Source organism: Triticum aestivum, chromosome 5A (genome assembly GCF_018294505.1).
Source record: "Triticum aestivum cultivar Chinese Spring chromosome 5A, IWGSC CS RefSeq v2.1, whole genome shotgun sequence".
Taxonomy (NCBI): domain Eukaryota; kingdom Viridiplantae; phylum Streptophyta; class Magnoliopsida; order Poales; family Poaceae; genus Triticum; species Triticum aestivum.
The window spans coordinates 561,304,194-561,375,990 of record NC_057806.1 but is presented as its reverse complement, the minus strand read 5'-3'; the positions used below and the strand labels follow the sequence as shown (position 1 = coordinate 561,375,990).

The window sequence follows — 71,797 nt, the reverse complement described above, 5'->3', positions numbered from 1 at the left end:
AACAGCTGGGTCGACTTCACTGATGCATTCGTCCGCAACTTCACAAGCACGTACAAGCGTCCTCCCAAACCTCGCCAGCTTTCCTTGTGCGTGCAAGGCCCCAACGAGTTGACTCACGACTACCTCACGCGTTGGGCCGAGCTCCGGAACTCTTGTGAGGGCATGCACGAGGTGCAGGCTATCGATTACTTCACCACCGGGTGCAGAGAAGGCACCCTCCTCAAGCACAAGCTCCTTTGCGACGAGCCAGAAACCCTCGACGAGCTGCTGATCATAGCAGACAAGTATGCCACAGCCGACTCCTCCATGAAGGCAGAGATTCAAGTTAGTGCGACTGGCAAAGTGGCCCCTCAGGCTCCTAGAACTCCGGCTGGAGACGCCAGTCGGCGACAACAGCAGAGCGACCACAAGAGCAAGGCCCCACAGTCGGCTTCCAGCAATCGGCAGGTGGCGACAGTCGAAGACCAGCAGCCGGAAGGGCAGCCTCCACTCAAGCGACAAAAAGGCGGCAAGCCCAACTGGTTGCCGGCTTTCTCATACGAGCAGACTCTGGATGGTCCTTGGAAGTTCCACAGCGGTGCAAAGCCGTCGAACCACATCATCCGGAAGTGCCACTGGCTCACCAGGATCGCCAAAGGAGACGGCCTCCTGCCTCCCCCGCCTGCTGGGCAGCAGCCTCCGCCTCCGCCCCAGCAGCCAGCTGTCAGGCCAGTCGGCGCAGTACAAGACGAGTACCCCGAAGAGCATGGAGCCTACGTGGTATTTACCAGCGTGGCTGATGATCGATGCAGCAGGCGGCTGCAACAGCAAGAGGTGAATGCAGTAGCATCAGAGACACTAGAATTCATGCACTGGTCTGAGAAGCCTATCAGTTGGAGCAGAGCTGATCACCCAGAGGTGATGCCAAGTCCGGGCTCCTATGCCTTGGTCTTGGATGCCACCTTTTCCACAGATAGACGAGCTGCTCGTTTCTCGCGAGTTCTGATAGACAGAGGTAGCAGCATCAACATCCTGTACAAGGACACCATGGAGAAGTTAGGAATCAAGCAAAGACAGCTTCAGAACAGCCAGACTGTATTCCATGGCATTGTTCCTGGCGTTTTCTGCTCACCAATCGGCAAGATCCTAATGGACGTCCTCTTTGGAGACAAAGATCACTTCCGCTGAGAGTCAGTTTGGTTTGAGGTGGTGGATCTCGAGAGCCCATACCATGCATTACTTGGCCGACCCACCCTGGCCAAGTTCATGGCGGTCCCCCACTACGCCTACCTCAAGACGAAGATGCCTAGTTCCAAGGGGATTCTGACCGTAGCCGGCGACTACCGGAAGTCGTCTGCCTATGCGGCTGAAAGTAGTCGGTTGGCCGAGTCCCTGGTGATCGCGGTCGAGAAGCGGCTCCTTGACCGGGTTGTGGCGATGGCCGGCAAGCAGCTAGAGGTGTCGCCTAACCCCAAGGAGTCGGAGGCTGAGGGTTCGTTCAAGCCGGCCAAAGAGACAAACAAGATACCCTTGGATCCAGAGCACCCAGAGAGGTACGCTGTCGTAGGCGCAAACCTCGACAGCAAATAGGAAGGCAAGCTCGTCGATTTCCTCCATGAGAATTGGGACATCTTTGAATGGTCCCCCAAAGGCATGCCAAGTGTACCGACGGAATTCGCCGAGCACAAGTTACATGTCCGATCTGATGCGAAGCCAGTCAGGCAGCCCTTGCGCCGCCTATCAGAAGAAAAGAGAAGAGTTGTCGGAGAAGAGATAGCCCGACTCCTAGCAGCCGGCTTCATTATGGAAGTATTCTTTCCAGAGTGGCTAGCCAACCTGGTCCTGGTACTGAAGAAGAACAAGCAGTGGCGAATGTGTATTGACTACACAAGCCTCAACAAGGCTTGCCCCAAGGACCCATTTGCTTTGCCAAGAATTGATCAGGTGATAGACTCCACAGCCAGATGCGAGCTGTTGAGGTTCTTGGATGCATATTCAGGATATCACCAGATTAAGCTGAACCCGGCTGACAGACTGAAGACCGCCTTCATCACACCGTTTGGAGCCTTCTGCTACCTAACCATGACGTTTGGCTTGAGGAATGCCGGCGCCACCTTTCAGCGTTGCATGCAGAAGTGCCTCCTCAAGAAACTCGGCAGAAACGCCCACGTCTACATGGACGATGTGGTGGTGAAGACGGAGAAGCATGGAACACTGCTGGAAGACCTCAAGGAGACCTTTGAGAACCTGCGCCGATTCCAGATCAAGCTCAACCCTGAGAAGTGCATCTTCGGAGTACCAGCCGGCCAACTCCTTGGCTTCCTGGTCTCTGAACGTGGCATAGAGTGCAACCCTGTAAAGATCAAGGCCATTGAGAGGATGGAGGTACCCAGCCGACTGCTGGACGTGCAAAAGTTCACTGGCTGCTTGGTGTCTATCAGCCGATTCATCAGTCAGCTGGGCGAGAAAGCTCTCCCCTTATACCAGCTCATGAAGAAGACCACTTTTTTCGAGTGGAACCACAAGGCGGACGAAGACTTTCTCCAGTTGAAGAAGATGTTGACTACTCCACCCGTTTTGGTGGCTCCGACTCCTAAGGAGCCCATGCTCCTGTACATCGTCGCCACCAGCCGGGTAGTCAGCACAGTCATTGTAGTGGAACGCAAGGAGGAAGGCAAGGCACTACCTGTCCAGAGACCGGTATATTACCTGAGTGAAGTGTTGTCGACCTCCAAGCAGAACTACCCCCACTACCAGAAGATGTGCTATGGCGTGCACTTTGCTGCCAAGAAGTTGAAGCCTTACTTTCAAGAGCATCCAATCACTGTGGTCTGCACGGCCCCACTTGCCGAGATCATCGAAAGCCGAGATGCTTCTGGTCGAGTGGCCAAATGGGCCATAGAGCTGGCTCCCTACACCATCTACTACCAGCCCCGCACCGCCATCAAGTCACAAGCACTGGCCGACTTCCTCGTCGACTGGGCCGAGACCCAGTACCTACCACCAGCGCCCGACTCCACCCATTGGCGGATGCATTTTGACGGCTCCAAGATGTGCAGCGGCCTGGGAGCCGGCGTTGTCCTCACTTCTCCTAAAGGCGACAAGCTCAAATACGCACTGCAAATCCACTTTGCCGCCTCCAACATCGTCGCCGAATACGAGGCGCTCATTCACGGGCTCCGGCTTGCCAAAGAACTTGGCATTCGCTGGATCCTGTGTTATGGCGACTCGGACTTAGTGGTCCAGCAGTCGTCTGGCGACTGGGACGCCAAAGATGCAAACATGGCGAGTTACTGTTTCCTCGTGCAGCAACTCAGTGGATATTTCGAGGGGTGCGAGTTCCTCCATGTGCCAAGAAACGACAACAACCAAGCAGACGCCCTGGCGCGAATCGGCTCTACCCGCCAAGCAATACCATCCGGCATCGCCCTTCAGCGCCTCCTCAAGCCGCCTGTCAAGCCTTCACAAGAATCAGACTCCATCTTTGTGCCGGCTCCCCCCAAAGAAGTTGGATCCGTCCAGAGCCCTAGCAGACGGTACGAGGATTTTGGCAGATGGCTCCAAAGCCACCACAGTCGAAGCCGGCCCAGGGACTGCAAAATCCGGCCTGGGGACTGTGGCGGCCAGCCCGAAGACTCCAGAACTCGGCCCGAGGGCTGCACCAGTCGGCCTGGGGACTTCATTAATCCAGCAAGCGGTTGCTGACTCCAGCCCGCCGCCTCCCAGCCCAGCCGCCCTCGTCCAAGTCGCAGTTCTAGCAGTCAAAGAAATAGCAGCACCCTCATGGGCCCGGCCCATCCTCAAATACCTGGTGAGCAAAGAGCTGTCGACTGATGAGATCTTAGCTCGGCAAGTACAACACCGAGCGGCAGCCTACACCATAGTCAATAGAGAGCTGGTCAGGCGCAGCGTCACTGGTGTCTACCAGCGCTGCGTAGAGCTAGAGCAAGGCCAAGCAATTCTCAAAGACATCCATCAAGGCGAGTGCGGCCACCATGCGGCTTCAAGAGCACTCGTCGCCAAAGCCTTCCGACACGGTTTCTTTTGGCCAACGGCCTTAGAAGAGGCCAAGGAATTGGTCCAAAAATGCAAAGGGTGCCAGAAGTTCCGCTCCAAGCCGCATCAGCCGACTTCTGCACTCAAGATCATCCCCATTGCCTGGCCCTTCGCAGTTTGGGGCCTAGACATGGTGGGACCATTCAAGACGGCACGAGGTGGCCTAACTCACTTGTCGCGATGGACAAGTTCACCAAGTGCATAGAAGCGAAGCCAATCAAGAAGCTAAATGGTCCGACTGCCATGACTTTCATCTCCGACATCACAATTCGATACGGCATACCACACAGCATCATCACCGACAACGACACGAATTTTGACAAAGGCACCTTGGCCCGTTTCTGCGCAACACAGGGCATCCGACTGGACCTAGCGTCTGTCGCCCATCCACAGTCAAACGCCCAGGTGGAGCAAGCAAACGGCCTCATCCTGTCCGGCATCAAGCCCCAACTGGTCGAGCCTCTGGAGTGCTCGGCTGGCTGCTGGCTCGATGAGTTGCCAGCCGTCCTCTGGAGTCTGCGCACGACTCCAAATAAGTCAACCAGCTTCACGCCTTTCTTCCTCGTCTACGGTGCTGAAGCCGTCATCCCAACGGACATAGAGTTCAATTCCCCGCGAGTCACCATGTACACCAAGGAAGAAGCAGAAGAAGCACGTCAAGACGGCGTCGATCTGCTGGAAGAGGGCCGGCTGTTGGCACTCAGTCGGTCCAGCATCTACCAGCAGAGCCTGCGCAGATACTACAACAGGAAGGTCAGGCTGAGATCTTTCCAAGAGGGCGACCTTGTGCTCCGACTGATCCAGCGAACAGCCGGCCAGCACAAGCTGTCGGCGCCTTGGGAAGGCCCCTTCATCATCAGCAAAGTGCTGGGCAACGACTCCTACTACCTGATCGATGCTCAGAAGCCCCGAGCACGCAAGAGGGACGACTCCGGCAAAGAGACAGAGCGTCCATGGAATGCAAATCTCCTTCAAAAATTTTACAGTTAAACGCAGTATGTACCACGCTACCTTTTGTATTAGAAGTACCAAGACTTCGGCCCCCCCCCCCCGAGAAGAGCTTGGGGACTGCCCTCTTTTATCTATATGATAAGAATTATGCCTTCGAGTATATTACTCTTTGTTATGCCTCTTGGCACCGGGTTCGACTAGTCGGCCCGGGGACTTGCCGCCCTGCACTATGAAATGCTTCATGCAGCCGGACAAGTAGTGTGTGGCGCCTAAGCCATCTCCTGTCAGAAGCCGCAGCTCGTAGAGCGACTGTCTGGTGGGCAGGAGTAAGGAAGAATGGGCGTCCACATGAAAAATGGCTAAGGACTCAAAGCATAAACATAGCTTAAAGCCGGCTTCCAGCCTTTTTTCGCAAACCGACTCTTGAACAGTCGGCTTGCTGCCTTCTATCCGACTTGCTAAACAACTCTAAAAACAGCTAAGTACTTGCCTTCCCAAAGTGACCAAGAATTTGATCCAGCAGCAGTCCGCAGAGCGGCTGTCCGACTGACAAAGACGGCAACCGAGGGAAGGCGGCAAAGGAAAAAAGCCAAAGAAGCAATGAGCAAGAAAAGATAGAAGTCGGATGAATATTTACATAACAAAGGCCCTTGGCCGAATCTTCGAGCAAAATTTCAAAATACACCCCGCGGGTGGAATTGTGCGAATTAACGAGTTCTTCAAAGATTATTAAAGCAGATAAAACAAAGATAAGGTGGCAGCCTATGAGGCAGCAGACGGGTTCGGAGGATCGGAGGTGACGGCGGTGTCGGATGTTGGGGTGGCCGGCTGGGCGGTCTCGGCTTGATCACCTCTGGCGGCAGTTGGCTCGGGCGGGCACGACTCGTTGCTGGAGGTGCGGTCGAGCTGAGGCTGGCCGTCCGCTCCGTCTTTCGGTGCCTCCGTCTCGCTTCCATCCTCCGCCTCGTCTTCCTCCTCGACGCTGGAGCCGATCACCTCCGCCGAGTCCTCGCCGTAGTCTGGGTTCATCCTAAACCACTCCGGCGGTACCTCCCCGCCGTCTTCAGCCCGCTCGGGGACAAAGATGCTGGTATCGATGTACTCGGCAATCGCTGCCGCGCGCTTGACAAGGGCGTCTTCCAAGGCTGCCAGCTCCGGCTGGGCCTCTGACCGGAGTGTGGCCAGCCGGTCTAGGTCCAGCCCCGGATACCACGCCCTGACAAATTCCAAGGCTCGGCGCGCTCCAGCCCGGGACGAGGAACCCTTCCAGGCCTCAAGACGGCCAGCCGCGACCTCCAGCTAGTCGGCCATCCGACTAGGGGTGCGCGGAGCCTGCACGTCTGGCCACAGGGCGGCGATCGCTTGGGCGCTGACACGTTGAAGCCGGCGCAGCATCCGGTGGGCCGGCCGCAGACGAGCCCCAATGCTCAGAATATGCTCGTCAAGGGTCCGAGGGGCGTCGGCGGCGATCTCCGCGCCATCTGCCCTCCGCTCCTCGCGGTCAGCCTCGATAGCTTGAATGGCGGCCTGCGAGTGGCCGGGGAAGAAGTCTGCCAAGACGGAAAGAATGAAGAACAAGTCAAAAAACCAGGAGTCGGCTCGACCTATAGTCGGCGGCTCGAAGAAGAAAAGCAAAGAAGCTCACCGTCGACGAGGTCCTCGATCTCGTGGAAGCCGGAGGCCAGCATTGCCTCCTTGTCAGTCTAGGAGGAGCGCTCGCTCGTGAACTCAGCCAGGAGGGCGGCCTCCTCTTCTTCCGCCTCCTTCTGCGTCTTCTTAAGCAGCTCCTTCTGCTCTGCCAATTGTGCGGCCAGCAGATCACGCTCTGCGGCGAGCTTGCTGCACTCCTCCCCCTTGGCGCGCAACATGGTGTTGGCTTCGCTCAGCTGCTATTGAAGAGTGGCGTTGGCCTCTGAAGAGAAAGAAGAAAGAAGGCGTTAAGTCATCAACAAAGAAGGTCGCCGGGGAGATCTGGTCCGACTGCTCAGCAGTCGGCCCGAATCTCGGGGACTACAGCCCGCGGGTGCGCCAGCGCGCCCCCACAAAGAAGAAAAAGGACTCACTCCAGCTCTCCGACAAGTTGGCGGTCCGCTTGCCCAGCTCTTCAATGTTGCAGTCGAAGGCGGTGACACGGAGGTTGTGATAGTCCTGCGACAAGTATTTCAGACAAAAGTTAGTACCCGGAACTCACCAATTGGAGTTCTGGGCCGCCTGCTCAGCAGCCGTCCCGAAACTCGGGGACTACACCCAGTGGGTGTGCTGGTGCGCCCCCACAGAGAGGAATAAGAAAACAAAGACAAAGGAGAAACCATACTCGGATGGCTGCCCGCGACGCCAGGTGCGCCTTGGTGCAGTTTTGGATAGCGTCGCTCTCAGCTCGCAGCTTTGTCTGGACATCCAGAAGCGCCTGGTTCAGCGGGCCCGTGCCGCCTCCTCGCACCCACCCAATGGGCGCGGTGCTCGTCGCTTCGGTGTCTGGGATCGTCGAGCTAGCGGTACCAGTCTCCAAGGGGCGTGGCGCCGAAGTCGCCTTCTCAAGACGGCGGCGCGTTGGCGAGCCGACTTGAAGGAGTAGCCTTGCCACGGCCTTGTCTTCAGTCGGCGGCAAGGGCGGGTCCGCCGACTGTTTGCCTTGAGCGCTCCTAGACGACTGCGGGGGCGGCGGTGGCGGCACAACCGCGTCCGGCATGAAGGCATCGCCGCCGCCCCTCTCCACGATCGAGAACTCGCCGCCGGCTTCCCCTGACTGCCCCGTGAGCTGCAGGGGCGGCGGCGCAGAGTTCAGAGGGGTGACGAACACCGCCGATCGCTGGTGCGCGACCTCCTTAGCCTGCCGCCTTGCCGCGACGGCGGCCTCGGCCTCCTCCAACTTTTTCAGGGCGGAGGTCTCCGCCTTCTCGGCCTCCGCTTTCTTCAGGCGGGCGGCCTCTTCCTCCTCGCGCTTCTCCCGCGTGTTCTGCTCCGTTGCCTCCCTGAGGTCAGCGGCGGGGTCAATCCGCCGAGTAGTGGCAGACGTCTCCGCCGACCCCATAACGGAGGCGGCGACAACCCTCTCAAGAGTGAGGGGAGGCCTAAAGCGAGGGAAGCATATGAAAGACTCATACAAGATCAACAAAAAGAAAATAAAGATAAGGGACGGAGGCGCTTACGCAGAGACCAGCGGCGGCTTCTTCACTTCCTTGCGGAAGCGGTTGGCTTTCGCGGCCGCCTCTTCCCGCTTGGTCGCGGCGGCCGCTCCCTTAAACTTCTTCGATCGGCCACCAAGTGTACTCGGACCGGCCCGGTGCTTCTTCACACCGCCTTGAGCGTCCAAGACGGTGGAGGAACTCGCGCTTGGCTGGCCAGCCTTTGGCTGGTGACGCGGGGCGACTTCCCCCTCAGCATCGTCATCAGGCCAGTCGGCAAAAGTGGTCGTTGGCCTGAAGCCGCCTGCTTCTCCTCCTCCTCCCTCGACGTCGGCCTCCATGGCCGCCGCCCCCAAGTCAGGATCGTCGATGTCGCTCTCCGCCCGATCGGGGACAAACTGATGAGCCGGCCCCGTGGTGCCGGTCGAAGGAGGGACGAGAGGGTTCTGATCCAAAACAAAAATGGTCAGACTGGACAAGTCGGACTCGGCAACAAAAGAAACAGAAGAAGAAGGAAGACCACTTACAATAGGCGGGGGGTTGGCGCATGAGTACGGCTCCTTGCCGAACTGCCAATCCACCGAGAGACCGCAGTTCGCGATGTAGTTCACCGTGTCCGCCACCTCCGCGTGAGGCATGTCCTTGGAGCACATCCGACTCGGGTCCCGATGACCGCTCATCTGGCAGATCAGGTGAGGTCGGCCTTGGAGTGGGAGGACTCGACACGCCACGAAGGCGGCCAGCAAGTCAGCCCCGGTCAAGCCCTCCGACTGCGTCAGCACTCGGAGTCGCGCGACGGCGGCGGCACCAGCAGGAGATAACGTCCTAGCTCGGTGTGACCAGCTAGGAAGCCTTCCAGCCGGCAGGTTAACCCAGTCGCCTTCTGGGGCGACGTTCTTCACATAAAAATAGGACCGCTGCCACATCTTCACCGACTTAATCAGTTCGACGATGGGAAACGGATTGTCGGCCACTGATCTCTGCATCGCGATAAATGCACCGCACTGGGCCGGCACGCCGGCGACGTGTGTGCCGAGCTTGGACTGGAAGAACTCACCCTAGAGCTCGATGGTGGGGAGAACGCCGAGGAAACCTTCGCACAAGGTGGCAAAGGCAGCCAACAACACCACCGTGTTCGGAGTAAGGTGGTGCGGCTGGAGCCCGTGGAACTCCAAGAAGGAGCGGAAGAAGCCGCTCGCCGGCAGCCCCAGGCCGCGCATAAGGTGCGAGCGAAATATGACCCGCTCGCCCTCCTCCGGCGCCGGCGATATTTCCCCCTCCAGCGCGAGGCGGACCCGCACTAAGCTCCTGCCGGGCAGCCACCGTGTCTTGCGGAGGATCTCGACGTCGTCGTCATCGACCTCGGAGCCATCCCACACTTCGGAGCGCATAGCAGGAGGCGCGGCGGTGGAGGAAGAGCTCATCGCTGCGGGCGCGGTGTGGTTCAGAGTAGCAGCGGCGAGAGGAAGAAGAAGCAAGAAGGAGCGAAAGGGAGTAGGGAAGATGGGCGCGCGTGCGTCGCCGCCCCCTCCCCCCGCCTACTTATAGGCTCGTAGGCTGAGAGGCCGATGGGGCAGTCGTGGGATTAACTATGCCCAGGAACCCACGACCCCCACGATTTACCACGCGAAGTTACTGCGTGCAGTAACTGTGCGGGAACCCCAACCGTCTGCACGGCCACAACGGATCCGTTCACACGCCGAGGCACGGTAGTGGCGGGCCCCACCTATAGGCCTATCCCGTCGCGCGCGTGGGTGGGCAGACTAGCTCAGCCACGTGGCGCCTCGCGACGGGTCCACAATAGGCGGCAACCCGGAGGCTTATCAGGCACGCCGCCTGGACTCCGCCGCGATGTTCCAACTGTTTTAGGGGCAAGTCGGCCTTAAGCAAGTCCGGCTCCAACTAGTCGGCTTGACAGAAGATGGCTAGCGAGGCCCAGATCCAACCGCCGAAAAGAAGAAACTGTTGAGGCTCCTCGACATATCGCACTTGGTGCCTCACCAGCTTCGGGGACTACTGTCGGAGTAATGAGCCACGGTAGGCTAACCCAGGCCCAGAACCTTTCAAGACATTGGGGAAGGCTGCACCCCTCAAGACCCCAGGACGAAGATCCGCCTTTTGAGAGTCGGCTGCGAGGCAGCCGACTACCCACTCGCGGCCGAGTCCCGAGGACGACTTTAGGATGAGCCGACTCCTGACTGGCGACTTCCAAAGAAGCCAGCCATGGGGAGTCGGCCCGCGACGCCAACAACCCCCATGCCCTCATAAAGAGGGACGGGATGGGGAGTGGCCACAGTAAGGTCCACTCCACCCTTTTCCAAGGGCAGGCGTGGCCACAGTACGCCGTACCCGTGGAGATCTCCGCCCGGCACGAAACTGTTGCCATGTCGGCCCTGACGACGGCCCCAGTGGGTGGAGTCCTGTGCCCACGACGGCCTACCGGTACGACCCAGGGACGACGGGTCCCACCAGTCGGCGGGCGTACGAAAGACAGCGAGAGCGCCACCAGTCGGCCCAGTTGGGAGTCGGCCCCCAGGAGTCGGCCGGCCCCTCCCACGGGCCACACGCTCCATTAACCAGACGCGACAGGGAGTGGCCACAGTGATCGCCCGCCAGACGACGGAGCTGTCGCCACGACCCCATGACCGAGCCCGCGTCATTAGAGGCACGACTACAGTAATCTACAACCGGCAAGACCCGCCCGCGGCGGACGCAGCCTGTCGGCTCCGTACCGAGCCAGTTGGCGGGCCCCAGGAGTCGGCGGATAAGACGGCGGCCAGAGAGACTGACGATTGGGCCCGCGTCCAGCCAGATTACCATTGTACCCTTGGGGGGTAGGCCTATATAAACCCCCCAGGGCACCCATGCAAAGGGTTGGAATCCATTAGCACTAGACCAGATCATATAGGAAGGAGAGAGCTAGCCTTGCCTTCTCCTACCTCCAGGAAACAGCTCAAGGAACAACCGTGTGCACACTTTGCCATAGTGATCATGCGGAGACCCCGCAGAGCAGCAGTAGGGGTATTATCTCCACGGAGAGCCCCGAAGCTGGGTAAGATTCGCCGGCGTGCATGCCTTCTCCTTATCCTGTTTCCAGGCACCGGCGACGTTCTACTCGCTCCCACCATGATAAGCCATCCTTTGGCATATGTCGCACCCAACCCCGACACCTCCATAATCGAGAAACATATCCTTATTCCACTAAGGATAATTTTGACCGCTGTCTAGAGATCTACTCCTACATCACTATTGTACTCCCTTGCCAAAAAAACAGTGTAGGGTATACAATAGATCTGGTACACAGCATGGCATACTTTGTAGAACCTATGGCTGAGGCATAGGGAATGACTTTCATTCTCTTTCTATCTTCTGCCATGGTCGGGCTTTGAGTCTTACTCAATTTCACACCTTGTAACACAGGCAAGAACTCTTTCTTTGACTGTTCCATTTTGAACTACTTCAAAATCTTGTCAAGGTATGTACTCATTGAAAAAACTTATCAATCGTCTTGATCTATCTCTATAGATCTTGATGCTCAATATGTAAGCAGCTTCACGGAGGTCTTTCTTTGAAAAACTCCTTTCAAACACTCATTTATGATTTGCAGAATAATTCTACATTATCTCCGATCAACAATATGTCATTCACATATACTTATCAGAAATGTTGTAGTGTTCCCACTCACTTTCTTGTAAATACAGGCTTCACCGCAAGTCTGTATAAAACTATATGCTTTGATCAACTTATCAAAGCGTATATTCCAACTCCGAGATGCTTGCACCAGTCCATAGATGGATCGCTGGAGCTTGCATATTTTGTTAGCACCTTTCGGATTGACAAAACTTTCTTGTTGCATCATATACAACTCTTCTTTAATAAATCCATTAAGGAATGTAGTTTTGTTTATCCATTTGCCGGATTTCATAAAATGTGGCAATTGCTAACATGATTCGGACAGACTTAAGCATAGATACGAGTGAGAAACTCTCATCATAGTCAACACCTTGAACTTGTCGAAAACCTTTTGCGACAATTCTAGCTTTGTAGATAGTAACATTACTATCAGTGTCCGTCTTCCTCTTGAAGATCCATTTAATCTCAATTGCTTGCTGATCATCAGGCAAGTCAACCAAAGTCCACACTTTGTTCTCATACATGGATCCCATCTCAGATTTCATGGCCTCAAGCCATTTCACGGAATCAGGGCTCACCATCGCTTCTTCATAGTTCGTAGGTTCGTCATGGTCTAGTAACATAACTTCCAGAATAGGATTACTGTACCACTCTGGTGCGGATCTCACTCTGGTTTACCTATGAGGTTCGGTAGTAACTTGATCCGAAGTTACATGATCATCATCATTAGCTTCCTTAATTGGTGTAGTAGTCACAGGAACATATTTCTGTGATGAACTACTTTCCAATAAGGGAGCAGGTATAGTTACCTCATCAAGTTCTACTTTCCTCCCACTCACTTCTTTCGAGAGAAACTCCTTCTCTAGAAAGGATCCATTCTCAGCAATGAATATCTTGCATTCGGATCAGTGATAGAAGGTGTACCCAACATTTTCTTTTGGGTATCCTATGAAAACGCACTTCTCCGATTTGGGTTTGAGCTTATCAGGTTGAAACTTTTTCACATAAGCATTGCAACCTCAAACTTTAAGAAACGACAGCTTAGGTTTCTTGCCAAACCATAGTTCATACGGTGTCGTCTCAACGGATTTAGATGGTGCCCTTTTTAACGTGAATGTAGCTGTCTCTAATGCATAACCCCAAAATGATATTGGTAAATCGGTAAGAGACATCATAGATCGCACCATATCTAATAAAGTACGGTTACGACATTCGGACACACCATTACACTGTGGTGTTCCAGGTGGCGTGAGTAGTGAAACTATTTCACATTGTTTTAACTGAAGGCCAAACTCGTAACTCAAATATTTTACTTCTGCGATCATATCGTAGAAACTTTTATTTTTGTTATGATGATTCTCCACTTCACTCTGAAATTCTTTGAACTTTTCAAATGTTTCAGACTTGTGTTTCATCAAGTAGATATACTCATATATGCTCAAATCATCTGTGAAGATCAGAAAATAATGATACCTGCCGCGAGCCTCAATATTCATCGAACCACATACATCAGTATGTATGATTTCCAACAAATCTGTTGCTCGCTCCATTGTTCCGGAGAACGGAGTCTTAGTCATCTTGCCCATGAGGCATGGTTCGCAAGCATCAACTGATTCATAATCAAGTGATTCCAAAAACCCATCAGCATGGATTTTCTTCATGCGCTTTACACCAATATGACCTAAACGACAGTGCCACAAATAAGTTGCACTATCATTATTAACTTTGCATCTTTTGGCTTCAATATTATAAAAATGTGTATCACCACGATCGAGATCCAACAAACCATTTTCATTGGGTGTATGACCACAGAAGGTTTTATTCATGTAAACAGAACAACAATTATTCTCTAACTTACATGAATAACCATATTGCAATAAACATGATCCAATCATATTCATGCTCAACGCAAACACTAAATAACATTTATTTTAGGTTTAACACTAATCCCGAAAGTATAGGGAGTGTGCGATGATGATCATATCAATCTTGGAACCATTTCCAATACACATCGTCACTTCACTTTTAACTAGTCTCTGTTCATTCTGCAACTCCCGTTTCGAGTTACTATTCTTAGCAACTAAACTAGTATCAAATACTGAGGGGTTGCTATAAACACTAGTAAAGTACACATGAATAACATGTATATCAAATATACCTTTGTTCACTCTGCCATCCTTATTATCCGCCAATTACTTGGGGTAGTTCCGCTTCTAGTGACCAGTCCCTTTCCAACAGAAGCACTCAGTTTCAGGCTTAGGTCTAGACTTGGGTTTTTTCACTTGAGCAGCAACTTGCTTGCTATTCTTCTTGAAGTTCCCCTTTCTTCCCTTTGTCCCTTTACTTGAAACTAGTGGTTTTGTTTACCATCAACACTTGACGCTTTTCTTGATTTCTACCTTCATCAATTTTAGCATCACGAAGAGCTTGGGAATCGTTTCCGTTATCCCTTGCATATTATAGTTCATCACGAAGTTCTACTAAATTGGTGATGGTGACTAGAGAATTCTGTCAATCACTATTTTATCTAGAAGATTAACTCCCACTTGATTCAAGCGATTGTAGTACCCAGACAATCTGAGCACATGCTCACTGCTTGAGCTATTCTCCTCCATCTTTTAGCTATAGAACTTGTTGGAGACTTCATATCTCTCAACTCGGGTATTTGCTTGAAATATTAACTTCAACTGCTGGAACATCTCATATGGTCCATGATGTTCAAAATGTCTTTGAAGTCTCGATTCTAAGTCGTTTAAGCATGGTGCACTAAACTATCAAGTAGTCATCATATTGAGCTAGCCAAACATTCATAACATCTGCATATGCTCCTGCTACAGGTTTGTCACCTAGCAGTGCATCAAGGACATAATTCTTCTATGCAGCAATGAGGATAAACCTCAGATCACGGATCCAATCCGCATCATTGCTACTAACATCTTTCAACTTAGTTTTCTCTAGGAACATATCAAAAATAAAACAAGGGAGCTAAACGCGAGCTATTGATCTACAACATAGATATGCTAATACTACCAGGACTAAGTTCATGATAAATTTAAGTTCAATTAATCATATTACTTAAGAACTCCCACTTAGATAGACATCCATCTAATCCTCTAAGTGATCACGTGAACCATATCAACTAAACCATGTCCGATCATCACGTGAGATGGAGTAGTTTCAATAGTGAACATCACTATTTTGATCATATCTACTATATGATTCAAGCTCGACCTTTCGGTCTCAGTGTTCCGAGGCCATATCTGTTATATGCTAGGCTCATCAAGTTTAACCTGAGTATTCCGCGTGTGCAACTGTTTTGCACTCGTTGTATTTGAATGTAGAGCCTATCACACCCAATCATCACGTGGTGTCTCAGCACGAAGAACTTTCGCAACGGTGCATACTCAGGGAGAACACTTGTACCTTGATAATTAGTGAGAGATCATCTTATAAAGCTACCGTCAAACTAAGCAAAATAAGATGTATAAAAGATAAACATCACATGCAATCAAAATATGTGACATGATATCGCCATCATCATCTTGTGCCTTTGATCTCCATCTCCAAAGCATCGTCATGATTTCAATCGTCACCGGCATGACACCATGAACTCCATCATCTTGATCTATATCAATGTGTCGTCACATGGTCGTCTCGCCAACTATTGCTCTTGCAACTATTGCTATCGCATAGCGATAAAGTATAGCAATTATTTGGCGCTTGCATCTTATGCAATAAAGAGACAACCATAAGGCTTCTGCCAGTTGCTGATAACTCGGTTACAAAACATGATCATCTCATACAATAAAATTTAGCATCATGTCTTGACCATATCACATCACAACATGCCCTGCAAAAACAAGTTAGACGTCCTCTACTTTGTTGTTGCAAATTTTACGTGGCTGCTACGGGCTTAGCAAGAACCATTCTTACCTACGCATCAAAACCACAATGATAGTTTGTCAAGTTGGTGCTGTTTTAACCTTTGCAAGGACCGGGCGTAGCCACACTCGGTTCAACTAAAGTTGGAGAAACTGACACCCGCCAGCCACATGTGTGCAAAGCACGTCGGTAGAACCAGTCTCGCGTAAGCATATGCGTAATGTCGGTTCGGGCCGCTTCATCCAACAATACCGTCGAACCAAAGTATGACATGCTGGTAAGCAGTATGACTTATATCGCCCACAACTCAATTGTGTGTCTAGTCGTGCATATGACATCTACACATAAAACCTGGCTTGAATGCCACTGTTGGGGAACGTAGTAATTTCAAAAAAATTCCTACGCACACGCAAGATCATGGTGATGCATAGCAATGAGAGGGGAGAGTGTTGTCCACGTACCCTCGTAGACCGAAAGCGGAAGCGTTAGCACAACGCGGTTGATGTAGTCGTACGTATTCACGATCCGACCGATCAAGTACCGAACGGACGACACCTCCGAGTTCAGCACACATTCAGCCCGATGATGTCCCTCAAACTCCGATCCAGTCGAGTGTTGAGGGAGAGTTTCATCAGCACGACGGCGTGGTGATGATGATGATGTTCTACTGACGCAGGGCTTCGCCTAAGCACCGCTATAGTATTATCGAGGTGGACTATGGTGGAGGGGGGCACCGCACATGGCTAAAAGATCAACTGATCAATTGTTGTGTCTCTAGGGTGCCCCCTGCCCCCCGTATATAAAGGAGCAAGGGGGGTGCGGCCGGCTAGGAGAGGGGCGCGCCAGGAGGAGTCCTACTCCCACCGGGAGTAGGACTCCCTCCCTTTTTCCTAGTTGGATTAGGACTTGGGGGGAAAGTGGACGAGAACAAGGAAGGGGGGGCGCCCCCCTCTCCTTGTCCTATTCGGACTAGGGGGAGGGGCGCGCGGCCCTTGCCCTGGCCGCCTCTCCTCTCTTCCACTAAGGCCTACTATGGCCCATTAACTTCCCGGGGGGTTCCGGTAACCTCCCGGTACTCCGGTAAAATCCTGATTTCACCTGAAACACTTCCGATATCCAAAGATAGGCTTCCAATATATCAATCTTCATGTCTATACCATTTCGAGACTCCTCGTCGTGTCCGTGGTCACATCCGGGACTCCAAACAACCTTCGATACATCAAAAAATAAAAACTCATAATATAACTGTCATCGAAACGTTAAGCGTGCGGACCCTACGGGTTCGAGAACTATGTAGACATGACCGAGACACGTCTCTGGTCAATAACCAATAGCGGAACCTGGATGCTCATATTGGCTCCCACATATTCTACGAAGATCTTTATCGGTCAGACCGCATAACAACATACGTTGTTCCCTTTGTCATCGGTATGTTACTTGCCCGAGATTCGATCATCGGTATCTCAATACCTAGTTCAATCTCGTTACCGACAAGTCTCTTTACTCGTTCCGTAATACATCATCCCGCAACTAACTCATTAGTTGCAATGCTTGCAAGGCTTAAGTGATGTGCATTACCGAGAGGGCCCAGAGATACCTCTCCGACAATCGGAGTGACAAATCCTAATCTCGAAATACGCCAACCCAACAAGTACCTTCGGAGACACCTGTAAAGCACCTTTATAATCACCCAGTTACGTTGTGACGTTTGGTAGCACACAAAGTGTTCCTTCGGTAAACGGGAGTTGCATAATCTCATAGTCATAGGAACATGTATAAGTCATGAAGAAAGCAATAGCAACATACTAAACGATCGGGTGCTAAGCTAACGGAATGGGTCAAGTCAATCACATCATTCTCCTAATGTTGTAATCCCGTTAATCAAATGACAACTCATGTCTATGGTTAGGAAACATAACCATCTTTGATCAACGAGCTAGTCAAGTAGAGGCATACTAGTGACACTCTGTTTGTCTATGTATTCACACATGTATTATGTTTCTGGTTAATACAATTCTAGCATGAATAATAAACATTTATCATGATATAAGGAAATAAATAATAACTCCATTATTGCCTCTAGGGCATATTTCCTTCAGCTATGTTGTTTACTAGTCCTATTGTATACCTTAGCATTTTTCTGGCAAGGGAGTGCAATAGTGATCTAGGAGTAGATCACTGGACAGCAGTCAAAATCATCCTTAGAAGACTAAGGAAATATTTCTCGGTTATGGAGGTGATAAAAGAGTTCATCGTAAAGAGTTACATCGTTGCAAGCTTTTTACATCGATCTGGATGACTCTAAGTCTCGATCTAGATACATATTGAAAGTGTGAGCAATTAGCTAGAGTAGCTACGTGCAAAGCATTGTAGACATAGAAAATTTACAAAATACATATGGCTCTGAATGTGACAGACCCGTTGACTAAATTTCTCTCACAAGCAAAACATGATCACTCTTTGGGTGTTAATCACATAACGATGTGAACTAGATTATCGACTCTAGTAAACCCTTTTGGGTGTTAGTCACATGGAGATGTGAACTAATCACATAAAGATGTGAACTATTGATGTTAAATCACATGATGATGTGAACTAGATTATTAACTCTAGTGCAAGCGGGAGACTGAAGAAAATATGCCCTAGAGGCAATAATAAAGTTGTTATTTATATTTCCTTATATCATGATAAATGTTTATTATTCATGCTAGAATTGTATTAACCGGAAACTTAGTACATTTGTGAATACATAGACAAACAAAGTGTCGCTAGTATACCTCTACTTGACTAGCTCATTGAATCAAAGATTGTTAAGTTTCCTAGCCATAGACATGAGTTGTCATTTGATTAACGGGATCACATCATTAGGGAATGATGTGATTGACTTGACCCATCCGTTAGCTTAGCACAATGATCGTTTAGTTTGTTGCTATTGCTTTCTTCATGACTCATACATGTTCCTATGACTATGAGGTTATGCAACTCCCGATTACCAGAGGAACACTTTGTGTGCTACCAAACGTCACAACGTAACTGGGTGATTATAAAGGTTCTCTACAGGACAGGTGTCTCCGATGGTACTTGTTGAGTTGGCATAGATCAAGATTAGGATTTGTCACTCCGATTGTCGGAGAGGTATCTCTGGGCCCACTCGGTAAGGCACATCACTATAAGCCTTGCAAGCATTGTAACTAATGATTTAGTTGCGAGATGATGTATTACAGAACGAGTAAAGAGACTTGCTGGTAATGAGATTGAACTAGGTATTGAGATACCGACGATCGAATCTCGGGCAAGTAACATACCGATGACAAAGGGAACACCATATGTTGTTATGCGGTTTGACCGATAAAGATCTTCGTAGAATATGTGGGAGCCAATATGAGCATCCAGGTTCCGCTAGTGGTTATTGACCGGAGACGTGTCTCGGTCATGTCTACGTAGTTCTCGAACCCGTAGGGTCCGCACGCTGAAAGTTCGGTGACGATCGGTATTATGAGTTTTTGTGCTTTGATGTACCGAAGGTAGTTCGGAGTCCCGGATATGATCACGGACATGACAAGGAGTCTCAAAATGGTCGAGACGTAAAGATCGATATATTGGACGACTATATTCGGACACCAGAAGTGTTTCGGGTGGTTTTGTAGAAAACCGGAGTGCCGGAGGGTTACTGGTGTTGGAAATATGCCCTAGAGGCAATAATAAAATGGTTATTATTACATTTCCTTGTTCATGATAATTGTCTATTGTTCATGCTATAATTGTGTTATCCGAAAATCGTAATACATGTGTGAATACATAGACCACAACACGTCCCTAGTGAGCCTCTAGTTGACTAGCTCGTTGATCAAAAGATAGTCATGGTTTCCTGACTATGGACATTAGATGTCATTGATAACGGGATCACATCATTAGGAGAATGATGTGATGGACAAGACCCAATCCTAAGCATAGCTCAAAGATCGTGTAGTTCATTTGCTAGAGCTTTTCCGAATGTCAAGTATCATTTCCTTAGACCATGAGATTGTGCAACTCCCGGATACCGTAGGAGTGCTTTGGGTGTCGTAACTGGGTGACTATAAAGGTTCACTATGGGTATCTCCAAAAGTGTCTGTTGGGTTGGCACGAATCGAGACTGGGATTTGTCACTCCGTATGACGGAGAGGTATCTCTGGGCCCACTCAGTAATGCATCATCATAATGAGCTCAATGTGACCAAGTGGTTGGTCATGGGATCATGCATTACAGTACGAGTAAAGTGACCTGCCGGTAACGAGATTGAACGAGGTATTGGGATACCGACGATCGAGTCTCGGGCAAGTAACGTACCGATTGACAAAGGGAATTGTATACGGGATTGATTGAATCCTCAACATCGTGGTTCATCCGATGAGATCATCGAGGAGAATGTGGGAGCCAACATGGGTATCCAGATCCCGCTGTTGGTTATTGACCGGAGAGTCGTCTCGGTCATGTCTGCGTGTCTCCCGAACCCATAGGGTCTACACACTTAAGGTTCGGTGACGCTAGGGTTGTTGAGATATTAGTATACGGTAACCCGAATGTTCTTCGGAGTCCTGGATGAGATCCCGGACGTCACGAGGAGTTCCGGAATGGTCCGGAGGTGAAGATTTATATATAGGAAGTCAAGTTTCGGCCATTGGGAAAGTTTCGGGGGTAATCGGTATTGTATTGGGACCACCGGAAGGGTCCCAGGGGTCCACCGGATGGGGCCACCTATCTCGGAGGGCCCCATGGGCTGAAGTGGGAGGGGAACCAGCCCCTAGTGGGCTGGTGCGCCCCCCTTGGGCCTCCCCCTGCGCCTAGGGTTGGAAACCCTAGGGGTGGGGGGCGCCCCACTTGGCTTGGGGGGCAAGCCACCCCCTTAGCCGCCGCCCCCCCTTGGAGATTCCATCTCCTAGGGCCGGTGCCCCCCCTTAGGGGTCCTATATATAGTGGGGGGGGGGAGGGCAGCCGCACCCTAGCCCCTAGCGCCTCCCTCTCCCTCCCGTGACACCTCTCCCTCTCACTAAGCTTGGCAAAGGCCCGCCGAGATCGCCGTTGCTTCCACCACCACGCCGTCATGCTGCTGGATCTCCATCAACCTCTCCTTCCCCCTTGCTGGATCAAGTTGGAGGAGACGTCTTCCCAACCGTACGTGTGTTGAACGCGGAGGTGCCGTCCGTTCGGCGCTAGGTCATCGGTGATTTGGATCACGACGAGTACGACTCCATCAACCCCGTTCTCTTCAACACTTCCGCTCGCGATCTACAAGGGTATGTAAATGCACTCCCCTCTCCCTCGTTGCTAGATGACTCCATAGATTGATTTTGGTGATGCGTAGAAAATTTTAAAATTCTGCTACGTTCCCCAACAGTGGTATCAGAGCTAGGTCTATGCGTAGTTTCTATGCACGAGTAGAACACAAAGCAGTTGTGGGCGTTGATATTGTCAATTTACTTGCCGTTACTAGTCTTATCTTGATTCGGCGGCATCGTGGGATGAAGCGGCCCGGACCGACCTTACACGTACGCTTACGTGAGACTGGTTCCACCGACTGACATGCACTAGTTGCATAAGGTGGCTAGCGGGTGTCTGTCTCTCCCACTTTAGTCGGATCGGATTCGATGAAAAGGGTCCTTATGAAGGGTAAATAGAAATTGGCATATCATGTTGTGGTTTTGGCGTAGGTAAGAAACGTTCTTGCTAGAAACCTATAGCAGCCACATAAAAACTTGCAACAACAATTAGAGGACGTCTAACTTGTTTTTGCAGCATGTGTCGTGTGATGTGATATCGCCAAAAGGATGTGATGAATGATATATGTGATGTATGAGATTGATCATGTTCTTGTAATAGGAATCACGACTTGCATGTCGATGAGTATGACAACCGGCAGGAGCCATAGGAGTTGTCTTAATTTATTTATGACCTGCCTGTCAACATAAACGTCATGTAATTACTTTACTTTATTGCTAAAGCGTTAGCCATAGTAGTAGAAGTAATAGATGACGAGACAACTTCAAGAAGACACGATGATGGAGATCATGGTGTCATGCCGGTGACAATGATGATCATGGAGCCCCGAAGATGGAGATCAAAAGGAGCAAATGATATTGTCCATATCATGTCACTATTTGATTGCATGTGATGTTTATCATGTTTTACATCTTATTTGCTTAGAACGACGGTAGCTTAAATAAGATGATCCCTCGTAATAATTTCAAGAAAATGTTCCCCCTAACTGTGCACCGTTGCGAAGGTTCGTTGTTTTGAAGCACCACGTGATGATCGGGTGTGATAGATTCTAACGTTCGAATACAACGGGTGTAAGCCAGATTTACACACGCAATACACTTAGGTTGACTTGACGAGCCTAGCATGTACAGACATGGCCTCGGAACACGGAAGACCGAAAGGTCGAGCATGAGTCGTATAGAAGATACGATCAACATGAAGATGTTCACCGATATTGACTAGTCTGTCTCACGTGATGATCAGACACGACCTAGTTGACTCGGATCATGTTTCACTTAGATGACTAGAGGGATGTCTATCTGAGTGGGAGTTCATTGAATAATTTGATTAGATGAACTTAATTATCATGAACTTAGTCTAAAATCTTTACAATATGTCTTGTAGATCAAATGGCCCACGTTGTACTCAACTTCAACGCGTTCCTAGAGAAAACCAAGCTGAAAGATGATGGCAGCAACTATACGGACTGGGTCCGGAACCTAAGGATCATCCTCATAGCTGCCAAGAAAGATTATGTCCTAGAAGCACCGCTAGGTGACGCACCCATCCCAGAGAACCAAGACGTTATGAACGCTTGGCAGTCACGTGCTGATGATTACTCCCTCGTTCAGTGCGGCATGCTTTACAGCTTAGAACCGGGGATCCAAAAGCGTTTTGAGCAACACGGAGCATATGAGATGTTCGAAGAGCTGAAAATGGTTTTCCAAGCTCATGCCCGGGTCAAGAGATATGAAGTCTCCGACAAGTTCTTCAGTTGTAAGATGGAGGAAAATAGTTCTGTCAGTGAGCACATACTCAAAATTTCTGGGTTGCATAACCGCTTGACTCAGCTGGGAGTTAATCTCCCGGATGACGTGGTCATTGACATAATCCTTCAGTCGCTTCCACCAAGCTACAAGAGCTTTGTGATGAACTTCAATATGCGGGGGATGGAAAAGACCATCCCTGAGGTATATTCAATGCTGAAATCAGCGGAGGTGGAGATCAAAAAGGAACATCAAGTGTTGATGGTTAATAAAACCACTAAGTTTAAGAAAGGCAAGGGTAAGAAGAACTTCAAGAAGGACGGCAAGGGGGTTGCCGCGCCCGGTAAGCGAGCTGCCGGGAAGAAGCCAAAGAATGGACCCAAGCCCGAGACTGAGTGTTTTTGCAAGGGAAGTGGTCACTGGAAGCGGAACTGCCCCAAATACTTAGCGGACAAGAAGGCCGGCAACACTAAAGGTATATGTGAATATGTGATATACATGTAATTGATGTGTACCTTACCAGTACTCGTAGTAGCTCCTGGGTATTTGATACTGGTGCGGTTGCTCACATTTGTAACTCAAAGCAGGAGCTGCAGAATAAGCGGAGACTGGCGAAGGACGAGGTGACGATGCGCGTCAGGAATGGTTCCAAGGTCGATGTGATCGCCGTCGGCATGCTGCCTCTACATTTACCTACGGGGTTAGTTTTAAACCTCAATAATTGTTATTTAGTACCAGCTTTGAGCATGAACATTGTATCAGGATCTTGTTTAATTCAAGATGGCTACTCATTTAAATCCGAGAATAATGGTTGTTCTATTTATATGAGAGATATGTTCTACGGTCATGCCCCGCTGGTGAATGGTTTATTCTTAATGAATCTCGAGCGTAATGCTACACATATTCATAGTGTGAATACCAAAAGATGTAAGGTTGATAATGATAGTCCCACATACTTGTGGCACTGCCGCCTTGGTCACATAGGTGTTAAAGGCATGAAGAAGCTCCATGCGGATGGACTTTTGGAGTCTCTTGATTACGAATCATTTGACACGTGCGAACCATGCCTCATGGGTAAAATGACCAAGACTCCGTTCCCAGGAACAATGGAGCGAGCAACCAACTTATTGGAAATCATACATACTGATGTGTGCGGTCCAATGAGCATTGAGGCTCGCGATGGCTATCGTTATGTTCTCACCCTCACTGATGACTTGAGTAGATATGGGTATGTCTACTTAATGAAACACAAGTCTGAGACCTTTGAAAAGTTCAAGGAATTTCAGAGTGAGGTTGAGAATCAACGTGACAGAAAAATCAAGTTCTTGCGATCAGATCGTGGGGGAGAATACTTGAGTCACGAATTTGGCACAAACTTAAGGAAATGTGGAATAGTTTCACAACTAACGCCGCCTGGAACACCTCAGCGTAATGGTGTGTCCGAACATCGCAATCGCACTCTATTGGATATGGTGCGATCTATGATGTCTCTTACCGATCTACCGCTGTCATTTTGGGGCTATGCTTTAGAGACCGCTGCATTCACTTTAAATAGGGCTCCGTCGAAATCCGTTGAGACGACACCGTATGAATTATGGTTTGGGAAGAAACCTAAGCTGTCGTTTCTAAAAGTTTGGGGATGCGATGCTTATGTCAAGAAACTTCAACCTAAAAAGCTTGAACCCAAGTCGGAAAAATGCGTCTTCATAGGATACCCTAAAGAAACTATTGGGTATACCTTCTACCTCAGATCCGAAGGCAAGATCTTTGTTGCCAAGAATGGATCCTTTCTAGAGAAAGAGTTTCTCTTGAAAGAAGTAAGTGGGAGGAAAGTAGAACTTGATGAAGTATTACCTCTTGAACTGGAAAGTGGCGCAACTCAGGAAAATGTTCCTGAGGTGCCTGCACCGACTAGAGAGGAAGTTAATGATGATGATCATGAAACTTCAGATCAAGTTGCTACTGAACTTCGTAGGTACACAAGAACACGTTTCGCACCAGAGTGGTACGGCAACCCTGTCTTGGAAATCATGTTGTTAGACAACAGTGAACCTTTGAACTATGAAGAAGCGATGGCAGGCCCAGATTCCGACAAATGGCTGGAAGCCATGAAATCCGAGATAGGATCCATGTATGAAAATGAAGTATGGACTTTGACTGACTTGCCCGATGATCGGCGAGCCATAGAAAATAAATGGATTTTTAAGAAGAAGACGGACACGGATGGTAATGTAACCATCTATAAAGCTCGGCTTGTCGCTAAGGGTTACCGACAAGTTCAAGGGGTTGACTACAATGAGACTTTCTCCGTGGCAAAGCTGAAGTCCGTCCGAATCATGTTAGCAATCTCCGCATTCTATGATTATGAGATATGGCAAATGGACGTCAAAACGGCATTCCTTAATGGTTTCCTTAAGGAAGAATTGTATATGATGCAGCCAGAAGGTTTTGTCGATCCTAAGAATGCTGACAAGGTGTGCAAGCTCCAACGCTCGATCTATGGGCTGGTGCAAGCATCTCGGAGTTGGAACATTCGTTTTGATGAGATGATCAAAGCGTTTGGGTTTACGCAGACTTATGGAGAAGCCTGCATTTATAAGAAAGTGAGTGGGAGCTCTATAGCATTTCTCATATTGTATGTGGATGACATACTGTTGATGGGAAATGATATAGAATTCTTGGAAAGCATAAAGGCCTACTTGAACAAGTGTTTTTCAATGAAGGATCTTGGAGAAGCTGCTTACACATTAGGCATCAAGATCTATAGAGATAGATCAAGACGCCTCATTGGTCTTTCACAGAGTACGTACCTTGACAAGATATTGAAGAAGTTCAATATGGATCAGTCAAAGAAGGGGTTCTTGCCTGTATTGCAAGGTACGAGATTGAGCACGGCCCAATGCCCGACCACGGCAGAAGATAGAGAAAACATGAGTGTCGTCCCCTATGCCTCGGCCATAGGGTCTATCATGTATGCTATGTTGTGTACCAGACCTGATGTAAACCTTGCCGTAAGTTTGGTAGGAAGGTACCAAAGGAATCCCGGCATGGAACACTGGACAGCGGTCAAGAATATCCTGAAGTACCTGAAGAGGACTAAGGATATGTTTCTCGTTTATGGAGGTGATGAAGAGCTCGTCGTAAAGGGTTACGTCGATGCTAGCTTCGACACAGATCTGGATGACTCTAAGTCACAAACTGGATACGTGTATATTTTGAATGGTGGGGCAGTAAGCTGGTGCAGTTGCAAGCAACGCATTGTGGCGGGATCTACATGTGAAGCGGAGTACATGGCAGCCTCGGAGGCAGCACAAGAAGCAATCTGGGTGAAGGAGTTCATTACCGACCTAGGAGTCATTCCCAATGCATCGGGCCCGATGATTCTCTTCTGTGACAACACTGGAGCTATTGCCCTTGCCAAGGAGCCTAGGTTTCACAGGAAGACCAAGCATATCAAGCGTCGCTTCAACTCCATTCGTGAAAGTGTTCAAAATGGAGACATAGATATTTGTAAAGTACATACGGACCTGAATGTGGCAGATCCGTTGACTAAACCTCTCCCTAGAGCAACACATGATCAACACCAAAACTCTATGGGTGTTTGATTCATCACAATGTAACTAGATTATTGACTCTAGTGCAAGTGGGAGACTGTTGGAAATATGCCCTAGAGGCAATAATAAAATGGTTATTATTATATTTCCTTGTTCATGATAATTGTCTATTGTTCATGCTATAATTGTGTTATTCGGAAATCGTAATACATGTGTGAATACATAGACCAAAACACGTCCCTAGTGAGCCTCTAGTTGACTAGCTCGTTGATCAAAAGATAGTCATGGTTTCCTGACTATGGACATTAGATGTCATTGATAACGGGATCACATCATTAGGAGAATGATGTGATGGACAAGACCCAATCCTAAGCATAGCTCAAAGATCGTGTAGTTCATTTGCTAGAGCTTTTTCGAATGTCAAGTATCATTTCCTTAGACCATGAGATTGTGCAACTCCCGGATACCGTAGGAGTGCTTTGGGTGTCGTAACTGGGTGACTATAAAGGTTCACTACGGGTATCTCCAAAAGTGTCTGTTGGGTTGGCACGAATCGAGACTGGGATTTGTCACTCCGTATGACGGAGAGGTATCTCTGGGCCCACTCGGTAATGCATCATCATAATGAGCTCAATGTGACCAAGTGGTTGGTCACGGGATCATGCATTACGGTACGAGTAAAGTAACTTGCCGGTAATGAGATTGAACGAGGTATTGGGATACCGACGATCGAGTCTTGGGCAAGTAACGTACCGATTGACAAAGGGAATTGTATACGGGATTGATTGAATCCTCGACATCGTGGTTCATCCGATGAGATTATCGAGGAGCATATGGGAGCCAACATGGGTATCTAGATCCCGCTGTTGGTTATTGACCGGAGAGTCGTCTCGGTCATGTCTGCGTGTCTCCCGAACCCGTAGGGTCTACACACTTAAGGTTCAATGACGCTAGGGTTGTTGAGATATTAGTATACGGTAACCCGAAAGTTGTTCGGAGTCCCGGATGAGATCCCGGACGTCACGAGGAGTTCCGGAATGGTCCGTAGGTGAAGATTTATATATAGGAAGTCAAGTTTCGGCCATCGGGAAAGTTTCGGGGGTAATCGGTATTGTATTGGGACCACCGGAAGGGTCCCAGGGGTCCACCGGATGGGGCCACCTATCTCGGAGGGCCCCATGGGCTGAAGTGGGAGGGGAACCAGCCCCTAGTGGGCTGGTGCGCCCCCCTTGGGCCTCCCCCTGCGCCTAGGGTTGGAAACCCTAGGGGTGGGGGGCGCCCCACTTGGCTTGGGGGGCAAGCCACCCCCTTAGCCGCCGCCCCCCCTTGGAGATTCCATCTCCTAGGGCCGGCGCCCCCCCTTAGGGGTCCTATATATAGTGGGGGGGGGAGGGCAGCCGCACCCTAGCCCCTAGCGCCTCCCTCTCCCTCCCGTGACACCTCTCCCTCTCACTAAGCTTGGCAAAGGCCTGCCGAGATCGCCGTTGCTTCCACCACCACGCCGTCATGCTGCTGGATCTCCATCAACCTCTCCTTCCCCCTTGCTGGATCAAGTTGGAGGAGACGTCTTCCCAACCGTACTTGTGTTGAACGCGGAGGTGCCGTCCGTTCGGCGCTAGGTCATCGGTGATTTGGATCACGACGAGTACGACTCCATCAACCCCGTTCTCTTCAACACTTCCGCTCGCGATCTACAAGGGTATGTAAATGCACTCCCCTCTCCCTCGTTGCTAGATGACTCCATAGATTGATTTTGGTGATGCGTAGAAAATTTTAAAATTCTGCTACGTTCCCCAACAACCGGAACCCCCTCGAAAGAAATAGTGGGCCTTATGGGCCTTAGTGGAGAGATAGAGGGCTGGCCTAGGGCAGGCCGCGCGCCCCTCCCCTTTTGGTCCAAATTGTACTAGGAGAGGGGGGCGCCCCCCTTTCCTTCTCCCTCTCCCCCTTCCTTTCCCCCTCCTAGTAGGAGTAGGAAAGAGGGGAGTTCTACTCCTACTAGGAGGAGGACTCCTCTTGGCGCGCCTATAGGGGCCGGCCGGCCTCCCACTTGCTCCTTTATATACGGGGGCAGGGGGCACCTCTAGAGACACAAGTTGATCATTGATCCCTTAGCCGTGTGTGGTGCCTCCTCCACCATAATCCACCTCGATCATATCGTAGTTGTGCTTAGGCGAAGCCCTACGTCGGTAGCAATATCATCACCGTCATCACGCCGTCGTGCTGGCAGAACTCTCCCGTGAAGCTCTGCTGGATCGGAGTTCGTGGGACGTCATCGAGCTGAACGTGTGCTGAACTCGGAGGTACCGTACGTCGGTACTTGGGTCGGTCGGATCGTGAAGACGTACGACTACATCAACCGCGTTCTCATAACGCTTCCGCTTACGGTCTATGAGGGTACGTGGACGTTACTCTTCCCCTCTCGTTGTGCATCACCATGATCTTGTGTGTGCGTAGGATTTTTTTTGAAATTACTCGTTCCCCAACAATCCGGTCACTGACCGATCATGATTTTTCAACCCGGACGACCCCCCTCAAACGGGCCTCAAACGTCCGGACTGACCGGCACCCCTCATATCCAGTCAAATATGGGACAGATATGGGGCCCAAGCGCGTCTGCCACGTAGGATTGATGATGGGGTCCCACACGAACTTGTCCGGAAAACCGGCGGTCCGACGGACGCCTCCTCTGTCACTAGGGTGTAAACGTCGTGTGGCGCCGCTCCGACTCGCTGTCCAAGGCCAAATCCGGCTATTTAAGCCGGCCGGCGTCCTCCAACCCTAGCCCATCCACCTCCTCCCTCTATGTGCCGCCACCCAAGCCCATCCGTCTCCCCTCCCCCACTCTTCTATCGCCATAGTCCGGCGGCTGATCACCACGTAAGCTATGCTCACGCCCGAGCGCCGCAGGCAGATCACGGAGGAGATCCAGGCAAGGCGCGCCGCCCGCATCGCTGCTGGGTTGCTTCCGGATTCGCCGGAGCTAGAGGAGGACGAGGAGTAGTAGTTGGAGGAGGAGGAGGGAGAGCCTCTGCCGGAGCTGATGGAGGAGGCAGATCCGGAGGAGGACGAGGCGAAGCTGCCGGAGCATGGCTTCAATATGGCGGAGGTAGAGGCGGATTTCGCCGTCGCCCAAGCCGTGGAGATGGCGGAGCAGCAGGCCATCCTGGAGTCCATCCAGGATGAGGCCTTCGTGGAGTCCAACCGGCAATTCCTTTGGTAGGAGTAGGCGGTGTCCGACGGGCTCTTCGACGAACTCGGTACGAAGATAGAGGAGGAGAAGGCCGAAGCGGAGCAGCCGGAGGCTCTGCCGCCCATGCTTCCGGAGCTGGGCACGGAGATTGTCGGCATCTCCGACGAGGAGTAGCGGCCCGGTGGTGTGTTTCAGCCGGCGGATATAGTCGGAATCGAAGGCGGTGGGCGGGCGGCGACGGCGGCGGGTAGCTGCGGAATTGGAAGGGGGAGGCGCGCGGGCTGAAATGTCCCTCTCACCAACTGTTTTTCCACTATAAAGGGCACCGGCGCAGTGAGGGGAATCTGTGTTCTCGTGGGTGAAGGGAAGGCAATTAACCGCGCCTCTCAAAAGAATTTAAGGATCGGGGGCGTTTTAGATGTCTGTTCGAATCGCTTTTTCACGTAAAATTGTAAACTGACGGTTATTTGCAGTTTGGCGCGATACAAGGGGTCTGTTTTTACAGGGGGCAAAGCGAAAAATCCAGAAAAACGCTATCCTGCCCCTTGCGCGTGCGGCCTTCACGACCCACCCATGATGGCGGCGGCGGCGGCGTCGGCGGCGAGGCGCGCCGCCACCGGCCTCTTCCCGCTGCTCCTCTCCTCGCATTCCCGAGCCCTCCCGCGCCACGGAGATCTCCTAGCACTGCCCTCCCTCGTTCGCCCCCGCCGCCTCCCTTCTCACCCCGCCAAGCTCTTCTTCTGCTCCGCCGCCGCCTCCTCCAATGGTGCGGCCCCAGAGAAGGCCCGGGACATGCACCTGTACAACACGAGGTCGAGGAGAAGGGAGCCGTTCCGTCCCCGCGCGCCCGGCGGGGAGGTCGGCATGTACGTCTGCGGCGTCACGCCCTACGACGACAGTCACATCGGCCACGCCCGCGCCTACGTCGCCTTCGATGTCCTCTTCAGGTTCGTCCGTCCACTAGTCATTCAAGCTCGGGGCTGCTGATTCAGTGGCAGTTTTGGTCCACTTGGCCGTGTCCTGTGTTTGTACCAGTTGTTCGTGTGGGTCAAACGGTGGAAATCAGAAACGATTTTGCAACTGTAAACGCAATTCTAATACCTAATATTTGAATTTCATAGACCATTTTATCTCTGTGTATCTCTAGATGGAGAGGCCAGAAGCAATTCGTCCATTTGATAGTCAACACTTAATAGTACCCATTTTTGTGATATGCCCAGCTCAGTTTAGGAAGTTCTAACATTAACACCATAGTAAACTGTGCTATAATGATTCAGTTATTCGACTAAACTTGAATATGCATCTCATAGTAAATTTTGGCTATGGGCTTACGCACCCGCTGATAGTCTGGCATTCTAAAACACCATGCATGTAATGTCACCAGTGAACATTTGGTCCTCTCTTGTTTTCATAAGTACGTTTTTCCAGGTAGGCAATCGGAAGCACTGCATCTGATTATCTTTGGTCTCCTGACATGTGATTATGGCCATCTTAGGTACTTGCGTTATTTGGACTATGAAGTATGCTATGTTCGGAACTTTACTGACATCGATGACAAGGTGATTTTCAGGTTAAATTTGTTTGCATATACCTACAAGCGATGTTTGGTTCTTACTTCTTAGTTTTTAAACTAATTTAAACAAAAAATGCTACTATTGTATTTATAGCTTCTCTTGCATCATCTCCATTTGAAAGTTGTAAATTATACCTTTACTGTCCAGAAAAATGATTATGACCTGACCTGAAATAGAGAAGGCAGACTAATCCCTGAATTTAGTTTGCTCAGTAATATGAACTGTTCAGAAAAAAGTTGCATCATCTCCATCTTCTTTGGAATGCTCATGTCATATGAACTGTTCACTTCAGACTAATCCCTGAATTTAGTTTGCTCAGTTCATATCCACTGCATTCAGTTCGCTGCTAATTGTATTAAGCTAGTCTACCTGGAAAACTAGAAAGAAAGTTTAAACACCGATTGCATCTGCACAGGAAACCTGAGTTGCACTTCTGGAATTCTGTAGATAATTGCAAGAGCTAACCAATTGGGGGAAGATCCTTTTAGCTTAAGCAAAAGATACTCTGATGATTTCCTGTCGGACATGGCTCATCTTCAATGTCTACCACCATCTGTGGAGCCCCGTGTTTCAGATCACATTGATCAGATTGTAACCATGATAAAACAGGTAAGTTGTACTTGTAGCGTGACTCTTTGGTGTTTTACTGTCTTATGTGCAGTACTTTATTTATATATATGAAGTTGGTTGTGGTTATTTTCTTTTGTTTTTATACTGCTTTCTGCAATAGCCTTGTTAAGTGGATTTGCTCCCATATTTGGTTGAAATATCCTTGTGTTGACATACTCTTATCTATCCAGACCATTCGGTTGTTATCATTATAATGTGCTGCTTTCATGGGGTTGATCAATGCATTTAGGGTTCATTTTTAAGCAGGTTATCTTATAAAATAGAATTCTTGTATAAAGGACATCCATTTTCAAAGTAGGTTGTTACCATGGCAACCTAAGAATTTGCCATTACATTCAGTATACTCACATCCTCTTCATTTATGTAAAGAAACAACCTGAGATTGCACTAAGTTCTTTGCACATGTATAATGTATATGGCAATGTTGGATGTGATATAATTCTGTATATGCAGCTGTGGACATGAATAGCAATGTTTTGTATTATTGATGTTTAGTATCTCTTACTGTTGATCTGAGTTCTAGTACCTATATAATATGTTTACACAAATCCAAAATAAATTACAGACACTTACAATTCTCATATTTTCAGAGTATAAAAGTTGTCATAATAGAGTTCTTGTTTTTTGGTTTGACTTCCTTTCTTATGCTATTTTTCTTGGAACAGATTATCGATAACGGTTGTGCATATGTAGTAAGTGGGGATGTCTATTTCTCTGTTGACAATTTTCCTGAATATGGGAAGTTATCGGGTCGAAAACTAGATGATAATAGAGCTGGTGAAAGGGTTGCAGTTGACGAGAGAAAGAAAAACCCAGCTGATTTTGCTTTATGGAAGGTAATAGATGCCCCATTTTTCCATTTCTAATATGTAGATTGTTCTGTGTCTGCTCTGTGAAGAGATGATATAGATATTTAGTTCAGCACTAAGTTAGTTGATTCTGTGTGAACTGTAGGCTGCAAAAGATGGGGAACCATGGTGGGATAGCCCTTGGGGCCCGGGTAGGCCAGGATGGCACATCGAATGCAGTGCCATGAGTGCACAATACTTGGGCAATTCTTTTGACATTCATGGTGGCGGGGAGGACCTGATATTTCCACATCATGAGAATGAAATCGCTCAAAGCCGTGCCGCATGTTGTGACAGCAGCATAAATTATTGGGTGCACAATGGTTTTGTCAATGTAAATGGCCAGAAAATGTCTAAATCGCTTGGTAACTTTATCACTATACGCAAGGTAATTCATCACATGAATACTTTATTTTCTGAATAACTATACCCCTGCTTTCTCAAAGATTGCCAACCTTTCCAGGTCATAGAGCTTTACCACCCACTTGCGTTGAGGATGTTCTTACTTGGTACCCACTACAGGTCCCCAATCAACTACACAGTAGAGCAGCTTAATGTTGCATCGGATAGATTGTACTACACTTATCAGGTATATTATATCTTTATATGTTCATGGCTTCACGCCATTGCTATCTGTTACTACTATGTTCACATGAACTGCTTACACGCTTAATAACAGTTTGTATATGCTATTAGCCTATACTATGTCATATTGTTTTGAAATCGAAGTGGTGGGTCTCTGTGGCCGTTGGGGTAGTGGCTACAAGAATGTTCAAATAACAGCAACCAGTTTAAACAACATTGAGTCTATTTATATGAATTTGCTTGTAAATTGTAGGCGCCTGTTGGATATGAAGATCACTTCCTTGGATGCAGGAGCCGACAAATATGTCAGGCCTTCATAGTTTGGCTTTTCTTTTAACTGTGTTCATACTCCAAAAATGACCATCCTAGAAAAGTAAAGCCAGTGAAGCTTAAAATGGCGTGCGCAAAAAGGGCACTTTATTCCTATGCCAATGTACTTGTGTATCTACAAGTAAATTTAGTGATTTCACATATTATTTTGACTAGTAGAGGCGCACGTGCAACGCACGTTAATATTTAGGCAATATATTAATTACACATGAATATTAGGAATGCAATCATTCGTGTGTTAATCATGTGATTGGTGCAATATTTGGTATGATATTAATTGCACGTTAAACACGTTTAACGCTCACCATTGGAGCAGTCTAGGTCGTTGGATTGACTTAGTTCGATGGCCGAGATCAGTTGGATCTGCCCCTTTGGGTCTTTTTATATTGGTATAGATACACGATGCTTTTTGTCGCATCTTCTTGAAACGGACTTGTAGCATGGTTTCAGTGCTATTCTGCTGTACAACTTTCAGTAACTGAATAATCAATGCCCAACCTTGACTAGCTTATGAGATTGTCCCTGGATGTTGTTATCCCGGTCAGAAATTTTAATCTGAGCCTTTTGTGGCCTAGTCTGGCTTAATGTGAAGAACTGTTTTTTTTTTCCTAAACTGATTTTTTTAATATATTTTTTGAGCGCCCTGATTTTATCCTGCCTGTTTAGAAGTGCCGACAGATCAGCCCAAAATTTAGAGTTATTATTTCAGCCATGGTCTTGTTCTTCCACATGGTGTCACTCGACAGTGTTGTTTTAGAATCCATGGGAGTACGGTAGTAGTCGCTGTGTCTCTGGCTGAAGTCAGTTAGTTTACAGCCTGCAACGGCTATGAAATTGCTCCTCGTGCCTGACTAGTCGGAACTCTCAACTTGTGTTGGCACTGAAAGTTACATTTCAGCATTCTTGTTATTTCATCAGGTGACATTTTAAATGCCATTACTTCTACTTCATGGCCTTATGCTGAATCATTTCCTACATACAGACATTGCGCGATTGTGAAGAAAGCACCCAGCAGGACCAAAGCAGTAGTGGAGGTTCACTACCTTTTACTACCACGCATTGCGTCGAGAAGCTTCACGGGGATTTTGAGACGTCAATGTCTGACGATCTTCACACTTCGGTGGCGCTGGCTGCTATTTCCGAGCCGTTGAAAGTTATGAATGATTTGCTGCATACTCGTAAGGTAAAGCCAGTGATAATAAACTTGCGGAGGTACATTTCAGATTCACTACTCTACTCAGGTAGTGTCTGAGTTGCGCCGCTGTTAGACAAAGGTAGAAGTACTAGCCGCCTTGACTTTCTTTCCTCTGGCGTTGTGTTTGGTCAGGGAAAGAAGCAGGAGAAACGGCTGGAATCGCTTGCGGTCTTGGAAGAGAAAGTGAGAATGGTGCTTTCTGTCCTGGGGCTGATGCCCTCGAGCTACCATGAGGTGAGCGCCGTGTTGTGTAAACTGAAACCAGCAGATTGGCGGCCAGCCACTGTTGTGATGCTTGGTTCTTCGGGTGAAGAACACAAATGTTTTTCCATGCTGTGCATTCTAGTGTTGATGCTCTACCGACAATGACGACCTTGTGCTGTTGTGTCCCAGGCTCTGCAGCAGCTGCGGGAGAAGGCGCTGCGGAGGGCGTGCGTCACCGAGGAGCAGGTGCTGCAGAAGATCGAGGAGCGGACCGCTGCGAGGAAGGCGAAGCAGTTCGGTCGGTCGGACGAGATCCGGGATGAGCTGGCGGCCCTCGGCATCGCCCTCATGGACGGCCCCGACGGCACCGCCTGGAGGCCGTCCGTGCCGTCCTCCCAGCAAGCGGTGGTCACCAGCAGTACATGATCGGCACCACACACCACGGGCTCAGGGGTGTCTTGGACTGTTTTGAGGAGTTGCAGTGTTTTCCAGGGATCTATGATTGGAAGCCAGCAAATATTTAACGAATCAACTGGATTATACATACATGAAAAAAAAAAGAGCTGCGCACTCTCCTTGGAAGCTCCTGTAGATCGATGCAAGCTCATGAGTTTTTATTAAGTATAAATGAAATGAAATGTAGAGATTTTGATGATTTTTTTCTTTCACCCACATGTCTTGTTCTCGCCAGACATTCTTGACATATAGCTGAGCATTTTTTTTGGCTGGTAGCCTATTGTTTTTATATATACGTACTTGTTTTATTTAAACGAGCCAGAAATTATATGTTCCAGTCAGTTGCCATTGACGTGGTTAGCATCCGGCTGCCAGAAACAATGAGTGGCAACGATTCCCACGTGGCCTGGCCGACATGCGGGCCCCGTGGGTCAGTGGCTGAGGGCCGACCCCAGCCACACGCTCGTCGCCGTCCCCTCCCCGCCGCGGAGCAGTGGCATGCGACACGCTTGCTCCGCTGCCCATGGCCGCTCGTTCCGCACCTCGCCGCGTGTACTCCTCCCCTCCTCTCCAAAAACCCCACCGAGAAATTTCAAACTCCGCTGCAGCACCACGTCTAGCTCGCGAACCCCGAGCGAAGCGGCCATGGCGATGGCGGCCTCCTCCGCGCTGCAGCCCGAGCTCTGCCTCCTCCCCCACGCCGGGCCCCGCCGCCGCATGCTCCCGCCGCGCGCTCCGCATCTGCTTGTCCTCCCGCACCGGCGCCGCGGGGCCGTGAGGCGGTTCTCCTCCAGGGACGGCGGGGGCGGGGGCGGGGGAGGGCCCGCGGGCGCTGTGGAGAAGCGCTCCGTGGTCCCGGAGGTGGCGGCGGAGAGGAAGGGAGGAGGGGATGCGCACGCGGAGGAGTTTGAGGAGGAGGCGGTGGACGGGGCGCTGGAGCTGCGGTGGCCGCCCTGGGAGGGGCTGCCCGAGCGCTACAGGCTCATCGGCGCCACCTCCCTCGCCTTCGTCATCTGCAACATGGACAAGGTTTGCTCTCTCTCGTTGCATTTCTTACTGCCACTACTGCTTAATTAGCCTCTATCCAGTAGCACGGACGGTGCTAATGACACGCCGTGCGGTGGTCCGCGAGAGCAAATCGGAGAAACTCAACATGGGGGAAAAACAAAGCATGGCTTAAAACTGGGGCGCAGGTTGGCAATCTAGACTGAATCAAACACCATTGTTGCGTCAAAGCGTCGACAGAAATGCACGCGTCGCATTTGGGAGAATGCTAATACCGATTTGCTCATGATCAAAGCAAGTGGTTACCATTTACCACCACACATCTGCCACGCCGAACCAGTTTTGATGCTTGGGGTGGCGTCTTCTTTCGGTTTTCCTCTAGCCGCATGTACGACCCTGAGAGGGCGTAACTGTGAGAAACTTCAGCTCAAGCCTACCGGTTGGGATTTTCCTTTTATGACTTTGCTTAACGGTTAATTCCATACCAAACATGGAGTATCTGTCAAGTTGTGCGGTATCCGTTCTGGCATCCATACTCCACGTATTTTTTGTCGTTGTTGACGTCAACCAAAGTGTTTCTTCACTTAGCATCTAACTTGCTCGAGGTTGTTAATGTGGTCTTGATATGTGCTTCTTCACTTAGCGTAGCTAATTACTTCTATGTGTAGCTTATCTAGGCAGTTCAGTTTTTGCTTCCTCTGGAATTTCTGCTAAATGCAACTAGTCTACCTTTTCAGGTTAACTTGAGTGTTGCGATTATTCCAATGTCACATCAGTATGGTTGGAGCTCATCGACTGCTGGCCTAGTTCAATCATCATTCTTTTGGGGCTATGCTTTGAGTCAACTACCTGGGGGCTGGCTGGCAAAATTGATTGGTGGAAGGTTTGTTTGGGGTAACAAAAAGCCTCCTGTACATTTTATAAATACAAATACAATGTTATCTTTGATTTTGCATACACAATGATTTTTTGCATCATAGGTATAGTTATTGACTGCTGCTGACTCTAATATGGCATTGTCCCAAATAAAAGTTAAATGTCATGATGACAGTTGTTTCTTCTTCACCTATGCTATCTAACTAAAACCATCTGTCCGTACCATCGGAAGAATCTTTAGACTAAGTGTAGTAGGTAAGGAAAAATGCAAAAGAGAAGTATGATGTGCTAAATGCTACTCCCTCCAATCCAAAATAAGTGTCGCAGTTTTGAACTAAGGTTAGTTCAAACCTACGACACTTATTATGGATAGGAGGGAGTATAATATGGTTTGTGAGTTCTACCTGGCTTTATAATGTTATTTTTCCTCTTTTCCGGTTGCATATTTTTATGTTATCAGTCTAGCTTGACTCTGTTAAATTCTTAGCCACAAAAATTCATAGGCGTAAACCAACAATAGATGAATTAAGAAACAAGCATGTAACTTGTTTAGCAGGCGCTTCTTGCATAACTCAAAGGCCATCTCTTATAATTTGATTTCTTATAATTTGATCATATGCTTTTTCTCATCTTATATTTCTCATATAATGCATATTATTCATTTATTTATTTTCATATTGCAATAATTGTTTTTCTCATATGCTAATTGCAGGACAGTGCTTAAGGCCGGTGTTCTTGTGTGGTCTTTGGCCACAGCTGTTATTCCTGTTGTAGCAGGATTCATGCCAGGACTTGTGCTATCAAGGATTCTGGTATACCTCTACTCATTAGTTAGCCTCTAGAAACTTCTTGTTCACATATGATCCGGTACACTTAACTTCTTTTGTGCTTTTTTTACCATGTTTTGTACATTGTTTTCATTTTTGTATTAGGAACACATACCCTTACAACGCATACTTTCATCCGAGAGTGATGGCTGTTATTATTTGGGTTAACGTTTCTGTGTATTCTGAGCATAAATTAGCATAGATTGGATTACCTATAAAAACATTTCGTTAAGATGATGATTGCTATATTATTTTATATGCACATCTCCAGGTGGCAGGTGTATCATATTTATGTATAAAAATGTGTTTTGGTGCAAATAAGTGTCCCTTCATCTTACCATATAGAGCACCCTATGCATTATTGCAATACCTGCATGTCAACTTTGGTTTTTGGAGCATTCCCATGCGATGACAATACTTAGTTTCTTTATCACATCTTCATGTCAGTACAGTGGGAGTGTTCCTAGTAATAATTTACTATCTAAATATTATCCTTGTATTTATTCATTTTAACTTTGTTGCTATGCTAGGTAGGCATTGGAGAAGGAGTCTCACCATCAGCAGCTACAGATTTAATTGCACGGTAAGCCTAAAATACCTTCTCCTTGGACGCAGGCTACCATTTACATCTCCTTCATGTGAATTTTAGGCTGCTTCCTAAAATTTTAAGCAGGAATGTCAGGGTTCTCATGTAGTTGTAGAGATATTTATTAGAAATACCCTGTATCGATGATGGTGAATCTTGTGACTATACACTCTTCGCTAGCTAACTAGTGTATTGGCATTGTTTTTGTGGATATTTGATGTTTAGATGGATTCTTTTTTAGCTACCTGTGCTAAATCGCAGGTGGTAGCTATTCACGTTCTTTTATTGAAATACACAAAAGATTGATGTACGTCTTATTCTGGATTTTTTATGACGATTATATTGCATAACTTTCTCAATGGTTCAGTTGCCATTGGTGTGGATATGATGTAGCTTCTCTGTTGACACGTTTATGAAAGAAAAAAGAACTATTTATTACTTGTTATGCTTAAAGGAAATCCAATAGAAAACTACCTTATCTCCCTGCTGGGATCTTAATTCTATTGAACATGATAGAGGGTAGTAGAGTTATTGCTGCTCTCTGGAAGAACATAGAATAAACATATTAAACTTGAGAAGCATCATTCTCATACATTATTATTGCATATTTAACTGCTATGGCTGCACATGCAGGACCATTCCTCTTCAAGAAAGATCAAGAGCGGTTTCTGTTGTTTTTGGTGGTTTAGCCTTTGGAAGTGTCTTAGGGTAAGTGTTTTGCAGTATTTTCTACATATATTCGGATGCACGTAAAAGTTTTTGGGTCTAAGCAGAAACTTTCATCTTTACAGAAATCCTGATAGATTATCAGACCTTTGTAACCTGATGTAACTTTTTTGCTTGGTTCTAAAACAACATTGCATTGCATTTTGACTGTATGACATTATGATTACACAACTTAATTGACAATGGTATGAGATAGTTAACTCCTGGTCTATGATAATATTGCAGACTTCTGTTCGCCCCTCCCATCATTCAGAACCTTGGCTGGGAATCTGTCTTTTACATATTTGGTCTTCTTGGTATTATATGGTAAGCAAAAAACTTCTTAGCAGCACATAATTGAATATTTCTTCTGGTTTAGCTTCATCTTCTTTTATGTCCACAGGTGTCTAGTGTTTGAATCTGTACAAGAACTACAGCCAGGTGACAATGAAGACATATTAAGTAAGTGCACATCTATTTTTACAAGTCTTAACAACCATGATAGAAACTGTCCATTGAAACTTGCAATGAATGTTACTTCTAATCATATCTCCTTTTCAATATACTCCGTTTGTATGAGTTTATAGAAGAAAATGAATTGTGGCATGCTAGTTTAGCTGAAGGAATCATATTGTGGCCTTAATGATATCATTGTGTTTTTTTTTCATAAGCAGATATGATATATCTAGTGAAAAATCATAGCTTGATGTAATTACCCAAACCATCTTGGTTTGTGTGATCGTATATGAACTGTAGAATATTCGGCAACCTTGTATAGCCAGGTTGTCGGTTTGGTTTGATCTTGTGATCATGATTGTACAATCTGGTCTTCGTAACCTCTATGTCAAGTTTGATCTAACATAAGTGCCATGCCCGACCCAAGTTTACGTATCGTGGCAAATCCTATATGTGCGCATCTGACTGTTTGAGCATCAAGGTAACTTGAAAAATTTCCCCAAAAAAAGAGAGAAGCAAAGAGTCACCCATGTAGTCTATTAAGTAACAACTGTTAAACTTGGAAGAGAGAAAAGGGAGATCAATGTGATGCTGACACAGATTTATGTCAGAAAATCATCCTTTCAATCTAGCACTAATCAGTTTTAAATATGAGAAATTTCAGTTGTGCAGCAGATACATTGAGGACTACCTCAAATTTGGTAGTTCCAAATTGATTTGATGTACTAACCAATATGTTTGCATGATTATGTTTTGAGTGTGGTTTGCACTAGATTTATTGATACTATTACAAAATAGCAGTCAATATGTTTAGTATTAAGTATTCTTTGAGCTTAGCTGTACCTGTTTGCTAAAAATATTTGTTCATTGCGATCCTACTATTTCTGCGCAATAAGTACAAAATTTCAACTACAATACCTGAAAATATCATCTACTTTACAGATCTTGAAAATAGTTCTGCTGGATCTAATGGTCATGTCCCATCATCTGTGCCTTCAAAGTCATCGGCCTCATCACTTGAAGAGATGACAGACTCGCTAAAGGTTTGAGAGCTGACAGATTCACTACAGAGTTTTTTCCACCAGTTGCAAAGTAGCTATTGGCATGTCACTTAACTTCTTTGTTAGAACATAGAAGACATGAATCAAGTTAAAAGTGTTACAAAGTTGTGAGATCGATGAAAAAGTTCCAGAATCAAGATACATCAACTAATGTGATAGCCTTTTTAGTTCGTGGGGTACACCAAACTACATCAAATGATCTGAGAAACTTTTCAGTTCATTGGCAAGAAATATGTTGGTTGCTAGAGTGTTTCAAATTGTGAATTTGTCTGAACTGTTTGGTGTTGTAAAAGTGTGAAGACTCGAGAATCCTCTCAAGTAGTTAGTATGTGCAATATAATCGAAACTATCGTTGGTGTAGATTTTGTGCTAGCTTCTGCAATTTAATTTGCTCGAATGAAAATTTATTTTAATCTCTTTGTTTACATGCCATTCTTAGTTTTGTTTACTATATGCGCAGAATAGCCAATAGACTGTTCTGCTAGTCTGTTGCTGCTGTGTGGTGAGACTGCAAAATATAAATGCTGCTATAGACTTCAGTGGGGTTGCAGAAAGATGCCCACTGTACTGGAAGGCATCATTTTGTAATAACGATAAGCCAACAAACCAACGAAAACTGTGCCTTCCAGATAAGGAATTTTTCACATGTATCACATGGCCATCTTGGTCTAACTATAGCACATAACTATGTTTTTGTTAACTTGCATATTAAAGGCATACCACTGAGCCCCTCCCTATTTGAAAGTTGTATACAGTACATGTAGGGCTTTCCCCCATCAAGCGACAGTTCAGCACGAGTGCTCTGACCTGTTTCACTTAGCTGTAGATGTAGTTTATAACCCCCAATAAAATAAGGTGACCCTGTTGGTGGGAGTGATGATTCACAAACATTACTGATATAGCAAGTTTTATCCTTTGTGTTGTAGGATGTGCCTTGGGGGGAATTCTTTAAAAGCAAGGCAGTGTGGGCAATGATATACACTCACTTTTGTGGAAGCTGGGGCCACTATACTTGCTTGTCTTGGCTTCCAACATTCTTTAGGTTTGGCACTTTCCATATTTGTCTTGTCATTTTTCACTCAATGTATCCCCTTTCGATTAACTAACTGTCTTGTTTTCATGAACTGTCCCTAGTGAGTTGAATACACCTATTTCTTTTACTATTCAACATTTTGGTTCTACTATTGAGATTGAATTGCTAGGATTTCATTCACTAACTTTTCAATGTGTTAACACCCTATATGAACAACTTTCTTGCACGTGCACACTTTTCCTACTCGTTCGGTTCAGTTTTCTGAAAGTGGGTTGACTTCAACAAAGATAGAACCAAATAAAACAGGAGATTTTTCAATATAAATTTTCTGAAACTTTTGCTCAAGTTGAGACTGGACATTATAGATTTACGGGGCGCTGTATTGCATAGCTGCTTTCGTATCATAGTTGCATTTGTTGTGATACGTCAACTTAATAATGCTTTAGAAGTCCAGCAAAATGTTTGGAGGAATCCAATCTTCTTTCTGCTGTTCAGCACATTATGTTAAATATTTGTAACAATGTCCTTGCTTTTTTTGTGATATATTCCTGTTCAATTCTTATGCAGTGAGGAGCTAAACTTGAACTTGACAGACGCTGCATGGGTATGTACATGCTTTCATTTCTTATAATTACAGGAACACCCTTGTAGTGAAAGCATCATATCCCTCCTCGTTCTTACTATGTGATCATGTCGTGTCCTTGTTTTTCATTTACGACTACTGCTCCAGTATCTTATGAAGTCCCATATTTGGTATTTGTTGTAGGTGTCAATTCTTCCTCCTTTGGGCTCGATGGTTATTACATCTATTGCAGCACCTTTTGCAGACAACTTGATATCAAGTGGAGTTGACACCACAAAGGTAAATCATTTCCTTGAAGATGAAAAAGGAATAAATAAAAATCTGATTGCTCCTAGAGTTCATTTGTAAAGGTTGGAATATTTAAAAATCATCACTGCAAATTGCCATGAGATGTCCAGTTTTCTTGTGTAAATAAGGCCTTTTTACAGGATAATGAAAAAGTTGAGTCTGAGTTGATTAATTTCCTTTGTAGGTACGGAAAATATGTCAAGCAATTGCGTTTCTGTCACCTGCAGCTTTTATGATGCTTTCCTCTGTCGATCTTGGACTCCCTCCTTGGGTAGTTGTTGCTTTCCTTACGGGTGGTATATCACTCTCCAACTTCGCATTATCAGGTAATTGTGCTAAGCTTGCATCCATTCTTATTCCTGCCATGTTTCCAAGGTCCAAAATCTTAATGTTTTTGCTTACAAACAGGTCTTTATTGCACCCATCAAGATATATCACGTGAATATGCAAGCATTCTCCTGGTAAGGCATGCAACTTATATTTGGTATTAAAACCCTCTAGGATTTTTCTGTGTTTGTCTTGTAAAAATGGGATGGTAAAAAGAAAACAAAATTCCTTGCTCTCTTTCCCCCTTTGTTTGGACCAGGTATTTGGTTGTAATTTTGTTACTATATCAAACCCTGGACAGGGATTCGGAATCAAAACCCTTCAGATTTATCTGATGCTAATAAATGCTAAACATTTCCAGAGGAATATCCCTTGTCTAAACGCATCCTAGAGTTTTCACTTTTGGTAGTTTCAGTGCCAATCTCTTTGAGTCTATAATTCAAACGGTGGAGAGGCTCTGGTGGAAAGGGGAAGCAGAGTTGGCAAAAGAAAAGGCGATTTCTTATATTGGTAGTTGTTGACTCACTGCCTTTGCATTCCAGGGAATCACAAACACCGTAGGGGCCGTGCCTGGAATCGTTGGTGTCGCGCTAGTCGGCTATCTTGTCGACACAACTCATTCTTGGAGTGTATGCTTGCCAACACCACAAATCTGATCCATCTCCTTGACCTGTATTTTCTATCACGTATCATTCCAACAACTCATTATCGTCTTTTGTATATGTGCAGATGTCGCTCTTTGCTCCTTCGATCTTCTTCTACTTAACAGGCACTGCCGTCTGGTTGACATTTGCCAGCAGCAAGCCCCAGGATTTCAACAAGTTGGCATCGGAGTCGTTAGCAGAGAGTAATCAGTAGTCAAAGGACCATTCAGAAGGAAAATCCGTTGGGAGTTTAGCTCACCCTGCCCAGCAAATTTGGAGCTCCTGGGCACTGGATAGACTGGTAGGAACAAGTAGACAGTGTATGTACATGCCGCATGGGCATCCATATACGGTAGAGATCTCTGTATATTGTTATATTGTATAGGCCATTTCTGCAGTGGATGTATGTTAAGTGGAGTATGTTGTGGCACAATTTTGGAATGGAAGTGCCTGTCACTGTTTTCCATTGCTGGGAGCTGTGTTGTCCCATCCTGAAACACTGATTATCATTCAACATCCGTGCGAAGATGGGTTTCTCGAATGCTTCTTCGGTTCTTCTATTAGATTTGAAGTGCCTTTTCCTTCCAGGTTATTCAAATCCTAACATTCAAATAGCAGTCACCAAAAGCATAAAATAATTTGGATTTCATACAGTAAAACCAAAAGCCATTCAAAGAACATGTGACAACATGGAGTAACAAGAATTAGATTGAATGGTATCACAGCTCCAATAAACACAGCATATCAAGACCGAAATGTTAAGACTACTTGCACAACGCAGGAAACAACATTAGAAGTTCAATGTTCTACCCTATGAGACACCAAACCACCAAGACACAGAAGCTACATAGGTCGGTGTGTACCAGACCCGCTCAATCAACATCTAGACAGCAGATAAACTAACGGACTGAAACACTGACAGCAGGAAGGCAGATCATTTCTTCTTCTTGGCCGGTGGCTGGTCCTCATCTTCCTCGTCCTCCTCATCCTCATCCTCGTCATCATCATCGTCATCCTCGCCGTCTTCACCATCATCATCGTCGTCGTCACCATCATCATCATCGCTCCCCGCGCCAGCATCATCGCCGTTCGCCTCAGGGTCATCATCCTCGTCATCGTCCTCGCCTTCTTCACCCGAGAAGTCCTCTCCAGCATCGGCATCATCATCATCAGCATCACCAGTTTCATCATCCTCATCTTCATCATCGTCATCATCGTCATCAGACCCTGCATCCTTGTTCTCAGGAACAGTCTCGGATTTGATTCTGCCAAATTGCCTTCAGCATTGCAAAAACGAGTCAGCAACAGAAAACTATACATCGCAGTGAATAGGGTAATGGATTTACTTGATAATTTCTTGCTGGTCTTCAGTGAAGATATCTGCTCCATTGTTTACAGCTTCAATCTAAACATGATTCAAGTCACATCAGCACAGGAAGATAGGTAGTAATAAGAAATAAGGTTATCAAACAATTTGATGATACAAATAAATGCATATACAAAGCTTATTCAACCATGAGCAGGAATAAATGCAAGATCAGTAAGCAATCCCTTGGTATACAGAATAACCACGGCACTACAATTTTATTTATTATTGACATAAGAGATGACATTCAATTCCAGTCACAGTACAGGGATTTTCAATAAAACCAGTTTGGGGGTTTCCATTAACATCACAAAAAAACCTGCCTAGGCTTTCCGCAAGAACAACACTCATTCGACGGCCACAGTACATATTTTTTTTCATTAAATTAATTCAAGGGCTTCCGTAAGAGCTAATTCCTAACAGCAAACACAATCACAACAATTTTATTGGAAATTAGTAAAACACTACCAAAAACATAACTGATAACCTAACGATTTTCTTATATAGTGGACGTATGGCCAATCACACGCGACAATTGCTAGGAAACTACCACTGTAACGGTAGCCGTTATCCATTCACCTGCCTAAACCTTGTTTGCAGCAGCATTTACTGCTCTAACCAAACAGGGCGCGATAACAAACCCACGCCCCGAGTCCGAATGACACTCGGAAACAAAAAAATGCGCTCCATGATGGGACACAGGTGGAGTCCAAGCGCCGAAAGTAGTTTTGGTAATCATCGTGCTCTACAACTGGCAAAACCCGACAATAACAATTTTCTCTGCTTGGCAGAGTGGATGCTTGGAATCATCAAACCTGCCCTGATGCAATGCAGCCAGATATTTTTCTCTGGTTGGCACAATGTACCGGCCTAGGTTTGCACTTGCAACCGTACTTCCCCTGATGCAGCCACCCAGATCTGCTAGATCTACCCGCAGAAACCAACCGAGGGAACTAAACAAGCACTGTTTAGCAGGATACCGAGGTCAAAATTGCCTAAACATTACGGAAGTGCGTACGCCTCCAGATCCAGGGGCCAAACCAGCCGGATTCCTTGGGTCAAACCCTCAGGGACGCAAACCACACCATGCCTTGGCCTAACGAACAAGGAAAATTGAACCTACCAGCGCTAGAATCACGGTCAACGAACCAATCTGGCAGCAACTCGCAACAACAAATGGAATAACAAGGGATGCAGCACGCGCAGGCAAAATAACAAGGCGGAGGTAGTAAATAGTGGAGAGGGGCGCCGGAGGCTCACCACGAGAGCGAGGAGAAGCAGCAGCCTCTGCGCGCCGGCCGCCTGGCTCCCGTGGACCGCCGTCGTCGTCGCCACCGCCGCCATCTCTGCACGGAAACCGGCGAAGCAAACGGGTGAGGCGCGGTGTGTGGGCGCGGAAGCGGCCAAATCTGGGCTCCAGACCCGGAACCCTAGGCGGGGCGGGGCGGAGCGGGGGGGAGGGGAGGGAGCAGGCCGTACCGTACCTCTGTTGCTGCGCCGAGGGGGGAGGAAAGAGATGACGGGATAGAGGGGCGAGCGTGCGCCGGATTTCTTGGGGCGGAGGCTTTAATAGTTGGGAGGTGGGGTGGGGGGTTAGGGTTTTGGGCTCTGCGGTGGACTGTGGGCTAGGCTGGGGTGGAGGGAGGCGCGGCCGTGCCCGTCCCGTCCTAGGGTTTTGGTGCGGCTGCCGGGCGGGGCCGGGTCCGTTCCAGACGGAAGACGGTGAGGTGGGTGGTTCCTGTGGCTGCAGTCCACTGGCTTCCATCGGCTTGGATTTGGGCTGGCTGCCAAGCAGGGCCCATTTGCCAGGGAGTATCATGCTCTCCAGCCTAACAATATACACTACTAGATCACCGATGACGTGCGTTGCCGTGTCCGTATGTTAGAGCAACTCCAACGGGGCGACCCATTTCATCCGCGGCCGGCCGTTTGGGTCGGCGTGGACAGAAAAGGCGGCCCAACGCGCCGACCCAAACGGACGCGCGTCCGTTTTTCGTCCGTGGGCGACCCATTCCTGACTCATTTTTTAGCCTGATTTGCGTCGGCGCAGACACGCGACGGACGCGCGCGCGGTCGCCTACTCCTGTCCCCGGGCCCGCTGGTCTGTGGCACATTAGCCTCCCTCCCCCGGCCAACAAGCAACCCTCGCCTCCCGCCTCCTCCGTCACCGCCGCCGCCGCCCATTTTTGCGGCGACTCTTCCAGCTGTCGCCGCCTCCACATCCGCCCAGCAACGCCGCTCCTGCCCCCAGTCGCCCGTCGCCGCCGGGGAGCAAACTAGTTCCCGCCGCCGCTTCCCCAACCGCACAGCCGCCCGCGACCAAGAAGACGCCTCGCCGCCCCCGCTACATAGGACCGGCACGCTCGTCGGACGCCGGCAGGGCAGCTAGCTGGTCTGTGGGCGCCGCGTCTCCCCTCGCCGGCCGTCTCCTTCTTCGACGCCCGCAAGATGTTCGACAGTTTGCCAAGGTACAAAAATGGACTCCGCCGACGAGTTCTTTTTCCACAATTTCATTTGCGACTCCGACGATTCATCGTCCGACGACGAGGAGGAGATATTGGCTGCCGTGTCGGTCCATCACCACCTCAACAACCAGCGGCGTTGTTCCATGGCTCCATTTCGGGCCACCTTCCGTCGTTGAATCGTAACCGAGAGAGCGGGCATTTCCTTCTCTGGAAAGACTACTTTGATACAACAAACCCGTTGTTCAAACATCACAAATTCCGCCGCCGGTTCCGTATGAGTAGGCATATTTTCAACTGTATTAGAGAGGGAGTGGTCGACTATGATGACTACTTCGAGTGCAAAGAGGATGCCGTCGGCAAGATTGGTTTCTCCTCTTATCAGAAATGCACTGCCGCCATCCGAATGCTTGCATACAGAGTACCCGGTGATCTCATTGACGAGTATGTCCGTATGAGCGAGTCTACATGCCTAGAGTCCCTGTATAAGTTCTGCAAGGTTGTGATTGCTGTGTTTGGCCCTGAGTACTTGAGAGAGCCGACAGCTGCAGATACAGCCCGTTTGTTGGCGATGAATGCTAGCAGGGACTTCCCGGGGATGTTTGGCAATATAGACTGCAAGCACTAGGAGTGAAAGAACTGCCCTTCTACTTGGCAAGGGCGGTATAAGGGACATGTCAGGGCTTGCACTGTCATACTAGAGGCCGTGGCGTCTCAAGATCTCTGGATCTGGCACTCTTTCTTTGGCATGGCTGGATCACACAATGATATCAACGTGCTTCAGCGCTCGCCGGTGTTTGCTAGGCTTGCCGAAGGTAACAACCCACCGGTGAACTTTACTGTCAACGACCACAACTACGACAAAGGGTACTATTTGGGTGACGGTATCTATCCTCAGTGGACCACTATTGTAAAGACAATACCCAACCCTGTTGGAGAGAAAAGGAAAAGATTTGCCCAAGAGCAAGAGAGTGCTAGAAAGGATGTCGAGCGTGCCTTTGGTGTTTTGCAATCTCGATGGGGCATCATTCGGTATCCTGCTAATACTTGGAGTACGCAGAAACTATGTGAGGTGATGACTGCTTGTGTGATCATGCACAATATGATCGTAGAAGACGAGCGCCCGGAACATCTGTATGATCAAGGCTTTCAGTTCCAGGGTGAGAATGTTGTGCCTGAGCATGGAGTAGCGGCAACATTTGAGCAGTTCACTCAGTTTCATGAAGACATGCGTGATTGGAAAACTCACGTGCAACTGTAAAATGATTTGGTTGAATATATGTGGACTCATGTTGGCAACCAATAGATGTATCTTCTTTTATTCATTTGTAAAACTATGTGAAACATTTTTATTTTTATTTGGCCTATAAACTATACTACTTATTTGGGTGGACTATTTTGTTTGTTAAATTTTCATTTCATAATATGTTGAATGCAATGCAAAATTGGACGGCTAGCCGACCACGCTTGCACATATGGGTCGGCGCGTTGGGCGCGCTGCCGACCCATATGAAAAACAGGGCGGGCGGCCGACCCAAATGGACAAAAAGCGGACGAAATCGCCATCTGTTTGGGTCGGCCCCTTGGAGTTGCTCTTATGGCGATAGAATAACACGCAAATAATATCCTACTTAATATCCGCATGCACTTAATATACTTCCAATTAACATGCATTGCACGTACACATTGACTAGTTTCACAAGAATTCTAACATCCACTCCAATCGCTTGAAAGAAATCCTTTTTTTTTCCGTGACACAATCAAAAAAACTCAATCTTATAAGGATCCAATGGACATGTCATTCCAATCCTAGGTTTTCCCTATTTCTGTGTTTTTGCAATCCTATGAATCAGGGAGGCCGTTAATGTGATGTGACAAACTTTTGCCCGAGTTTCGAAAATGAAGAACAAAATCACACATTCAACCATCATTCGGTGTTAACCTTGATTTAATTGATAATCATATTTCCCAGGACACATGTAATACACTAGTTTGTTTATATACCACAAGGGTCTATGCGACGTACATATAATTTGAATGTGTCTCTAGTAGAAACTAGATGATTCCCCGCGCGTTGTTGCGGGAATGTATGGTCAAAAAATAAACATTGATGATTATGTAGAATGATGATTTCGATGATCAGACTATTCTTTCAATCACATGGAATAATGTTATGAGTTCAAGGGGAAAGAGAATATTACTTTTCACTGTCTAGTACAATTCTATGTTTAGGTGCTAATAACGGGAATTTTGCACCAACCAAAATTTGGAAGTACATTATCAAAGACTTGGTCATTACATACTTCCCAAATGCACCAAGTCTCTGAATAGCAATTTCCATGGCAAATAGTTTGTTTATCTATTCTTTAACAATCTTTATCCCTCCAATAATTTGGGTGCCTGTTCTCCATTAGCACTGCAAGGCAAAAGAAAATTCCAAGGAAAACACAGCTATATTCCTTGACATGAGTACTTGAGCCGGCAGAACATTTCCAAAGCAAATTGAAATGGAATAAAAGATCCCTCAACTTTTAATATGCCCGCCAAAAGACTAAGGCACACCATGGAATCGGGAGCCCTGCTGGATTAGTAATGCTGGATGTCAATAAGGAAGCTCGTAGTTATACAAAATAGCAATAGATGTATTACTGTTCCCAACAAAAAGATTGATCACATGACGTCATGAAATGGGAGGATAAAAGACAAATGCATCAAGTAGCAAGACGGAGCAAGAACACAGCCCACTTTTTATTATTTTTTTGCATTTATTCTCAGCATAGATGAATTATACAATTAGAAAAACAATACTGCCATCAGACCATACATAAAAGATCCCTTTGAAGGAAATATGCCCTAGAGGCAATAATAAAGTTATTATTTATTTCCTTATATCATGATAAATGTTTATTATTCATGCTAGAATTGTATTAACCGTAAACATGATAATGTGTGAATACATAGACAAAACAGATTGTCACTAGTATGCCTCTACTTGAGTAGCTCGTTGATCAAAGATGGTTATGTTTCATAGCCATAGACAAAGAGTTGTCATTTGATTAACAAGGTCATATCATTAGGAGAATGATGTGATTGACTTGACCCATTCCGTTAGCTTAGCACTTGATCGTTTAGTTTGTTGCTATTGCTTTCTTCATGACTTATACATGTTCCTATGACTATGAGATTATGCAACTCCCGTTTACCGGAGGAACACTTTGTGTGCTATCAAACGTCACAACGTAACTGGGTGATTATAAAGGTGCTCTACAAGTGTCTCCGAAGGTACTTGTTGGGTTGGTGTATTTCGAGATTAGGATTTGTCACTCCGATTGTCGGAGAGGTATCTCTGGGCCCACTCGGTAATACACATCACTTAAGCCTTGCAAGCATTGCAACTAATGAGTTAGTTGCGGGATGATGTGTTACGGAACGAGTAAAGAGACTTGTCGGTAACGAGATTGAACTAGGTATTGAGATACCGACGATCGAATCTCGGGCAAGTAACATACCGATGACAAAGGGAACAACGTATGTTGTTATGCGGTTCGACTGATAAAGATCTTCGTACAATATGTAGGAGCCAATATGGGCATCCAGGTTCCGCTATTGGTTATTGACCAGAGAAATGTCTCGGTCATGTCTACATAGTTCTCGAACCCGTAGGGTCCGCACGCTTAACGTTCGCTGACGATATAGTATTTATGAGTTATGTATGTTGGTAACCGAATGTTGTTCGGAGTTCCGGATAAGATCACGGACATGACAAGGAACTCCAAAATGGTCTGGAGATAAAGTTTGATATATGGGATAATAGTGTTTGGTCTTCGGAAGGGTTCCGGAATTCACCGGAAGGGGTTCCGGATGTTTCCCGAAATGTTTGGGTACGAGAACACTTTATTTGGGCCAAAGGGGAAAGCCCACAAGGTTTTTGGAAAGCGCAAAAGGAAGTTTTGCGGAGTCCAGGGGCCAGACGCCAGGGTCCCTGGCGTCTGGGTCCAGACGCCAGGAACCCTGGCGTCTGGCCCTGGAGTCCGAGAAGGACTCTTGCCTTTCGGGTGAAACCGACTTTGTGGAGGCTTTTACTCCAAGTTTCGACCCCAAGGCTCAACATATAAATATAGGGGTAGGGCTAGCACCAAAGAGAGATCAAGAAACACCAAGCCGCGTGCCGGCTACCCCGTCCCCTCTAGTTTATCCTCCGTCATAGTTTTCTTAGTGCTTAGGCAAAGCCCTGCGGAGATTGTTCTTCACCAACATCGTCACCACGCTGTCGTGCTGCCGGAACTCATCTACTACTTCGCCCCTCTTGCTGGATTGAGAAGGCGAGGACGTCATCGAGCTGAACGTGTGCTGAACGCGGAGGTGCCGTACGTTCGGTACTTGATTGGGACGGATCGTGAAGGTGTATGACTACATCAACCGCGTTGATAAACGCTTCCGCTTACGGTCTACGAGGGTACATAGACAACACTCTCCCCTCTTGTTGCTATGCATCACCATGATCCTATGTGTGCGTAGGAATTTTTTTGAAATTACTACGTTCCCTAACAGTGGTATTAGAGCCAGGTTTTATGCGTTGATGTTATATGCACGAGTAGAACACAAGTGAGTTGTGGGCGATACAAGTCATACTGCTTACCAGCATGTCATACTTTGGTTCGGCGGTATTGTTGGATGAAGCGGCCCGGATCGACGTTATGCATACGTTTACGCGAGACTGGTTCTACCGACGTGCTTTGCACACAGGTGGCTGGCGGGTGTCAATTTCTCTAACTTTAGTTGAACCGAGTGTGGCTACGCCCGGTCCTTGAGAAGGTTAAAACAACACTAACTTGACGAACTATCGTTGTGGTTTTGATGCGTAGGTAAGAACGGTTCTTGCTCACCCCGTAGCAGTCACGTAAAACTTGCAACAACAAAGTAGAGGACGTCTAACTTGTTTTTGCAGGGCATGTTATGATGTGATATGGTCAAGGCATGATGCTAAATTTTATTGTATGAGATGATCATGTTTTGTAACCGAGTTATCGGCAACTGGCAGGAGCCATATGGTTGTCGCTTTATTGTATGCAATGCAAACGCCCTGTAATGCTTTACTTTATCACTAAGCGGTAGCGATAGTCATAGAAGCATAAGTTGGTGATACGACAATGATGCTACGATGGAGATCAAGGTGTCGCGCCGGTGACGATGGTGATCATGACGGTGCTTCAGAGATGGAGATCACAAGCACAAGATGATGATGGCCATATCATATCACTTATATTGATTGCATGTGATGTTTATCTTTTATGCATCTTATCTTGCGTTGATTGACGGTAGCATTATAAGATGATCTCTCACTAAATTATCAAGGTATAAGTGTTCTCCCTGAGTATGCACCGTTGCGAAAGTTCTTCGTGCTGAGACACCACGTGATGATCGGGTGTGATAGGCTCTACGTTCAAATACAACGGGTGCAAAATAGTTGCACACGTGGAATACTCAGGTTAAACTTGACGAGCCTAGCATATAACAGATATGGCCTTGGAACACTGAGACCGAAAGGTCGAGCATGAATCATATAGTAGATATGATCAACATAGTGATGTTCACCATTGAAACTACACCATCTCACGTGATGATCGGACATGGTTTAGTTGATATGGATCACGTGATCACTTAGAGGATTAGAGGGATGTCTATCTAAGTGGGAGTTCTTAAGTAATATGATTAATTGAACTTAAATTTATCATGAACTTAGTACCTAATAGTACCTTGCTTGTCTATGTTGATTGTAGATAGATGGCCCGTGTTGTTGTTCCATTGAATTTTAATGCATTCCTTGAGAAAGCAAAGTTGAAAGATGATGGTAGAAATTACACGGACTGGGTTCGTAACTTAAGGATTATCCTCATTGCTGCACAGAAGAATTACGTCCTGGAAGCACCGCTGGGTGCCAGGCCTGCTGCAGATGCTGCTGACAACGTTAAGAACGTTTGGCAGAGTAAAGCTAATGACTACTCGATAGTTCAGTGTGCCATGCTTTACGGCTTAGAACTGAGACTACAACGACGTTTTGAACGTCATGGAGCATATGAGATGTTCCAGGAGTTGAAGTTAATATTTTAAGCAAATGCCCGGATTGAGAGATATGAAGTCTCCAATAAGTTCTATAGCTGCAAGATGGAGGAGAATAGTTCTGTCAGTGAACATATACTCAAAATGTCTAGGTATCATAATCACTTAACTCAACTGGGAGTTAATCTTCCTGTTGATAGTGTCATTGACAGAGTTCTTCAATCACTGCCACCAAGCTACAAGAGCTTCATGATGAACTATACCATGCAAGGGATGGATAAGACGATTCCCGAGCTCTTCGCAATGCTAAAGGCTGCGGAGGTAGAAATCAAGAAGGAGCATCAAGTGTTGATGGTCAATAAGACCACCAGTTTCAAGAAAAAGGGCAAAGGGAAGAAGAAGGGGAACTTCAAGAAGACCAGAAAACAAGTTGCTGCTCAAGGGAAGAAACCCAAGTCTGGACCTAAGCCTGAGACTGAGTGCTTTTACTGCAAGCAGACTGGTCACTGGAAGCGGAAGTGCCCCAAGTATTTGGCGGATAAAAAGGATGGCAAGGTGAACAAAGGTATATGTGATATACATGTTATTGATGTGTACCTTACTAATGCTCATAGTAGCACCTGAGTATTTGATAGTGGTTCTGTTGCTAACATTTGCAACTCGAAACAGGAGCTACAGATTAAGCGAAGATTGGCTAAGGACGAGGTGACGATGCGCGTGGGAAATGGTTCCAAAGTCGATATGATCGCGGTCGGCACGCTACCTCTACATCTACCTTCGAGATTAGTTTTAGACCTGAATAATTGTTATTTGGTGCCAGCATTGAGCATGAACATTATATCTGGATCTTGTTTGATGTGAGACGGTTATTCATTTAAATCAGAGAATAATGGTTATTCTATTTATATGAGTAATATCTTTTATGATCATGCACCCTTGAAAAGTGGTCTGTTTTTGTTGAATCTCGATAGTAGTGATACACATATTCATAATATTGAAGCCAAAAGATGCAGAGTTGATAATGATAGTGCAACTTATTTGTGGCACTGCCGTTTAGGTCATATCGGTGTAAAGCGCATGAAGAAACTCCATACTGATGGACTTTTGGAATCACTTGATTACAAATCACTTGGTACTTGCGAACCGTGCCTCATGGGCAAGATGACTAAAACACCGTTCTCCGGAACAATGGAGCGAGCAACAGACTTGTTGGAAATCATACATACAGATGTGTGTGGTCCGATGAATATTGAGGCTCGCGGCGGGTATCGTTATTTTCTCACCTTCATAGATGATTTAAGCAGATATGGGTATATCTACTTAATGAAACATAAGTCTGAAACATTTGAAAAGTTCAAAGAATTTCAGAGTGAAGTTGAAAATCATCGTAACAAGAAAATAAAGTTTCTACAATCTGATCGTGGAGGAGAATATTTGAGTTACAAGTTTGGTCTTCATTTGAAACAATGCAGAATAGTTTTGCAACTCACGCCACTCGGAACACCACAACGTAATGGTGTGTCCGAACGTTGTAATCATACTTTACTAGATATGGTGCGATCTATGATGTCTCTTACTGATTTACCGCTATCATTTTGGGGTTATGCTTTAGAGACAGCTGCATTCACGTTAAATAGGGCACCATCAAAATCCGTTGAGACGACGCCTTATGAACTATGGTTTGGCAAGAAACCAAAGTTGTCGTTTCTTAAAGTTTGGGGCTGTGATGCTTACGTGAAAATGCTTCAACCTGATAAGCTCGAACTCAAATCGGAAAAATGTGTCTTCATAGGATACCCAAAAGATACTGTTGTGTACACCTTCTATCACAAATCCGAAGGCAAAACTTTTGTTCCTAAATTTGGAATCTTTCTAGAGAAGGAGTTTCTCTCGAAAGAAGTGAGTGGGAGGAAAGTAGAACTTGATGAGGTAACTGTACCTGCTCCCTTATTGAAGAGTAGTTTATCACAGAAATCGGTTTCTGTGACACCTACACCAATTAGTGAGGAAGCTAATGATAATGATCATGAAGCTTCAGATCAAGTTACTACCGAACCTCGTAGATCAACCAGAGTAAGATCCGCACCAGAGTGGTACGGTAATCCTGTTCTGGAAGTCATGTTGCTAGACCATGATGAGCTACGAACTATGAGGAAGCGATGATGAGCTCAGATTCCGCAAAATGGCTTGAAGCCATGAAATCTGATATGGGATCCATATATGAGAACAAAGTGTGGACTTTAGTTGACTTACCCGATGATCGGCAAGCCATCGAGAATAAATGGATATTCAAGAAGAAGACTGACGCTGACGGTAACGTTACTGTCTACAAAGCTGGACTTGTTGCGGAAGGTTTTCGACAAGTTCAAGGAGTTGACTACGATGAGACCTCACCCGTAGCGATGCTTAAGTCCGTCTGAATCATGTTAGCAATTGCCGCATTTTATGATTATGAAATTTGGCAAATGGATGTAAAGACTGCATTCCTGAATGGTTTTCTGGAAGAAGAGTTGTATATGATGCAACCTGAAGGTTTTATCGATCCAAAGGGTACTAACAAAGTGTGCAAGCTCCAGCAATCCATTTATGGACTGGTGCAAGCCTCTCGGAGTTGGAATAAACGTTTTGATAGTGTGATCAAAGCATATGGTTTTATACAGACTTTTGGAGAAGCCTGTATTTACAAGAAAGTGAGTGGGAGCTCTGTAGCATTTCTAATATTATATGTGGATGACATATGGTTGATTGGAAATGATATAGAATTTCTGGATAGCATAAAAAGATACTTGAATAAGAGGTTTTCAATGAAATACCTCGGTGAAGCTGCTTATATATTGGGCATCAATATTTATAGAGATAGATCAAGACGCTTAATTGGACTTTCACAAAGCACATACCTTGATAAAGTTTGGAAGAAGTTCAAAATGGATCAAGCTAAGAAAGGGTTCTTGCCTGTGTTACAAGGTGTGAAGTTGAGTAAGACTCAATGCCCGACCACTGCAGAAGATAGAGAGAAAATGAAAAGTGTTCCCTATGCTTCAGCCATAGGCTCTATCATGTATGCAATGTTGTGTACCAGACCTGATGTGTGCCTTGCTATTAGTTTAGCAGGGAGGTACCAAAGTAATCCAGGAGTGGATCACTGACAGTGGTCAAGAACATCCTGAAATACCTGAAAAGGACTAAGGATATGTTTCTCGTTTATGGAGGTGACAAAGAGCTCGTCGTAAATGGTTACGTCGATGCAAGCTTTGACACTGATCCAGACGATTCTAAATCACAAACCGGATACTTGTTTATATTGAACGGTGGAGCTGTCAGTAGGAGCAGTTCTAAACAAGGCGTCGTGGCGGGATCTACGTGTGAAGCGGAGTACATAGCCGCTTCAGAAGCAGCAAATGAAGGAGTCTGGATGAAGGAGTTCATATCCGATCTAGGTGTCATACCTAGTGCATCGGGTCCAATGAAAATCTTTTATGACAATACTGGTGCAATTGCCTTGGCAAAGGAATCCAGATTTCACAAAAGAACCAAGCACATCAAGAGACACTTCAATTCCATCCGGGATCAAGTCTAGGAGGGAGACATAGAGATATGCAAGATACATACGGATCTGAATGTTGCAAACCCGCTGACTAAGCCTCTTCCACGATCAAAACATGATCATCACCAAGACTCCATGGGTGTTAGAATCATTACTGTGTAATCTAGATTATTGACTCTAGTGCATGTGCCCTAGAGGCAATAATAAAGTTATTATTTATTTCCTTATATCATGATAAATGTTTATTATTCATGCTAAAATTGTATTAACCGGAAACATGATACATGTCTGAATACATAGACAAAACAGATTGTCACTAGTATGCCTCTACTTGACTAGCTCGTTGATCAAAGATGGTTATGTTTCCAAGCCATAGACAAAGAGTTGTCATTTGGTTAACGAGGTCACATCATTAGGAGAATGATGTGATTGACTTGACCCATTCCATTAGCTTAGCACTTGACCGTTTAGTTTGTTGCTATTGCTTTCTTCATGACTTATACATGTTCATATGACTATGATATTATGCAACTCCCGTTTACCGGAGGAACACTTTGTGTGCTACCAAACGTCACAACGTAACTGGGTGATTATAAAGGTGCTCTACAGGTGTCTCTGAAGGTACTTGTTGAGTTGGCGTATTTCGAGATTAGGATTTGTCACTCCGATTGTCGGAGAGGTATCTCTGGGCCCACTCGGTAATACACATCACTTAAGCCTTGCAAGCATTGCAACTAATGAGTTAGTTGCGGGATGACGTGTTACGGAATGAGTAAAGAGACTTGCCGGTAACGAGATTGAACTAGGTATTGAGATACCGATGATCGAATCTTGGGCAAGTAACATACTGATGACAAAGGGAACAACGTATGTTGTTATGCGGTTTGACCGATAAAGATTTTTGTAGAATATGTAGGAACCAATATGAGCATCCAGGTTCCGCTATTGGTTGTTGACCGGAGACGTGTCTTAGTCATGTCTACATAGTTCTCAAACCCGTAGGGTCTGCACTCTTAAAGTTCTGTGACGATCGGTATTATGAGTTTTTGTGTTTTGATGTACCAAAGGTAGTTCGGAGTCCCAGATATGATCACGGACATGACGAGGAGTCTCGAAATGGTCGAGACGTAAAGATCGATATATTGGAAGGTTATATTTGGACACCGGTTGAGTTCCGGGGGTTATCAGATAAATATCGAAGAACCGGGAGGTTACCGGAACCTCCCCCGGGGGGGGGGGGGTTATTGGGCCTTATGGGCCCAAGTGGAGGAAGAGGAGAGGCGTCCAGCTAGGGGCGCGTGGCCCCCTAGCCCAAACCGAATTGGACTAGGGGGCCATCCCCCCTTTCCTTCTTCTTCTCCTCCCCTTCCTTCCCCTCTCCTACTAGGACTAGGAAAGAGGAGGGAATCCTACTTGGAGTAGGATTGCCCCCCTTGGGCGCGCCTCCTCCTCCTTGGACGCCCCTCCTCCTCTCCCTCCTTTATATACGGGGAGGGGGCACCCCTTGGAGACACAACAATTGATTTGTTGATCTCTTAGCCGTGTGCGGTGCCCCCCTCCACCATAATCCACCTCAGTTATATCGTAGCGGTGCTTAGGTGAAGCCCTGCGATGGTAGCTTCATCAACATCATCACCACACCATCGTGCTGACGAAACTCTTCCCTGAGCTCTACTGGGTCGTGAGTTCGCGGGACATCACCGAGTTGAATGTGTGCTGAACACGGAGGTGCCGTACGTTCGGTGCTGAGGATCGGTCGATCGTGAAGACGTACGACTACATCAACCGCGTTGTTATAACGCTTCCGCTTAACGGTCTACAAGGGTACGTGGACGACACTCTCCCCTCTCGTTGCTATGCATCACCGTGATCTTGCGTGTGCATAGGAATTTTTTTGAAATTACTACGTTCCCCAACACATAGTTATGAGAATATCTAGGCATGATCATAAACATAGGCATCACGTCCGTGTCAAGTAGACCGAAACGATTCTGCATCTACTACGATTACTCCACACATCGACCGCTATCCAGCATGTGATACGTCTCCGTCGTATCTACTTTTCCAAACACTTTTGCCCTTGTTTTGGACTCTAACTTGCATGATTTGAATGGAACTAACCCGAACTGATGCAGTTTTCAGCAAAATTACCATGGTGTTATTTATGTGCAGAAACAAAAATTCTTGGAATGACCTGAAACTTCACGGAACGTCTATTTGGAAATAATAATAAATCCTTACAAAAGATGAAGACCAGGGGCCCACACCCTAGCCACGAGGGTGGGGGGCGGGCCCCTACCTCGTGGGCCCCCTGGAGCTCCTCCGACCACAACTCCATCTCTATATATTTGCTTTTGGGGAGAAAAAAAATCAGAGAGAAGGATTCGTCGCGTTTTACGATACGGAGCCGCCGCCAAGCCCTAAACCTCTCGGGAGGGCTGATTTGGAGTCCGTTTAGGGCTCCGGAGAGGGGAATCCATCGCCATCGTCATCATCAATCACCCTCCATCACCAATTTCATGATGCTCACCGCCGTGCGGGAGTAATTACATCGTAGGCTTGGTGGACGGTGATGGGTTGGATGATATTTATCATGTAATCGAGTTAGTTTTGTTAGGGTTTGATCCCTAGTATCCACTATGTTCTGAGATTGATGTTGCTGACTTTGCTATGCTTAATGCTTGTCACTAGGGCCCGAGTGCCATGATTTCAGATCTGAACGTATTATGTTTTCATCAATATATGAGAGTTCTTGATGCTATCTTGCAAGTCTATAGTCACCTATTATGTGTTATGATCCGTTAACCCCGAAGTGACAATAATCGGGATACTTACTGGTGATGATCGTAGTTTGACGAGTTCATGTATTCACTATGTGTTAATGCTTTGGTCTGGTACTCTATTAAAAGGAGGCCTTAATATCCTTTAGTTTCCGCTAGGACCCCGCTGCCACAGGAGGGTAGGACAAAAGATGTCATGCAAGTTCTTTTCCATAAGCATGTATGCCTATATTCGGAATACATGCCAACATTACATTGATGAATTGGAGCTAGTTCTGTGTCACCCTAGGTTATGACTGTTACATGATGAACCGCATCCGGCATAAATCTCTATCACCGATCCATTGCCTACGAGCTTTACATATATTGTCCTTCGCTTATTTACTTTTCCGTTGCTATTGCTATCATCGCTACAAAATACAAAAAACATTACTTTTGCTATCATTACCTTTTGCTATCATTACCACTACTATCATATTACCTTGCTACTAAACACTTTGCTGCAGATACTAAGTTTCCAGGTGTGGTTGAATTGACAACTCAGCTGCTAATACTTGAGAATATTCTTTGGCTCCCCTTGTGTCGAATCAATAAATTTGGGTTGAATACTCTACCCTCGAAAACTGTTGTGATCCCCTATACTTGTGGGTTATCAAGACTATTTTCTGGCGCCGTTGCCGGGGAGCATAGCTCTATTCTTTGAGTCACTTGGGATTTATATCTGTTTATCATTATGAAGAACTTGAGAGATCCAAAAACCAAGATTTATCCCTCAACTACGAGGGGAGGTAAGGAACTGCCATCTAGCTCTGCACTTGATTCACCTTCTGTTTTGAGTAAGCTTGCGACACCTAAACCTGCCTCTGTTATTCGTTCTGATATGTGGCATGTTATTGATGATGCCACTTCTGCTATGCATGATACTTATGATGAAACTACTTCTATGCTTGATACTACTGTGCCACTTGGTGAATTTCTTGATGAACAACTTGCTAGGGTTAGAGAGAATGAAAATATCGAATCTGATAATATTGATGAAAGTGATGATGAAGACTCTCCCTCTAATGAATATGAATCACCTGTTATTCCTGAGGGTTATGTTTTTGAAAAAGAAGCTGCTCTAGCTATTTTAGCTTGCAAAGATAGATACGAGCTCAAGAGGTTATTAGCTAAATGGAAGCAGCAATCTCTTAATGCTAGAATGAAACCTGACCCTGCTTTTGCTACTTCACCTATCTGTGTAACTGATAAGGATTATGAATTCTCTGTTGATCCTGATATAATTACTTTGGTTGAATCTGATCCTTTTTATGGCTATGAATTTGAAACTGTTGTGGCACATCTTACTAAATTAAATGATATAGCTACCCTGTTCACTAATGATGAGAGAACTTGTTACTTTTATATCCTTAAAATATTTCCATTCTCATTAAAGGGTGATGCTAAGATGTGGTTTAATTCTCTGGATCCTGGTTGTGTGCGTAGTCCCCGGGATATGATTTATTACTTCTCTGCTAAATATTTCCCTGCTCATAAGAAACAAGCTGCTTTGAGGGATATATATAATTTTGTGCAAATTGAAGAAGAGAGTCTCCCACAAGCTTGGGGGAGGCTTCTCAAGTTACTTAATGCTTTGCCCGATCATCCTCTTAAGAAAAATGAAATACTTGATATCTTTTATAATGGACTAACCGATGCTTCCAGAGATTACCTGGATAGTTGTGTTGGTTCTGTTTTCAGGGAAAGAACATCGGATGAAGCTGAAATTCTATTGAATAATATGTTGACAAATGAAAATAATTGGACACTTCCTGAGCCAGCTCCGGAGCCTACTCCTAAACCAACTCTGAAGAAGAGGGGTATTCTATTTCTCAGTCCTGAAGATATGCAAGAGGCAAAGAAATCTATGAAAGAAAAGGGTATTAAAGCTGAAGATGTTAAGAATTTACCTCCTATTGAAGAAATACACGGTCTTAATTTACCGTCTGTTGAAGAAACATATGATCTTAATCCCTTACCTATTGAAGAAATACATGGTCTTGATAACCCGACATAGGTAGTAAAGGTAAATTCTCTCTATAGATATGATAAAGCTGAAATCCCATTTACTAAGTTTGCTAGCCCATGCTTAGATGAGTTTGATAATTTTATAGTGAAGCAAGAAGATTTTAATGCTTATTTTGGTAGACAATTGAAATACAATTCAAATATGCTTGAACACTTGGGTGATTATATGGCTAATGTCAAAGGTGAACTTAAACTTATTAGTAAACATGCTTCTATGGTTACCACTCAAGTAGAACAAGTACTTAAGGCTCAAAATGATTTGCTCAATGAATTGAATAGTAAGAATAATGATAATGTTGTTAGAGTTATGACTAGAGGTGGTAAAATGACTCAGGAACCTCTGTATCCTGAAGGCCACCCTAAGAGAATTGAGCAAGATTCTCAGAGAAATAATATAGATGCACCTAGTCCTTCTAAAAGGAAGAAAAAGAAAAATGATAGGACTTTGCATGCTTCTAGTGAACCTATTGCTGAAACACCTGAGAATCCAAATGATATTTCTATTTCTGATGCTGAAACACAATCTGGTAATGAACCTGAAACTAGTGATAATGTTAATGATAATGTTCATGTTGATTCTCAACCTAGCAATGATAATGGTATAGAAATTGAAACTGTTGTTGATCTTGATAACCCACAATCAAAGAATCAATGTTATGATAAGAGAGACTTTGTTGCTAGGAAACACGGAAAGGAAAGAGAGCCATGGGTTCAGAAACCCATGCCTTTTCCTCCCAAACCATCCAAGAAAAAGGATGATGAGGATTTTGAGTGCTCTGCTGAAATGATTAGACCTATCTTTTTGCGTATGCGATTAACTAATATGCTTAAAATGAATCCTTATGCTAAGTACATGAAAGATATTGTTACAAATAAGAGAAAGATACCGGAACCTAAAATTTCCACCATGCTTGCTAATTATACTTTTAAGGGTGGAATACCAAAGAAACTTGGAGATCCAGGAGTACCCACTATACCATGCTCCATTAAAAGAAACTATGTTAAAACTGCTTTATGTGATCTTGGAGCTGGTGTTAGTGTTATGCCTCTCTCTTTATATCGTAGACTTGATTTGAATAAGTTGACACCTATTGAAATATCTTTGCAAATGGCTGATAAATCAACTGCTATACCTGTCGGTATTTGTGAGGATGTGCCTGTTGTAGTTGCAAACGTTACTATTTTAATGGACTTCGTTATTCTTGATATTCCCGAGGACGATAGTATGTCTATTATTCTTGGAAGACCCTTTTTGAATGCTGCATGGGCGGTTATTGATTGCACTAAAGGCAATGTCACTTTTCATGTTAATGGTAATGAGCATACATCACACTTTCCGAGGAAACAACCTCAAGTCCACAGTATCAATTCTATTGGAAAAATTCCATCGATTATTTTTGGAGGTTTTGAATTTCTTCTTCCTATTGTCAAGAAGAAATATGATATTCTTATTGTTGGGGATGTGCATATCCCCGTTGAGGTAACATAGTGTTATTCGAAATTTCTCCGGTTCCATGTTATTCGGAATGAGTTCGTTAACAAGACTTGATCAACCTTGTTAGTGGATTCCTTTTGATGAGCATGAGATGGATGAAACTAGAAGGCACAACCTTCTGTACCCTCCTTTTAATTTCTATTATTTATATTAAATAAAATAAAAATAGTATTTTTCTATCTGTTATCTGAATTATCTGTGCAATATAAAAATACCACGAAAATAAAAGTTCTCCAAATGCCCTAAAATTTAAATATGATTTTTCTAAAATATTTGAGAATATTTGGCACTGAGAACACAGCACGGGGGGCATCCACCTGGCCACGAGGGTGGAGGGCGCGCCCTACCCCCCTGGGCGCCCCTGCCTCGTGGGCCCACGGTGGCCCTCCTCCACTTATTCCTGCACCCACACACTTCTTCTTCCTCCCACAAACACGAATATCCAGCTCAAGCACGAGTTCTAGCTCATTTTGCTGCGATTTTCGATCTCCTTGCTCAAAGCACCTCTCACAAAACTGCTTGGGGAGATTGTTCCTTGGTATGTGACTCCTCCATTGGTCCAATTAGTTTTTGTTCTAGTGCTTTATTCATTTAAATTTTTGCTGCTTAGGGACCCTGTTCTTGAGCTTGCATGTCAAATTTATATGGTCAAAAGTAGTTTTGATGCATGATATAGACTCTAGGCACTTGTAGGAGTAGTTGCTATCAATTTTGTTGAATTTGGTTTACTTTTATTTTGAAGTTACTAAAAATTTCAGAATTTTCAGAAAATAATGAAGAGATTTTTGAGGGGCTCATCGAGCCGAAGCTCGAAGGAAAAGCAAAATGAAGAAGCAAAGAAGCCCAAATATAATCTGCCTCGCACCGCGGAGGTTCGGCCGTGTGAATGGCCTTCCGATGATTTCTTGAGAGCAGTAGGGATTTATGATGATTTTTATGAATTGGCTGAGAATGCAGGCCTCACCGCCTTCCTCCACGACCAACGCGAACAGTATCTCTTACTCACAAATATCTTTGTGCAAAACTTTCATTTCCATGCTAGGAGCTCACCACCTACGGTGGAGTTTTATTTATATGATGAGCATAAGGAGATGTCACTTTATGATTTTTGTCGGGTTTGTTTGATCCCTTTTGAGGGCACGATAGAGGAACCACATTGTGGTGATGTGGATGGGTTTATTGATACCATCACTGTGGGGGAAACGAGGAAGGTTTCCGACGAATCACTAGCATACATTTTCCTGTTTTACGCTACTTTGCAATATTTGCTAGTCGTTGCTTAATTGGTCATGCAAACTATGGAAATCTTAGTGTTCCTGATATTATTATTTTGTTCCACGGTTTATTCTCTGATAACTCTGTTAGTATGGGTGGTATTATTGCTAAACAGTTAAGTCTGAACCATACAAAGGGCCCCATCTTTGGAAGCATCTATGCTTCACGCCTAGCTGCACATTTTAACATACCTATTAGGCATTATGAGAAGGAAGAAAAATTGCTGCCCCATGTTTATTTAGATTATAAGAGTATGGTGGCACACAATTTTATTGTTAAGAATAGGGAAGGGGAGCTTAAATACAAATTGTTCTTTCATAAACATCATCCTGAGACTATTACCCTGCCTGCTCCTTCCTTGTTTGATTTCTCTGCAGGCCAGTACCTTGTTCTGTTAGAGGATATTCACGCCTACCGGAACCCTACATCAGCCACAGAGCCAGAGTCGGAACCACAAGTTGATCCTCCACGACAGTCTAATTACCATTGGGATCCGGAGATGATTGCCAACCAGTGGCAATCAGAGTCTTCTTCTTCACAGTACGATCCCAACTATTACTATGGATATCCGCCAGGCCAACCATGGCCATAGACCAACTTAGGCCAAAAGCCTAAGCTTGGGGGAGTACGTATTTCCCATCGATATTACATTCATGTTCACACACTCATTGCTAGATGTCGGTGCTCATACTTTTTCATTATATGATCCATGCTAGTTTATTTCCCTTTTTATGATTTCTTCTTGTGTGCTTAATAAAACCTTAAGAAAAACCAAAAAAATAGTTGTAGTTTTTAATTAGTTTACTTTCCATGCTTGTAGTAGTAATTAAAAAGAAAACCCCAAAAGATTTCCTGTTCTTCTTTTACTTGTTGGGAGCTTTCCCATGTAAATATTTTTATTTCTTTTCTTTTCTTTGGGGGTCGATAGGAGAAGACCATGATTAAATTGTTGAAGTGGCTCTTATATGCATTATTGTTAATCTGACAAAAGGGCCCATATCACCTTGTCTATATGATGGACCGATTGAGATGAGAAAAGCTGGTATGAACTCGACCTCTCTTGTTTTTGTAAATATGATTAGTTCATCGTTCCTGATTCAGCCTATTATGAATAAACATGTTTGCAATGACAACTAGAGATCATAATTTCTTGTGCCATGCTTGACTAGCTAGGAGCTTATAATGGTTTACCTTGCGTGCCAACATGCTATTAAAATGGTTGTGATATGGTATGATAGGGTGGTATCCTCCTTTGAATGATTTAAGTGACTTGACTTGGCACATGTTCACGCATGTAGTTGAAACAGAATCAACATAGCCTTCACGATATTTATGTTCATGGTGGATTATATCCTACTCATGCTTGCATTCGGTGTTGATTAATTTTAATGCATGTTCATGACTGTTGTCGCTCTCTAGCTGGTCGCTTCCCAGTCTTTTGCTAGCCTTCACCTGTACTAAGCGGGAATACTTCTTGTGCATCCAACTCCATAAACCCCAAAGTTGTTCCATATGAGTCCACCATACCTACCTATATACGGTATCTACCTGCCGTTCCAAGTAAATTTGTATGTGCCAAACTCTAAACCTTCAAATAAATATCCTGTTTTGTATGCTCGAATAGCTCATGTATCAACTAGGGCTGTCCGTATCTTCCATGTTAGGCGGGTTATTCTCAAGAGGAGTGGACTCCGCTCCTCACTCACGAGAAAGTGGCTGGTCACCGGGATGCCCAGTCCCATGCTTTATGCAAATCAAATCAAAGTAATTGCAAACAAAACTCCCCCTGGGACTCTTGTTAGTTGGAGGCACTCGTTGTTTCGAGCAAGCCATGGATTGATGCTTGTTGGTGGAGGGGGAGTATAAACTTTACCATTCTATTTGGGAACCGCCTATAATGTGTGTAGCATGGAAGATATCGCCATCTCTTGGTTGTTATGTTGACAATGAAAGTATACTGCTCAAAATATTATTCACATTTATTTTAAAACCGAGATCTGGCACCTCTACAAATCCTTGCTTCCCTCTTCGAAGGGCCTATCTATTTACTTTCATGTTGAGTCATCATCCTCTTATTAAAAAGCACCAGTTGGAGAGCACCGCTGTCATTTGCATTCATTACTGTTAGTTTACATTGAGTATGACTTGACTGGATCTCTTTTACCATGAATTACAATGTCTAGTCAGTCCTTGATCTTTAAAGGTGCTCTGCATTTATGTTTTGCGGTCTCAGAAAGGGCTAGCGAGATACCATCTTGTTATATCATATTACGATTGTTTTGAGAAAGTGTTGTCATCCGAGATTTATTATTATTGCTCGCTAGTTGATTATGCCATTGATATGAGTAAACATGAGACCTATGCATTATTGTGAATATGGTAGTTCATAATCTTTGCTGAAAACTTGAATGCTGGCTTTACATATTTACAACAACAAAAGCAAACCGAGTTTGTAATTTTTTTCTTTATCACTTTCAGTTTATCAACTGAATTGCTTGAGGACAAGCAAAGGTTTAAGCTTGGGGGAGTTGATACGTCTCCGTCGTATCTACTTTTCCAAACACTCTTGCCCTTGTTTTGGACTCTAACTTGCATGATTTGAATGGAACTAACCCGGACTGACGCAGTTTTTAGCAAAATTACCATGGTGTTATTTATGTGCAGAAACAAAAGTTCTCGGAAGAATGACCTGAAACTTCACGGAACGTCTATTTGGAAATAATAAAAAAATCCTTGCAAAAGATGAAGACCAAGGGGCCCACACCCTAGCCATGAGGTTGGGGGGCGCGCCTGCCCCCTTAGGGCGCACCCCCTACCTCGTGGGCCCCCTGGAGCTCCTCCGACCTCAACTCCAACTCTATATATTTGCTTTCGGGGAGAAAAAAATCAGAGAGAAGGATTCATCGCGTTTTACGATACAGAGCCGCCGCCAAGCCCTAAAACCTCTCGGGAGGGCTGATCTTGAGTCCGTTTAGGGCTCCGGAGAGGGGAAACCATCGCCATCGTCATCATCAATCACCCTCCATCACCAATTTCATGGTGCTCACCGCCGTGCGTGAGTAATTCCATCGTAGGCTTGCTGGACAGTGATGGGTTGGATGAGATTTATCATGTAATCGAGTTAGTTTTGTTAGGGTTTGATCCCTAGTATCCACTATGTTCTGAGATTGATGTTGCTATGACTTTGCTATGCTTAATGCTTGTCACTAGGGCCCGAGTGCCATGATTTCAGATCTGAACCTATTATGTTTTCATCAATATATGAGAGTTCTTGATCCTATCTTGCAAGTCCATAGTCACCTATTATGTGTTATGATCCGTTAACCCCGAAGTGACAATAATCGGGATACTTACCAGTGATGATTGTAGTTTGAGGAGTTCATGTATTCACTACGTGTTAATGCTTTGGTCCGGTACTCTATTAAAAGGAGGCCTTAATATCCCTTAGTTTTCGCTAGGACCCCGCTGCCACGGGAGGGTAGGACAAAAGATGTCATGCAAGTTCTTTTCCATAAGCACGTATGACTATATTCGGAATACATGCCTACATTACATTGATGAATTGGAGCTAGTTCTGTGTCACCCTAGGTTATGACTGTTACATGATGAACCGCATCCGACATAATTCTCTATCACCGATCCATTGCCTACGAGCTTTACATATATTGTCCTTCGCTTATTTACTTTTCCGTTGCTATTGCTATCATCGCTACAAAATACCAAAAACATTACTTTTGCTATCATTACCACTACTATCATATTACCTTGCTACTAAACACTTTGCTGCAGATACTAAGTTTCTAGGTGTGGTTGAATTGATAACTCAGCTCCTAATACTTGAGAATATTCTTTGGCTCCCCTTGTGTCGAATCAATAAATTTGGGTTGAATACTCTACCCTCGAAAACTGTTGCGATCCCCTATACTTGTGGATTATCAGCATGCATCTAGAGTATTAAGTTTATAAGAACAGAGTAATGCATTAGGCAAGATGACATGATGTAACATCCAAAATTTTCAATTTGGAATGTTATACATTAGGTCATCATGCATATCATATTTTATTCTGCTTTTGGTTTTGATCCTAGAAAATCCTAAGCAACTCAAGGACCCACGGAGAGAGCTGGGGATTTCGTTATTTACATATTTGTGTTTTCTCAAATTATGTAAACAGGATCATTTGATTTTATTTATTTTATCATCCATTATTTCTATTACAAAAATATGAGAGACGGAATAAAATGACTTTCCCAAAAATATAGAAATATTGAGGATTTAATAAAAAATCAAATAAGTTTTATTTCGGAGTTTTTCGGTATTTTATTTGAATTTAGGAAAAATGCGCGTTTTTCAAAGTTCTAGTTTGGGCCCAGATAAATGTTCACTTTATCGGGCTTGATTTTACGAACCCGGCAAAATTTATTTCGTGATTTTTGGAGTCAGTTTAGTATTTCTTTTTATTTTTCTTTCGAGCAGATTAAAAAAAAAGGAAACCGACTACGGGCCGTACCCGGCCAGGACTCCCTGGCCCGGGGCCTTTATATAGCGCCCGAGCCGGCCCGAGAGAGAGAGAGAGGCCCGAAGCCAGCTAACCCTAACCCTAGCTAAGCCGCCGCCGCCGCCGCCACGGCCGCCCGCCGCCGCCGCCGCCACGGCCGCCCGCCGCCGCCGCCGCCGGAGCGCGTGCCTTTCGAGGTTCGCCGCCACCTCGTTTTCCGTGCAGTTTTTTTTAAAAAAATTCTGTTCGTCGTTTTATCCTTTTCGTCGGATTTTTCGCGGTTATTTTCTAATCGTGATTTCTGATCCGATTTTCGTTTTAGTATAACTTTTCGCTCGTTTATCGAAATCAGGCGATTCAAGCGCCTGGAGTTTCGTCTCGAAACCCTCTTTCCGAATAATCAACTTAAACATGTTTTTGCTACTGTAAAATTTGCCCTAAATCCAGATTGCTAGAACGAAGTTGTTTTCTTTCGCCGTTTGTTTTCTTTTGCTTCGTTCGATTTGATTTTTTTTGCCAACCGGAGTTCTTAAGTTGAACCTTCTGGTTAGATCTCTTATTTGAGTTTTACCTGTGCATTAGATGAGTACTTATTGTATGCTTGTTTGTTTGTCTGCGATAGAATACCCGGAGTGCGCCGCCTGTTACTTCGAATCTCTAGGTTTCGCGGATCCTCAGCAAGGCAAGTAACACTTTGATCATACCTTTTCTACAACCCAGTTTGATTGCATTAGATCAATCCTCACACATTGCATGAGTAGGATCTAGTTAAATTGTGGGATGGGAAGTAGACGAGGTAGTACCTATTACCTGTTTATTATCAAACCTTTGGGAGTTACTTCTACGTTTGCTTATTATGCCTTGCTATGCTAGTAGACGTGGATTGGGTAAGTGATATCCATGAAAGATGTGAGATTTATAATTAAGGGTTTATCTAAGGTGGCAACCTAACACACATCTGGGTGGATTGAGGCACCTGGGGTTACCAGGACTTGCCTGTTTTATTTTGGACCGCCACCCAGGCTCAAAGGGATCATGAGATTATTCATACTAGAAACTTCCGTGTGCAGCCACAAGCCATTATGGGCTCTGGCATAGTTGAGTAAGTTGTGCGAACTCTTACAGTGGTAGACTAGCAGATGTAGGGGAAAGTAGGTGTACCGGTCTACCCTTCGTAAGGTGCTAGCGCTTCTGAAAGACTGTGTCTCGGTCATCCATTTCTCAAACACCCTGTAGTGCGAGAAACCAAACGGAGGCGATCGAGTCTTGTGGGGAAAAGTGCGCAAACCTCTGCAGAGTGTAACAAACTAATCATGGTTAGCTGTGTCCCCGGTTATGGACATCTTGAGTATCTAGTACTTGGATTTTCATGTGAATCTCAACATGTTACTCAAAATTAATATTGTTGGGTTTTAATGATGATACTTAATTGGGATTGAGAATGCTGTCAACCATTCTCAATGTTTAACAACCACCATGATAGTAATTAATCTTATTCCTTTGAAGTAGGGAAAAATTGGCTTTACGCAAAAACTGTAACCATAGAGCTTTCCACCAGCCAAATATGCATATAGTATAGCTGTTGCATTCCATTACTCTCTATGTGTTACCTTGCCAGCATATTCCATGTGCTGACCCGTTTTCGGGCTGCAACGTTAATGTTGCAGACTTTTCAGACGACGATTAAGGAGTTTTAGGTCGTGGTTCTATACCCAGTGATGCCGTTGGAGTTGATGGACTCACTTATCTTCCAAGCCTTCCGCTGTTATCATTATTAGATGGCCTTAAGCCATATTTATTGTAATAAGTTCTCTTTTGAGACACTCGATGTAATAAGTGTGTGATTGCTACTCTGCTATAAATCCTCCGAGTACTATATGGTGTCAACATTACTGATCCAGGGATGACACCGGAGCACAGAGATCAGACTGTTTGAGGTCTGGTCGCTACAGAGATGGTATCAGAGCACACGCTGACTGTAGGACACGACCACTAAGCTAAAGACCTAGATCACTCTCTTCTCTTTTGACTTCTCATCTTTTCTACTCTTTAGGATGGCGGATGCCAGGAACAAGTTCACCCAACCAGATGAAGATACACCCTTTGGACGCCACTTGAAGGAAGTCACTAGATACCTGAACATAGGAATACCAAGCTTCACGGGAACCTACAACGCCACTTTACCTGAAGAAGAGCGCTGGATGATACAAGTTCAAGTTCCAGGAAGGACGTTCATGCCAGTCACTGAGCCCATAGAGTTTTCTTTTGATGCACCAACTTGGAGTCTAGGAAAGAGTATGGAAGCTCACATCGCCATGGGACGCATTGGAGAAGTCTACCGCAAGGATCTCAAGGATACTATTTACCAGAATTGTGGGCGCCGAGATGAACATTGGGAGATGATTAGCACCAGGAAGGATAGATCAATTGCAGCTTTTATTCAGGAGTTAAACCAGCACATTCGACGCCAGGAGAATCAGATGTGCGCCGACATGATAGACCTGAAGAAGGCTAAGACTAGAATCAAGGAACTGGAGGAAGAACTCAAGGCCACACGCGATGGTTATGAAGAAGAAATTGAAGTACTGGTGGAGAAGAATGACGATCTAATCAAGAAGATTGGAATATTAATGGGAGGCCCGACTCCAGTAGATGAAGACA

General features: G+C 45.8%; 3 protein-coding genes across 4 annotated transcripts; 2 read left to right on the top strand and 1 right to left on the bottom strand.

The window, feature by feature from the left end:
- The first annotated feature begins 29,882 nt into the window (after window positions 1-29,882).
- LOC123104780 (cysteine--tRNA ligase CPS1 homolog, chloroplastic/mitochondrial) lies at window positions 29,883-35,507 on the top strand. Its single transcript, XM_044526666.1, has 9 exons — window positions 29,883-30,324; window positions 30,873-30,936; window positions 31,399-31,560; window positions 32,247-32,417; window positions 32,536-32,817; window positions 32,893-33,018; window positions 34,327-34,527; window positions 34,672-34,773; window positions 34,933-35,507. Exons 1-9 carry the CDS (start codon window positions 29,951-29,953, stop codon window positions 35,167-35,169), a joined length of 1,719 nt encoding a protein of 572 aa, XP_044382601.1. The 5' UTR covers window positions 29,883-29,950; the 3' UTR covers window positions 35,170-35,507.
- Window positions 35,508-35,703: 196 nt separating this feature from the next.
- On the top strand, window positions 35,704-44,054 carry LOC123104779 (probable anion transporter 5, chloroplastic). The gene is made up of 15 exons (XM_044526665.1): window positions 35,704-36,228; window positions 36,942-37,087; window positions 37,793-37,892; window positions 38,438-38,490; window positions 39,127-39,201; window positions 39,445-39,525; window positions 39,602-39,660; window positions 40,597-40,697; window positions 41,642-41,757; window positions 42,316-42,352; window positions 42,515-42,610; window positions 42,804-42,945; window positions 43,028-43,080; window positions 43,489-43,575; window positions 43,676-44,054. Exons 1-15 carry the CDS (start codon window positions 35,845-35,847, stop codon window positions 43,802-43,804), a joined length of 1,659 nt encoding a protein of 552 aa, XP_044382600.1. The 5' UTR covers window positions 35,704-35,844; the 3' UTR covers window positions 43,805-44,054.
- Window positions 44,055-44,280: 226 nt separating this feature from the next.
- On the bottom strand, window positions 44,281-46,604 carry LOC123104781 (prostatic spermine-binding protein). 2 transcript variants are annotated; one of them, XM_044526667.1, is made up of 4 exons: window positions 46,441-46,604; window positions 46,217-46,302; window positions 44,937-44,995; window positions 44,281-44,867 (listed from the first exon to the last, which is right to left on the bottom strand). In XM_044526667.1, the coding sequence occupies exons 2-4, from the start codon at window positions 46,298-46,300 to the stop codon at window positions 44,525-44,527; spliced, it is 486 nt and encodes a 161-aa protein (XP_044382602.1). In that variant the 5' UTR covers window positions 46,301-46,302; window positions 46,441-46,604; the 3' UTR covers window positions 44,281-44,524. The 2 variants fall into 2 exon arrangements, with proteins under 2 accessions (XP_044382602.1, XP_044382603.1); XM_044526668.1 differs by having other exon boundaries at window positions 46,436-46,594.
- Window positions 46,605-71,797: the final 25,193 nt, after the last annotated feature.

Bases quoted from the DNA above. Each gene is read 5' to 3' on its own strand.
- LOC123104779 (XM_044526665.1), top strand. From the start codon at position 35,845: ATGGCGATGGCGGCCTCCTCCGCGCTGCAGCCCGAGCTCTGCCTCCTC. The intron at 42,946-43,027 runs GTAATTGTGCTA...GCTTACAAACAG, and splicing joins CTCCAACTTCGCATTATCAG to GTCTTTATTGCACCCATCAA. The intron at 43,081-43,488 runs GTAAGGCATGCA...TTTGCATTCCAG, and splicing joins AATATGCAAGCATTCTCCTG to GGAATCACAAACACCGTAGG.
- LOC123104781 (XM_044526667.1), bottom strand. From the start codon at position 46,300: ATGGCGGCGGTGGCGACGACGACGGCGGTCCACGGGAGCCAGGCGGCC. The intron at 44,996-46,216 runs GTGAGCCTCCGG...AATCATGTTTAG, and splicing joins TGCTTCTCCTCGCTCTCGTG to ATTGAAGCTGTAAACAATGG. The intron at 44,868-44,936 runs GTAAATCCATTA...GCAATGCTGAAG, and splicing joins GACCAGCAAGAAATTATCAA to GCAATTTGGCAGAATCAAAT.
- LOC123104780 (XM_044526666.1), top strand. From the start codon at position 29,951: ATGATGGCGGCGGCGGCGGCGTCGGCGGCGAGGCGCGCCGCCACCGGC. The intron at 30,325-30,872 runs GTTCGTCCGTCC...TGGCCATCTTAG, and splicing joins GCCTTCGATGTCCTCTTCAG to GTACTTGCGTTATTTGGACT. The intron at 30,937-31,398 runs GTGATTTTCAGG...GGAATTCTGTAG, and splicing joins TTACTGACATCGATGACAAG to ATAATTGCAAGAGCTAACCA.